Here is a 72,089-nt window from a genome sequence, read left to right as displayed (position 1 = left end):
GAAGTGAAATTTGAATATTCAAAGAAAAGCTTGAAAAAAGAGCAGGCTGGTTTATTTGATCATTGAACTCTTCATTTTATAGGTGGCTGCTGCAATAAGCAACCTCTCCCTGTAATTATGGTAGTGCACAGTCACTGCTCTCTCAAGTTGGTTGGCCCATTTGAGATGGGAGTCAAAGTATGCTGCCTGTTTTAGCATTTAATCCCAACAGTTTAGAACAACCACAGTTTTATAAGCATGTAATTCATCTCGGTTCCCTATGAAAGTTTTAACATTTTTCATGGTGATCCCAGTTTTCAAAGATGAACTTTTCAGGCTACCAGATGCTTATATGAACGCCCTTTTGTAGATCTCCTCTCCATATTTTCCATCTCCCAGATTAGATACTTTCAGCTGTGCTGCATATTGTAGAGGTCAATAGTATCCCACTTCTCACTTAGCCTGCTATTTAGAGGTCTATGTTGGCAAGTCAGGCTTTCAGCAGTGATGCAACTTTATTATAATAATAATGCATTTTAATTTATGGGCATCCATGCCTGAAACATCTTAACAAAAGCAAATAAAATCTAAATGGCATTAAACAAAGGCAAAAGGCCTATAAAAAGAGAACTTGGAAGCCAAGAGCTTAAAATCCTTGCAAAACAAAACAGGAAAGGAAATGAGAAAGTCAGAAGCCTTGCCTACAACTGTTTTCTGGCATATGCAAGAGACAGAGTGTTCCCAAGGTGAAGGAGGAGACCATCTCTTTCGACCTTCCAGCAGACAATGACCAACACCAACAGTTTGAATTACTGAGAAGGACACAGATGCTGGAAGTGACTTTCTCTTACCTCGGAACAAGGAACTTCATTGGAAAAACCATGGTATTACTGAAATTATGTTGTCTCTCTTCACTTCTCTGGAAAGGTTCACTGCAAATGTTGTCTTCCCCTCTGTGTTTCATTTCATTTGTTTGAAGACAAAGAAACCAATCTGTCACATGACTGTGGTGGTCCTGCAGGATTTGAGCTTAAATTGGCTGATTTTGAAAATAGCTAACTGTACTGTGTGCACACACATCTCTAACTATAATACACATATATAACTAACTATACTGTATTTACACTAACGTAACTAACATATAACTAACTATACTGTATTTAACTAACATCAGAACCCAAAGGATTAGTAGGTTTAAGAAAAACACAGAAGGCATGTTAACATAGCTCTTTTTTTATCTCTTCAGCAGAGTTTTTTTATTGATCTTATTATTTCTGTGCCTCAAATGTCTGATCTGTGAAGTGAGGATACTTACCTGGTATGATGAAAAATACCATAGGCATGGCAAATCTTCTCTTGTTCGCTTACCCCTGCCTGCAGCAAATCCTAGTCTCGACTTGGATCTCTGCCTTGTGGCACACTAATAACTGCTGGTCTGCCAGGGCCCCTTCCAGCACCTTTTCTTCATCGATTCAGATTTGAACAAAGCTCTTAACTGGAGGTTTTGTCCCTGCTTTGGAGGAGCTAATACCAATAATAAAAAAAAAAGTCCACTGAAACAACTTTAAAAAATGATGCTTTTGGTTTTTCAGCCTGTAATTACAGCATCAGTTCCCTTTTATGCGTCTAAATTACAGAGAAGCAAGCTGCCCTGTTTTCTAATGTTTTATTTTTTTAAATTACTCAGTGGCTTTGTGGGAAAAGAGTAACTGAATATTTTTGGTGGTGTTATATAGGCGACGCCTTCCCCATTAGCCCTTGTGATTCTTCCTTACTCCCTAAGGTTCACTTCAGGGGGAATGGAAATTAATTTGCTTCAAGAGAAGTGATAATAGAGAATGTCCCCTTTTCATGGTTTAACCAGCTTGAAACAAACTCTTAAAAATGTGCACACCATTTTTAACAGAGGCTTTGCATTAACCAGGATTAAACAGGCTCTGTTCTTGCTTCAAAACATAATTTTCCGGGTAGTCTTGCAGCGTGAGGGCCTTGGCGCGAGGAATGAAATGGCGCCAGCCAGCCACAAATGTCACCCCATCTACCCCGACCGGCTCATCCCAGCTTGGCACCCACACGCCCCTGCACACAGGCCTTGGTCCAGCTGCGTCACTCGTGCCGACGCCGCCGACTTTGCTGGATCCAGCTGTAGCCTGAAGAAACATGTTGAGAGGTTTTTAGAGGCTACAGGGACTACTGATCCATCTTTCAACAAAGGTCGGCTAAGTTTCAACTTTCCCTGGAGCTCTTGCCTTCTGCTATTATTTTTCCTCCCTCTCAGATTTTAAGGAGTCTGTACTTCAGGTTCTTCTCTTTACACTAAGGATGTGGATTTCAGATGATTGCCACAACAGACTGTCTCACAGTTTGCACCAGCACTCATCCTTCCAAGCCATTGCACGATGAAAGGAGGGATGGATGGCAGAAGTTGGGTTGGCAATGAGGTGGTGAAAAAATATTTGCAGTGCCTTTGTGTTTAAACAGTTATTCACTGCATCCAAAAAATGTCCCAACTGAGAATCTGCACACTGCTGGTAGAGTATACAGCAGGTTCCCTCAGCATCCACTGCACCAGTTCACCAGACTGTGTAGAATAGAATAGAATAAAATAGAGTAGATTAGAATGCAATACAATACAATAGTGCATCTGGAAGGGACCTACAATGACCACCTAGTCCAACTGCCTGACCAGTTCAGCACTGACAAAGTGAAAGCCTGTTGTTAAGGGCATTGTCCAAATGCCTCTTTAACACTGACAAGATTGGGGCATTGACCACCTGTCTAGGAAGCCTCTTTTGGTGTTTAACCACTTCTTGGTTAAGAAATGTTTTCTAATATCAAGTCTAAACCTCCCTTAGTGCACCTTTGAACTATTTCCAAATGTCCCATCACTGGATACTAGGGAAAAAAGATCATCACCTCCCTCTTGACTTCCCTTTCTCAGGAAGTCAGTCCTCTCATAATTTATACTGGAGTAATGCCTGGCATTACTCCATCCCAAGTGCAGGGTCTAGTATTTGGACTTGTTAACTTTTATCCCATTAACTATAGCCCAAAGACCCCTCTGCAAGGCATCTTGTCCCTCAAGAGAGTCATTAGCACTTCCCAGTTTGGTACCATCATCAACATTTCTAATGATGCATAGAACTGAGCATTAAACACAAAGCCACTCAAACGTGTCCTTGTGCTGTCTGCCCATCTTATTGAACTCCTGTTCTCTGACATCCCTTCCTAATTTTTAAAGCCAGTTCTCTACAGACTGCAGTAATGAACAGGTCCTATATGACATTGCTGAAATGCAGCCATGGGACCATAGCTATGAAATTATGCCTATTCACAATTTTTTGCCAGTATGGGAAATGGGCAGCAGAGACTTGTCAAGTTAAGAGTTGTCTCAATTTAGTGCTTGTTTCAAAGAAAACATGAAACATTTCAGAGATTCTAATTTCTAAGGCATTTCCACAATAACTTTTGGATTAATATTTATTTATGGATCTGTAACTGGTTTAATTCATTTCTGCTGTTTTTTACCCAGGCTGTTCTGTTGTACCTGGAAGATGATTCAGCCAGACCACTGACTTTAATAAAGTCTAGGATTGTCTTTGGACCCCAGACTGGCCAGATGGCAAAAAATGAAAACTTTCCACCACTTTTAGATTTTAATTTTCCTGGGCTATAATAGATATTTGAATTTACAAAAATTACTAACTCGCTGATTTACAGTTAGGTTTCCTTATTATTTTTATAATATTTTTATTCTAAATTTACTTTATTGTACTGTTTACACAATAAATGTAGATATAGAGACACATACTCTAAGTCCTGCTTCCTCCCAGAACTAACTTAATATTGGTTTGTTTCAGCCTCATAGAAACAATGCTGGATGAAAATTAATTCAGTGGTTGTTACATACAGGTCAGGAATTTCTTACAGGCTGTGGAATCTGGGATTATTAGAATTGTATTATGAATGATATTGCACTATGTTGAATCATATATAATTTGTAATGTGATTTTGATTGCCTTTGTATGACTAGATATGTGGTTGGGCTAGTTTCATATATTTTGTTGTTGCAGAGTGGAGCAATAAAAACTGAAAGAAGCAATCATTCTCTATGGTATCTCTAATAAAATTTGATTTTTCCTTTGAGAACCTCAGGGAAAAATCACTATTCTTTGTCCATCTGTCTTCCTACAGTGAAAAACAAGTCCGAAACACCTTTAGGTCATTATGGTCCACTGTTTCAACACAAGGATTAAATTTTGCCCCAAATAGCAATTGTTCAGTTCCTTGCAGAAAACAATAAACAAGGGAGAGTTTTCACAACTGTAGGTAGGTGCAAGATTTGAATCTTGGTTTTCAGAGTTTGCAGAGGTAAGCTTCCATGGTCACCACTATGCAGAAAGGGGTGATTTTGGCTGCCCAGCCCAAATGTCTTTTCAAGCTGTGCCTGTGCTCATCCCTATCACACGTTCACACACCCAGGCACATCCCTGAGATGGCCATGGTGGGACAAAGACCTGCTTGCACCCTGGGGAGCACAGACAAGCAAGGCCAAGCATCAGCCCTGTCCTGTGGCGGCTGAACCAAGAGTGGTGCTTTTGGGGCTATTTTGGCTAAATTGACAAATGAATGTTGAAAAGGCTGTTTGCTTGGGTGGTGCTTGGCTGCTCATCCCCATGCTGGTCTTAGGGGAGGCTGCAGGGATGGGCAGGGTCTGAGTGGCATGCAGAGGGCAGCCCTCTCTCTGGTGCAGTGGGAGGTACAGTGGGAGAGAGGAGGCAGCTGGGATATAAGAAATGTCACGGAAAGACAGAAGTTGGGGGGAAACCTGTGTTAGTTTATGTGATTCACCACTATTACCACAAACTCAGATTAGCTTATTCGGATTGCTGGATCTGGGAACTTGTTTGTCAGCTAATGTGTGGGGAGGGAGGCGTGAAAGAGGTGAGAAGAGTGAGGTATGGGGGGTTCACATGGGCTTGGGGTCCAACTCTGCAAGTATGTACCTGGGTTACAGGCCAGGGAGAAAGAGCAATGGTGTGTGGGTAGGATGGGGTGAATGGAGGTGCATAGGGGAAGGCAAAGGGCCTTCCCTGGTCTGGTCAAGGCACCGGCAACACAGAGCACCCTCAGGCTGCGTAGGAAATCCATAGCACTTGGACACTAGTACATGGTTGTTCCCAGAGCTTGTGGTGTTCCCAGCAAAGGAGAAACCAGATCCAGCTGGCACCCGCCCAGCTGAGGCTCGAGCATGGCTTGGAGGCCACCACAACCAGAGACCACATCTGTGGTGTGCTCCGACACCTGCCTAAGTGGAGCCTGTGGGCTGTGGCTGGGACACCAGCAGTGGTAACAGCAGGAGGGCTGAGCACAGCCTAGAAGGGCAGGGTATGGACTTTGATGTTTGGGTGTGTACTCTTCATTGTTCTGGACATTTTCATTACTTCTGCTTTTCCTCTAGTCTTTTGCTGCTGAATTTGTGTCAAAGGGATGTGGGAGAGAAGGGGAAATGTGGCAGCTACTGGCAGAGAAAAATGTCTCCGAAGTGCAACCAGGTTTCTTGGGTCTGATGTGGAGCCACCTCTGTTTCTACTGTTGACTTGAAATGTACATTATCTGGCAAGAAATAAGCACCTTTAGTGACCTATTTTGAATTCACTGAAGGATCTCTACTGTCCTTTCATGGTGCTCTGAACAGTGAATCCCTTCTCTGTTGAACAGGTGCCATCTCCTTCTACCCTTACAAATATTTTAACTGTTCAACTTTGTAAGACATGAATAGTTTTGATGCAGGGACTCTACACGAACCTTCTTCCCTCCTGTGCATGGTGTCTCTACAAGGCAGTGACACTTTCATGAGCATTAGTAGAGCTGTGGGTTCTTGTCATTTTCCCCAGCTGAGTTAGGAACCAGATGATACAAGTGTGGTGGGAAACAGGGCAGATATTATGAACTTCCTTCACATCTCTATAACTTTAACCTGGCTCAGTCAGATCCAGGCATTGCAGATAAAGGCAGCAGCCAGGTATCACCTTCAGTCTAGCATTTTAGACTGAATTACCACCTGGATTATGGGATTCTTCACGACAACCCATGTAGCCATAGGTATAATTGGGCAGCAATTGCTTGACAAAGGAGGGTGTGAATGACTGGTCATAGTTTAGACACCATTTCCACAGAAGATAAAAACTTTTGGGATCTGATGAGAAACTGAGTGGGATGTGGAAAGGCAAGAAACAGTATTTGTGGGATGGCGTTTGTCTAATGGGAATTCACACAATCCCATGGGAATGGGGTGAAAGCCAAGTGCCAGTTACCAGAGGATGGGAATATACAAAACATTGGTAGAAAATTTTTTTATCACCACTCTATTTTCCTGAATTTATTCTGGGTTCATTTTTCCTCTCAGTACCATTCCTTTTGTTTATAGGCAGGCTTTGAGCTTGTGAGAGGGGAAGTATAGCCAGTTACAGTGTCTGGGGAAAATATCTAATTTTCCCAGGTGTCTGGGTGGAGTTTTAGGATATTTGTTATTTTTAACGGAAGCACCTTGGTATTTGCACTTGTCCATTGTTATTGCCAATGGACTGAATGCATGAAAGTCATGAGAAACATTCATTCCCTTCAGCTTCTCTCGTAGAGAGAGGAAGTGTGGAGCTGGAAACCATACTACACTGCCAGCTGGAACGTGGAACACCATGAAGATAAATTCCCTTTCTGATTATTTTACTCCATCAGTTGCACACAGAGTTACTGTACAACACACATGTGTCTGGATATTCCTCAGTTAATGGGTAAGGTGAGTAACTCAGTACTTTGATGTCAGACTCATGTTAGCTTCAGTAAGCTTGAAAGTCTGCCTTATCCTCTTCCACCATTGTTAAGTCCAGGTGTACTGCAATGCATGGTGTAGAAGATTATTTATTTCAGGGGTTTTAATTTACAAAGGAGGGCCTCCTGACAAAAGGATGAGACAGGTCACATGCATTATTAACATAACACCTCCTCCTCCTTTAGAGTCTGATCCCAATGATTTCAGTAGCACTGTTAGTGACCTACAGGAAAAACATAACTAAGCCCATTTGTATTTCAGGACATACAAAAAAAGAGGGCATCTAGCCATGTTTTGGGGTGCAGCTTTGAAGAATATAGTTCAGTCTTGCAACATGATACTTGGTAATAGTAGTAAGAAAACCAGCATTAATCTCCATTATGTTTCTGAAATAGAGTTTGGATCAGTCTCGTTGCTGATGGGAGCCACAGAGTGGGAGAAATGTGGTCTGGTGCCAGAATCATCTCTTGAGTCCAGTGTGATCCAAGTGTTACCAGAAAGATGCATTTTCTGTATCTTTTCAAAGAGAAGATTTGGACATGATATGAGATCAAGGGATAAAGATATACTTTGTTCTTGACAGAAGGGAGATTTATCTTGCAGGATGGCTCAAACCATGACTTTTTCATCAGACCTTCATGCAGTACTAGTTGGCATAGTCTGTATAGGCTGTGCTCACCACTTTTGACTAAAGAGGACAAAGAAGAAATATGCAGATAGCTTGATTTTTCCATGTGTACAGGAGCTGTGGTCGCAGAGCTGTCACCACCTCAGAATATGGTTTCATATGTTTCCTTCTTGCTGTGGCAGTTCTGTTCTTTCAAAGAAACAGACAAAGTGGATTAGATAAACTGAAGTGGCAAAGGGAGAATGAGGCATGAGTGAAAGCAGGAAATTGCAAAAGCCTCCAAGTCATTGTTTTGAACCTTCTCGGAAAACAAATCTTGATGTCTACCTTTAGCTTAATGGTTGTTTGCAGAACCCACTTGCTTCTCCAAGCATTCAGGTATGGATATTTTAAGGAAAATATGGAAAATATGACATAGTCAACAGATTGTGTAGCCCTCCATGTCAAAGGAAAATTTTGTGATGGTGAGTAGATGGATTATCATTTGCATGTGAAGCAGATTTATTAGACTTCTGGTTTGCTGTTGAGATGAATTACTCTGCAACAGGCTTGTGTCTGTTTTGCAGGCATGTGGTGCTTTGACAACAGTAATCAGTACCTTACTGGGAGCTGAGTCCAATAGTAAAAACGTGAAAGACAGCATCATGGCCTCTTGATGGTTTGGTTGTTGGAAGAGCTGACTGAATTCTCTTTTGGAAGGAGATGAGAACCATGTAGACACAACCAATTCAGACTGAGACAGGCACAATAAAGTAAGCCATGCTACATTTCTTAAGGGCATCTCAATAAAAACTAAATTGACATCACCGTTAATTGGGGTCTGTGCTTTTAAGTTCAATTAAGTTTAAAACCATTCTTTGTGAAACACAGTCTAAGGACTTCCTAACATCAAGGCTGACATAAAAGCTTTGTTATCACAAATACATCTCTTGGCTTTCAGCATGTGCTATTTCTGAAGTCTTGCCTTCTCAGGCAGGAATAATTTCAACTGTAATCTGTTTTATTGCTCACTTGGGTTCTGTTCTTGCATAGAAAAAACATACAATCCCAAAGTGGTAGTGCATGGTGGGCACCATCAAGGAGCATTGGGGAAGGTTATACAAGTAGCATAGAGATGTGTTAATACTGTCATGTTGCACAGCTGAGACATTATTTTCCATGCCAGTCATGTCCACAGAGGTCAGTTAATCCAAATTATAAGGGGTGTTGACATTTTTTCGATGTTTTTTAATGAAATGGATTGCCATAATTCAACACCCTGGAGCTCAGGAAACACACATGAAATGGAGCAGACTTGAGTTTGTATTCAGCCCATAGACTTGAAGCTTGTTCTTCCCCACTAAGTGCCTTCACACCGCATTATTTTCTTTCTTTGGTTAGTGCTTTCTCAGTCTCTCCTTTCAGAGGTATTTTGTTTTATACCACCAGTGGTACCTTTATTGGAGCCAAGAACTTGACTTCAGATCTCTCACACTCCAAGTGTGTGCCTTGACAAATAGGCTGTCGTGGAGACTGAGCAGCCTGTTTTCACTGAAAATTTCAGGTAGACAGCAAAGTTCCTCACAAGGAAGCTGGTGTATGTGCTCTCACTGAAACAGGCTGGTTTTGGCAAATACACACTTTCTAACAACATGAAAAATATTCCATGCCTGTCCTGTACTTGCAGAGATGCTGGTTAAGTGCAGTCTGCCTGAGTGGACAGTCCAGTAGTGCCCAGCATTTCAAGAAAATGAGAAGAAAAAAACCCCAACCCAACCCCTCAAAAAACAACATAAAAGTGAAACACAGACCCAGTACTTATAACGTGCAGAGCCAAAAGAATTGTGGTCAAGCAGCAAGACAAGGTGACAAGTCACACTTCTGTCTGAACTTTCTGCTCATTTCTGATGAACAAAGTCACATACAGTGTTGGTCTATTCCCATCTTTATTTGTCTGAAGTCCCTTTGCAACTGTTTGGTAACCAGATCCTTAGATCCTTCAGCACCAGGCAGGCAGCAGGGCTTTCTTCCCTCCCTTTTTGTTTTCCTAATTTTCAAAATTCTGACCCCATTTTCTCTGCTCTGCTTCCTTTTCTTCCTCACAAGTGGCTACCTGCTGCTCAGGTCGGGGGACATGCGTGCGCTGACACCTAGAAACAAATTTTATGTCGAAAGAACATACTGAGAAAAAGAGTTTCAATAGACAGTCATAGTCCTTCTCTTCCATACTCAGCTCTCTCCAGTCCATTTTCCTCTTCTTTTGCCTGACTTCACTGCTCTAATCTGCAAGTGATCTTCAAGGGCTGTGCAAAGCACTACAGCAAAGAGCAAATAATCACAGGACTGTTTAATTTGGAAACAAATAAGAACGGACAGTCAGGTAAAGGACACCTTATTTGCTTTCTTGCAAGAACAAGGAGATGCTTAATCATTTTTAAAGCACTGTAGTGTAAATCTTACCAAAGGGAAATGATCTTGTATTATGTAGAAGCACTAATACACAACCACGGGATTTAAGTAATGCCAAGGTCAATAGAAATAATGAGGGGAATTCAATGTTTGTATAAGTAATAAGACTGTAAAATTATGTCTGATGGGAATTGGTGTTTTTTTTAAAGAAATGTTAAACCAACATGTTTTTAAAACCATCTGGGTCTGTTATTAAATACAATTCATAAAGAGAGCTGGTGAGAAATGGAGGACAGACCAGTACACACAGAGGGGAAGGGGGCAAGTGATATAATTCTCTTCTAGTATCTAAACCCTCAGGTAGAATAGTACAGAGTTCCAGACTCCTGATCTGCCTGTGCCAACCGAAATGCTGGCATGAGCAACGTGGTCATTCAGCACTGTCTCACAGCCATTGTGGAGTGCCTCAGTCCAGTCAAGGTCACACTTGCCAGAGCTGGTTAAGTGAAAAAAATCCCTACCACCAGATTAGAGAGCTTGAGATTTGGAGTCAGGTAAATATATTTTTCACATCTTAATAAATAGAAATTTCAACAGAAGCTCCACAGCATTGCTTTCTGTAACGTCTTATAGAGCTGTTTCACTTGAATTCTGAAACCATCTTAATTCTTGCATTTCATTTGTTCTCCGTGTAAACAGATTGGCAAGACTTAGCAGCCTAATGAGGTTGAATCCCTTCATCTTAAATCTCTGGAAGCTTCTACTGTCTGGAAAAAAAGGCTTTTGTGAGAAATCATTTAATTCTTAATTCATTTTTATCATTACTTTATCTTAATCAGAAAAAGAAAACATGAAAGAAGTTTAAAGACATTTACTTAAGCTTGTTACATATAAGTAAATGAGGGATTTTCTTGTAAATTATGCTCACCAAAACTGAAAATTTGAGGATCATTTAATAGCAAAATCAATATAAACAATAGTGCTGTTCTAAATATACCAAAGTGTGTATTTCTGAATGTTGAGCTGAACACATTAGATCTACATTAAAATTGCAGCATTTGAACTGAAGAATTATGGACTGCAAAATTTAGCAATTACTCCAACCAAGCTGAAATGTCACATTAGTAAAGAAATGAAGAGCTTAAAATAAAGCCAGGCTGTATCTATGCGTCTGCTTTAAGGCAGATTTTGCTTTGTGTTAACAACAGAGACAATGCTGTCAGAATAACAATCCTTGTGAGTACTGGGTGTGTAACAGGAAGGAATTTATTTTTTTTTTTGCCCTAGTGGAGAAAATAGAAAGATTTGCCCACCCTGATGCTAAAAATACAGAATAATTATCAGCTGAGGCAAGTATGCTTCTGACCTAAGCATACATGCACAACATGTATTTTCAAGTCTGCTTTGTTAGAATAAACAGATGAATTTTTCCTCAAGTACAGATGTTAAAAGCAGGTGCAACTTTCTTTCCTGGGGAAGGAAAAAGCAGCCTGAGAGAGGCAGAAGAAAATGGAATCCAGATACCTTTGATGCTGGTTAACCAATAGTTATACTATTGGTTAACCAGCAGGACAATGACTGAAACGTGTGCCACAAGCCCTCCATAGAGGACCCCTGGTGATATGGGCCTTGGTGGCACAGCCTTACATCATGAATGGCCTCTGTTCCTTCTGGCCAAGGTCCAACAGGTTTCATAGCAAGAAGATACACTATGGTATTGAATCACAGAATCACAGGGTGATTGAGGAAGGAAGAAACCTCTGGAGGTCACCTGGTCTAATCCCCCTGCTCTAACAAGGCCACCTAGAGCTGGTTGTCCTGGACTGTGTCAAGAAATGTTTCAAATGTTTCTAGGGATAGAGGTCCCCTAACCTCCCCGAGTTCCAGGGTTCACTTACCCTCATGGTAAAAAAAGTTGTTTGGGTTTTTTTCTTCATATTCATAGGGGAACATGAAAAAATCCCTGAAGTTCGTAAGGGGTCTCCTGTGTTTTAGTTTGTACCTAGTGCCCATTGGGACAGTCTGTCTGATATTTTGCTATTGTGAATCCTTTGAGCAACCTCAGCTATTAATGGAATGTGACTTCTGATTTTTGACACACTGCAGGGCAATGAACAGCTTTTCTGATTTCCTGAGTGGATGTTAAACCTTCAGAAAACCAGGAATCATACAGTAAATGCGTAGGTATAAAGTCAGTGCATATTCAGCTTGCATCATTTTGGTGAAAGAAGGTGAAATTTCCTGGTTTCTCCCTTCTGTTTGGATTCTGGATCAGTTTGTCGGTATATTTCACTTCTACTTTCTTCCAGGTTTTTCTTCTTAGGTGCAGTAGTGGTCTTCACCTCTTAGCATCCAGGTCATCAGTAGCCCCCTTTGGAACAGCTCTTTCTTGACCTAGAGGGTATCTAACAAACATGAGATGTGCCTTGTGAAAACTAGAACACCGCATGCTACTCCAAAGACCTTCTTTAATTATACTGCTTCCTATTTTATCCTATTTACTCCTTCACCATTGCCTACTCTTTGCAGTCCTAGTCTCCCCCACTGACCTCAGACTTCTTTTTCTCCTCAACCATTTTGTAACGGGAGAGTTGGGCTGATTCCAATGAGATGAGGTTCAACAAGGCCAAATGCCAGGTCCAGCACTTTGGCCACAACGACCCCCTGCAGTGCTACAGGCTGGGCACAGAGTGGCTGGAGAGCAGCCAGGCAGAAAGGGACCTGGGAGTTTGGAGTGATGGGAAGCTGAACACGAGCCAATAGTGTGCTCAGGTGGCCAAGAAGGCCAATGGCATCCTGGCCTGTATCAGGAACAGTGTGGCCAGCAGGACCTGGGAAGTGATTCTGCCCCTGTACTCAGTGCTGGAGAGGCCACACCTCGAGTGCTGTGTCCAGTTCTGGGCCCCTCAGTTCAGGAAGGATATTGAGGTGCTGGAGCAGGTCCAGAGAAGAGCAACAAGGCTGGTGAAGCATAAGTCCTATGAGGAGAGGCTGGGGGAGCTGAGAGAGCCTGGAGAAGAGGAGATTCAGGGGAGACCTCATCGCTTTCTACAACTACCTGAAAGGAGGTTGTAGCCAGGTGGGGGTTGGTCTCCTGTCCCAGGCAACTATCAACTATGGTCTTAAGCTGTACCAGGGGAGGTTTAGGTTAGATATTAGGAAAAAATTCTTTACAGAGAGGGTAATCAGGCATTGGAATGGGCTGCCCAGGGAAGTGGTGGATTCTCTGTCCCTGGAGGTTCTTAAGATGAGGATGGATGTGGCACTTAGTGCCATGGTCTAGTAACTACGGCAGTAGTGGATCAAGGGTTGGACTTGATGATCTCTGAGGTCCCTTCCAACCCAGTTGATTCTATGATTCTGTGATTCTATGATTATTTGGCCATGGAACTGCTGCTCAACACAGACAGTTGAGCAGCAGGAAGAACTGCCTGCAGAAGACATCTCAGACTGCTTCTTCCTGTCTGTGAAGGCAGTGAGGCTTTAGACTGGATATACACATTTTGTTCTTTCCCCTTCACTGGGGAGTGCACAGGTGTGGGAAAACAGGAGGGAGAGGGTTTGATGTACTTGGTCATAGACACTGGGGCAGAGCTGAAAGCCTGGACCATAATCATAGTTGTGCCAAAATCAAAGGGTGTCTCTGATCCAGGACAGAGGTCTGGGCTCAAACCTCTTCAGTGTGTTGACTTGTCTGAAGCATTTCATCACTACATCATTCTTCATCACCTATTCCAGAGCAATAGGAGGAAGGACAAGTTACACTCCCCAATTATAAAGACCTTTTTTGATTCAGGGCCATGTGAATGCACATAGGCTGCTAAAGCAGGAACATCAGCAGTTATTGAAAAATGAAGGGTCTTTCTTCCAGAATGGGCAAATAACTGATTTCCTTCATGCATGCTCTTTCCAGAATTTTCACAGAAGTCATAGTTATTCATTTGTGTCATAAAAAAGAGCTACACTTCTGAGAAAGAGACAGTCATACACAATGGCAAATAAAAACCACTTTCACTGTTTCTGACCACTAATCAGGTAATTTTTTGTCTGAAAAAAGTAAGGGGTAACCCAGGGGAAAAATAATCCATGTAAGCATGTCTGTATTTGAGCTGTTTTGAAGGTAATCAACACCCAGTTGTTGCTCTCACTTGGTAAGAAAAGCTCCTTTAATACCTTCTGCCAACTCTTAAAAGTTTGGCTTCTCTTCTGAAGAGCTGCAGAGTGCAGGCAAAATCCTTCTTACTTTGCAACTTTGGGCCCTATTTGTTTTGGATATGAGGGTTAGTGGGTTTGATTCACTAATCTGACTTTATTAAGAGGCTATACACAGCAATCCCACAAAGAACAGCCTGCAAGAATGTACCAGGACACAAAGTGAGACAGAGGACCTATACAAGTTGAATGTACCATAATGTAACAAAACCAGGGCTTTTTTTTTTTTAAAAAAAAAAAAAAAAGAAAAGGTGGGGGATCTAAGCCAAGGGGAAAACAACTTCACTTTGTTCCTCACAATTCTCTCAGGCAGCAGATGGAGGCAACTGACAGAAAAGAGCAGCTACAGTCAGGAACATAGAGATATTTTCATTCCTCATTTTCTCTAGTCCTTCATCACAGTGGACAGTTTTAGGCCAGTGCTTTTAGTCCTTTTTACACAAGCAACTAAGCAGTTCTGCCTCTGTCCTACAATTTTTTGTGACAGTGCCTACTAAAGGAAACCTTTTCTGCATCCATTTAATCTCAGAAAACATATCCATAATATATTTACACTGTGTAAGATAACGCTTTACGTCCCCCCACCACCGTCTTCTAAGCAATCAGATCTAACTATTTTCTGTATAACTATAAACATATGATTTAATTATTTCTGAAGGTTTGAATATGTTTTTACCCCAATTTTACAGGCATATACATTCTACTTACTGCAGTCAAGTGGAGTTGACATCCATGTTAGCTCAGCTCTTTTATGCTCAGAAAATAAAAACAGGATTATGAAAAGAATTGGGTTTTTTTACTCTTTTATTTTAATTTAAAATCCTTTAAGTTAAATGTATTACATTTGCCTTTGTTTGATTTGGGAGGGAGGAGACAGAATTGCCTGCTTGACTTCAAATAAGTGAGTCTTTTCAGAAGGAAACTCATTCAGAAGTTTAACCTCTTGCTTTGAATTCAAGAGTGCTTTCAAATTTTCCCTATGTGAATTATCTAAACCCTTTGACTTTCACAGCTGGGGTTCTTTCAGCCCTTCCTGGCAGAGTAAGGGGAAGTTTCACATGGGGTGAAATGCTTAAACCCCTCTGGGCTCTGCCTGCCCATGGCTGCAGTGGGCTTTGTGAGTGAGGTGGCTCTGTGGCCGTGACAGAGGAACAGATCATTGTGCCAGACAGGTGCTGTTAGTGACCGTCCAAGCCAAAACTTGCTCTTGCCATATTCAAACAAACCTCAGTGCCAAAACTTTCTGAGCACAAAGGCATTGGACTGAGAAGAAAAATGTGTTGCACTTGTCAAAGACAATATGAAATACTTTGCTTCTGCACTTGTAGCATATTGATATCTAATCAAGCTTTTAAAAGAAACCAAAGTATTGACTCAGGGTAACACTGGTGAAGTGACCTCTGGACTTAAGCTGAGATTAATTTTTTTTCTCTGTTCTTGCCATCAGCAAGCAGCAAGCAGGCACTTAACCATTCCCTTGAGCTTCCTGCTGCTTCCAGAAACAAGTAAGCCATGGTGACAAGAGTTCCCAGATGCCGCTCCTTAGTGGTAATGCCTGTTTCGTCCTCTAGCTGGAAATGCATCTACAGAAATTAGATAGCTTATTTGTTATCTTTTGTATTGTCTGTGGCCCCTTTCCACCGGTGGAGCTGTAGTAGCAAGAAGATAGAGGATGAGCTAGGGTAGGTTGCAGAGCCTGGTTATTCACTTACACTTTCAGTAAATAAAATAAAGCTCCAAATCAAGATGCTCAGCTGTGCAACACCAGTCAGAAAGACTAGAATCAGGCATCCACTGAAAGACTCAATTTCTGTTCACAGAGAATTTCACAATAAAAAAGGAACTGAAACAATGTTCACAGAAAATTTATGGAGGGACCAGACTGAAACCAGACACATTACCATAACCCAGAAAGTCTTTGGGCAATGAGGTGTCTGTCTCTGCCAGCTCAAAATTCCCCTCCAGCATAACCAGCAAATGCTTGCTCGGGAGGTAGAAGTGAAAAGCTAGTGGATGTGAAATCTGAGCTTCCACAAGAATTTCTCTGGTTGGTGCTCAGCGTTGCAATGGGGGGATTAATATGTCTGGGAGGCAGGATGTCGAGTGCTGGGCTGACTCCCAGTGGCTGCGGCTCTCGCCCGGGTAATCCCACATGGTATAGCTGAGCTAAAACTAACTTGTATCCATTTCTCCTCAGCCCATCTTCACAGAAGCAAGAAGATTTTCTTACTCTGAGTAAACACCAAAATGGCATTTTTTCCTTATAATTCTTTGTCTGAACAGTGTAGCTGAAAATATTTCCTTTTGCAGCAATGACTATCTATGCTGGCAATGATTGTGCTGGCAGTCGTGGAGACTGGCTCTATTTTACTTGCTTCTGGCAATTTAATTTTTCAGTAGCACTTTTCTTTAAAGCATTTACAAATCCCACAGAAACAAGTAAGTCTTGGACCAGCAAAGAATACCACGCATAAACCTTAAATCATAATTAAAAAGAAATGTAAAAAGTAAGACACATCTTTTCATGCCTGACATGGGGCTGTGCTTTTGGTAGTATGCTGTGTGCTTGATAAATTGCATATAAATAAAACCATACCATAAATCAGATGTCCTCCCACAAAAGGCAGTTCTAAAATGTCCATTTAAAGAAGTGTTTTCTTATCCTTTTCAGGTTTTACTCAGAGAAAGGAGGACTATATGTCGTTCGAAGTCTGGTGGAGAGAAAGGAGAGGAAGACTCTTCATGGCTTGGGATAAGAACAGAGCTAGATATTCCAGAATTTAAAATTCAGTATTGAATTTATATTCCTTAGGCACAACACAGTGAATCTGAATGAAACAAATTCATGCAGATCAGCTAAACCCGAGTGTGACAAATGAGGCTAACCTCACTTTTCTTACAGCATGACTTCGATCATAAGGAAACATTTTGTCTTTTCCTCCCTCTTGCTTTCTCATTTCTATATCTTTCTTCTTCCTGCCTGAATAATGTAATTGTCCTGCTTCTTTGTATCAGACCTCAGTATTGAGCCATCAATATCAGTGAGTCAGCATCCTTTCCCACAAGATTCAGTACTTGGGATTTTTCAAGGAAACAGTGCCAGCTTGTTATGTCTCAGTGGGAATTTTTTTGGAAAACACCTTTCATTTGGAATATAAAAAAACCCCACCGCTGAACGTTATGTAGATGAGGGCCAAGAACCCATTATCTTTCCAAAAGATACCTTACCAAGAAGGTAGTAAACCGCCCAGGAGGTGAGGAAATTACTCCAAACCTCCCTCCAGTATTGGCAAGAGGTTCCTTCCAGGCATAGCAGAATTAAATGTTAACTTACTCTGGCAAAAGAGTAATATCTCCAGGGCTGAATTTGAAACCCGGAGTTCTCCTACAGAGAAAGAACAGAGGGGACTATTAAAGAACTGTAGATTTTCTAATTCATGTTATTGTAATTATTTCAATTTACTGTTTAATTAGCCACCTCTGGAAGTATACATTTATTTCTACAGTTAAACTTTCCATGGGAATGGTATCTCTGGGGCATGAGAGCAAACCCAGGAAAGTGCTGATTAAATACCTCCTGTGCTGGATGGGCTTTTAGGTATTTTAGCCTTAAGCAAGACTAACCAGACAACAGAACTGATGCTTTTTTTGTATGTGTCAGATTTATTGTTGCTCCAGCAAAACTGGAGCATATGTCTTATAATACCTGCACTGTCGGAGCAACGATGATTCTTCACAGGACTGTATTTTCCTAGCTTAAGGGTTTTCCTAGTCATTATCCTTCATATAACCCAGGCTTTTTGTTTGTCAGAGTCCTTTTATTCTGTTTTCTGTGGGTGTTTGAGTTTGTCCTATACCCTTCAGTATTACACTGCGGGATGTTGCAATAACTGCCCTCTTACCGTCGTGTCGGAGGGAGCAGAGAAATTAGTGTGGGAATAGGTGCAATTTCTACACTTCCGAAGCAGCTTGTAAATACAACATAGCACAGAGAAATAACATGGTGCTCTGCCGTCCTGGTCACTGCTGAGGGAGCCTTTGCAGTGATACAATATTTTTTGTAGGGTGAGTTATTTAGGGTGGGGTGGCTCTGTGGTTAATGCTGCTCCTTGCAGCCTCAGTGTGTGCCTTGCACTTTTGCTGCACAGTGACAGGAGGATAATGGCATGACTGGATGGGAGAGGAGCCATTTATTCTGCCAGAGCAGAGGAAGGAATTGCATCAACAGTGATGCAAAACTGAACAGCGTGAAAGCAGAAAGAGCTGTAATAGGGCTACTGTGTGATGAGAATGGTTTTAGGGGAATGACAACAATGGGACATGAACAGTTAGACCTGTGTGTCTCATCCAACACTGTTCTTTTTGAAATTCATTTCTTTGTGCATGTAGAAACACTCCACAATTAGTTTAACTGAAGAGAACACTACATTAACAGTAGCTAACTTGGAGTTTGAATTCACAGTGCTGTACAGAGGGGTTTTGATACTTCCTCCGTTGTGGGTCCTGGCCATTGCTTTCTGTCTGAGCAAGCATTTTTTTCTATGCCTGTTTAATGCAAATGCAATCCCTGCCTGCCCATTTCTCTATGACTGTTTAATATGCACTCAGCTGCTGGGGTGGTCCCATTCCAGGCTGGAGGCTGGAGGCTGGTGTGTTCTGCCTCTGTCTCCAGGCTGTCAAGGCCTTTCCCAGAAGTGGCTGATAGGATCCTCTGAGGCTGGGGAGGCAGAAGTTCGCTCCTCCTGCCTCCTCCCTGCCTGTGTGTGCTGTTGGACAAGGAGAGGTGGGAACCAGCAGCTCCAGATGTGGCAGAAAAGTGAAGGAACTGTCTACATCCAAAGGAACCAGTTGGTTGGATTGCACCGCAAGGGAGAGCCAAGCGGCAAGGCTGTGTTTTACTAAACCAGTGTTGTGTTGGGGAGGGAGGGACCCAGTTTCAGCACACAGGCCTTTACAGTAACTTCCTTTTAGGGGATGAACATACTTGTGCTGAGTTTAAAGTGTCCAAGTCCATGAAGGATATAGAGAAAGCCTGGGAGCACCACTTCTGCATCTGGGCGTTGAACTACTTTGGTACTGCCATCACTTGCCTGTGAGCATCCTCTGTCAACACAAAATCACTCAAATACTGCTATGGGGTCTTCATAAATAACTGCCAGAGAAATCTATTCTTTTCTGAGTACTTGGTTTTTGTGATTGTTTCAAGAAAGAAAGTCTAGTTTTGAGGCATCAAGTGCAAAATTTTCCTGCATCATTCCTCTTTCATCTTGAGGTTTCGGCATGTCAGTTTTCTTAGACTTTCAAAAACACATCTCAACAGCAGCAACTACCCATTCCTTGTATCCCTGTGCTGGCTCCCAACCCACACGGTGTCAAACCAAGCTACTTCTCTCTAGCTCTCGGAGACAGGAATAGCCCAGTTTCCCAACGGCTGCACTGGCCTGCCATCTACTCTCGGTTTGTTTTGTTGTAATTCAAAAAACACACTTCAAGTGTTGACACATCTCCCAGGTGTGGACAACCTTCCCAAAAATGTGGGCCTAGGTACATCTTTTACTGGTACTGAATTTCCATTGCATTATGTGGGATTAATCATCCTTTAGGATGCACCATTTCACTCATTCAAAGTGCCATAGGCAGAGCTGAAGCATAACACAAATAGCAAACCACTGATACTGTCAATAGACAAAGGTCTTGCTTTGCGTGCTGACAAAGTTCTGTACATCCAGAATGATATACGTCCTACTTGCTAGAATGTTTATTTATTTATTTAAAGAGGATGAAGACTTTCTGTCTTAGATAAAGAAATGAAGAAGAAAAATAATCTTCAGAAAGTTCTGTTTTCACCATTATTGAACCACACCCTGTCCTTTTCATATAAGAAATATTGCCAAAGCCACAATCTTTCATCATGTGGTTCCTTTTAAATAACCTCCTAGGTACTAAAGGTCAGAATGATTTAAGAAAAATAGCCTGGTAGTATGAAAGAACTTTTTTTAAATGCAAAAAGACAAACAGAGGAATCCTACGCAAACTTGCCATAAATAAAAGGGGTGAGGATGAGGATGAGTGGAATAAACTACATTCACATTGTATTCATCTGCTTTACTTTGTCTCAAGTTTTGTTCAGTTCAAAAGTCTAATATAAAAATAGAATTATTCAATTCATTGCAATTCTGAATCCATTCCTATAGCCTTTCCCCATAGATTTGTACTTCAACTCCATTGGGAATAGTCACACAATGACCACAGTTAGCTTTGTACATATTTTTATTCCTCCTTACTACTGAGCTTATTGCCAATATTGGTTCTTCCATCTAATTAAGGTAAAGGAAGAAAAATGTAAACCTCTTTTTTTTCCCAGCTATTTTTCTCCAATTTTTCTTCTCCAAATTATTTCAACAAAGAAATATTTTGGAGTGTGGGCATTTCCTATATTTGACGTTTATCCAAAAATGAATAGTTTCTGATAGTCTGCAGAAATTGCTGGTATTTTTTTCTATAAATATTTGCTTATTTCTAAGCCACAGTTTTGAATTACTTCAAGAACAAAAATTTGGGCATTTTGAAGGTGATTCAGAAGTAAACCAGACACCTCTGGCTTGGACGTGGCAATGTTGACCCATACTAGGATGGGCAGGATGAGTGTCTGAGGATGATGAAGGGCTTGGTTGAGTTGAAATCACCACCACAGCCTGTTGAAGCCCCGACTACAAGTCGTGTTCATGGTGTATGGTGTGTGTGAGCACAAGTGCGTGCAAGTCTCTGTGTGTGTGTGGTTTGGTTACAGTTATGTGCCCATTCCTAACCAACACTTGAAACTTCATTATTCAGCTATTTAAACTTTTTAAAAGCTATGTAATACCAGGCTTTGTTTTGTCTATAGTAAACTATTCTTTTGATTTTACTATGAGAGCATCCATGGGTCAGAGACCAGGAATCTATTGTGGTTGGTGACATGCACAGCATAGAAAAAAGATTATTACAGAGCTTAGTATCTAGTTTGTTCTTTAATTTCTCCCATATTCCAAAACATAGTGTATTTTCTGGGATCCAAGGACTGCCTTGATGGAGGACAAGTACATATAAAAAAAAAGTCTAAAAAGCAGGGTTGTAGAAGATTTTTGAATCCTAAGGTTTGGTTTAAACCCATGGTATTTTTGGACAGCTGTTTCCACTCTTTGAGAGCACAGCTGGACAGACAACAGCTGAAGAATCTGACTTAAAGTCTGTCTCACTATCTCTTTCAAATATTCCTGAAACTGCTTTTCCTTTCTCTCATTGAAAGAGAAGCTGAAAGGGCACGACAAATCCTGCCCCTGGCTGGGGCAGCAGAGGCAGCACACTCCTCCTGCTTCCCCGTTCCTCTCCTCCTTTCCACCCTAAGGCAAGGGTGGCCTCTCCTCTAGCCAGGGGCTGGCAAAACACTTGCCTTCCTTGGAGTCTGGTCATCAGCCAGGCTGGGAGGAGAGCAGGCAATGGTACCCTGGTAGGTCAGGGCACTGTGAGCACAGAATCACCCTTCAAGTCACTCCCAAGGCCTAGCTCTGGTTGGTTGTCCCTAGTCCTCACACCTCCTTCCTTCCCCTCACCTGCACCTGCCTACAGCAGCATTTCCTCTGGGAAAAACACAGGGACACCTCTCCTACCTGCTGCTCATTGTACACCTCTTTCTTCCTCCTGCAGCCTTCCTTGAAAAACAAGCTACCACCTCCAAACCCACATTTTTTCCAAGCAGTCCTCCCACTTTCTGTTTGCCTCACTCTCTCCCTCATTATCCTGGGTCTCACTTTTGTTTGTCTTGGCTATTTTGGGCTGGAAGGTCTTTGGGGAAGGGAATAGTTTAAGTGTTGCCTGCTCAGGATGTGAAGTGTTTGAGTCATTCCAGCTAAGGGAAGCTGAACTGATAAATGAGGCACAAACTGTCTGAGAAGAGTCTACCTGAGCACGGGTAACTGATTAACTGAATCAGCTTTAACAGATATAATTCATTAAAAAAGTGTAACTTTCTGTTTAGGGGAAAAAGAATCCTATTTTAAAAGGCACAGGTAATAGTAAAATGCTGAAGTTTCCCAGGAAATCCAGTCCAGGCCATACTCTGCTATAGTGAAGTATAGCATGTTCACATGGTAGTTGTAGATTAAACTATAGTCTCTGGCTTCAAACTTTCTTCATTGTTGTCATTCCTGAAGGACCACAAATATTGTATCATTTAAAATGAGAGTTACATAGAACTTCTTGCAATATAGAAGTATAAATGTATAAATTAAAAACAGTACCATGTACTGGGAAGCAACTGTGTTTTTCTCCAGCCAATAGCTCTGTGATACATTTTTAAACTATGTTATTACTTGATACCGTAACTATACTATCAACTGCAAAATTTTGGTATACCTTGAAAGGATCAACATGCTATTGTTTATAAGGTGTGTGGGATCCTCTTTATTTTGCTACTAATAAGATCATTACTCTCATTTTAACACCTAGAACACCTCCAACCTCCATATCTGGCAGAGTCGTGGAAACATCTAGTATCTATCTTTGAAATTTGAGATTCTGTTGTTATAAACCTTTAATTATATGTGGAACCATTTTCTGTTGTAAAAGGGCATAATTTATTTCAAATGAATCAAGACAAAACTGGGAATTTTTTTGTGTGTTCGGGACCATTTCTCAGCTACACCGATAAATGAGATGCTAATAGAACGTGAAATTTAAAAGGGAGCTTATTCCTTTTGATACAAAAAGTGATGTGAGAATTCAATGAAAAATGAAACCCAAGTATTTTAAAGGAATATATCCTATTTGTACTCTATAAGGAGAGCACTTCTGATGAACACCTATCATATCAAGCAGGAATCTGTTTCTCATTCTTTGCTTAAGATCCTCTCATCTGTAATACAAGAATATTTGTCATACAAGAGTAAATGCTGATGGCTTTTTCTTCCTTTACACAATGGAAAAAGTATGTTGAATATTCAAGTTCTGTTCACATGGTTTAAAGAAAAACAACCAAGAGTACAGTCATTCTCTGCAGCCGCTGAGGCCTTTGGCTTGCACTGTGAATGACTACTGGTCCCTAAAATACCGTTAGCTTTTGATAACAGCAGTCAGACAATCTCTGTTCCTTTTTCATGGGGCCCGAGGCTTTGTAGGTGTCTCGTTCTGTAGCTGAGGGAAATGGTAGATGACTATTTTTCTTATGTGACCTCTCTGTGCTCTCTTCCTTTAAACATAGTGGCAATATGTGAGGCTTTCCAAGCCTGTCAGGGCCATGCATCATCTTTCCTCCATGAAATTACAAGCTGTGGTTAGGGCAAAGGTTGTGAGCTCTCCAAGAACGACACCGGGCCAAGAGTGTTGCTGGGCCAAATGTGTCTATGGAGTTGTAACCAGTCGTATCAAAACCACCTGTGTCTTCTGAATTGGAACCTTTAATACTTTTTGCCTTCATTTACACCTTTGCAGTGACCATGATCCAGTGCTGGTCAATATTTACTTAGTTCACATATTAACTACTAGACCAGACAGGGAGTAGCAGAGAGCCAAGCCCAAGATAAGGTGCAAAATCCACACAGTCTGTCTTTGTTCTTAGTTTCTACTTCAGAGTCAAGAGCAAAACACCAGTCAAAAAGTAAACTGAAAAATTTAATTCTTTTATAAAATAAGATTATGAAATTCTATATAAAAATCCAGCTTCTTAAATATGGTACATTCACTTCCTCACAGAATATTTAAATATTCAGGTCACTTGCACTATATTTTCACTGTATTTGAGTTAAAATCATTGGATAAATTAAAACATCCTTACCAAAAGATACCACAACTTATACAAATAAAACTAAGCAATAATACTTTTTTTAAATACAAAATATAAGGAAATTAATAACTCTTAGGGCATGCTACAAAATTTTTATCAGAAAAATATATGGAATCATTTTTGTTTAACTAGAAAATATACAGTGTACTTTTCATTTCTCTTTCTAAAATTCAGTCTCATACAGTTTCCATTTAATTTAATAAATATGTACAACAAAAAATGTTTATTCATTGAAGAATATAAATAGCAAATACTGGAATAGAGCCTGGTTCAGCATTCCTTTCTCATCTAGTGACTATAGTGGGACTTTTCAACACTTAATGTGCAAAAATGCAGAATCAGGCTCTTAGTGTTATCAACAGGTTAAAAGCTTTTACAAAAGTGATTTTTATTAAAGAAAAAAACCTCCAGAACCACTGCAGAAGACTTAGAACTATTCCAGTCAGGTATTTCTATAAATAGTAAAATATAATGTGGTGAAACAACGTTCCAGTTTAATTACTGCTGGCAGTAATTAGAGAAAAATAGTCAGTGGAAATGAAAAATATCTTGAGTTAGACACATCTTACTTTCACAGATTTCAGTTGGTTCCCTACCATTTCTAAGAAGAGTTTCTGGTATAATCTATACATTGTAAATCTGTGAAGAAACTTAACCACCTTCTTCAGACTTTGGATGGTTCGTTTTGGAAAGTGGTACGTTTTCAAGTGCTTCAGTCCATACATTAAACCTTTAATGGTGTCTTGGTCGCCATTCTTTATTCTCCACAGATTGAGAAGCTTCAGGACTTGCTCTGTGGGTTGACACAATTTCATTGTGCGTTCAACATCTTCTTTTCCCACTTTCTTGCCCGGTAAACTTGCCATCAGCATGTTGAGATGTTCAAAGGTGAGGTTCGGGTGGCCAACGTGCTTTAAGACACTGTTTTCACAATGATCAATATCTAGAGAAAGCAAAAAGAAAAGAGAGGTAAGTACAGCCCATTACAACTTTACCATGGCCTGCAAAAAACCTTCCAAAATTCCAAGGTGAATATTCTCTTCCAATTTTTTTTTTATTTATTTCAAATAATTCTCTCAGGTTTGCTTTTTTAGGCTCCAATTATGAAAAATATTTAAGAATTTAATTAACTTTGCAGATACAAAAACTTCGAATTACAAACAAACTTCATAGCAAGTATTTATTGCTATAGAGTTGTGTCACCTGTCCTGTAAAATGTTGTGTGTATGTGATAGAACTCGTAATATTTGGTTCCAGTGAATGAAAATTTTGCTTAGCCTCTTCAGAAATGTCTAGGCAAGCTTTGCTAAAATAGTAATTTTGGGCTTTGAAGTACTCTAGACACTTCACAGTGTGACATAAACATGCATACTAAATAGCAGAGGGGTGACAAACACTTCTACAGCCTTTTTCAAACCTATTCTGAGTGGACAAATGTCATTTGAATGTGGTGGCTGTTGATGGTGCCTTACATGAGAAGAGCTGGCCTGACTGTTGTAAAAACCTTGGTGTTAACATTGCAGCACTATTTCACCTTTGAAACCTGACTTGGTAGATTCAGCACAAGCAAAGCAGAGAATCAGTATGACAAACAGGTACCAGAAGGGAAAAAGAAGGGAAAGCCTGCCTGTGTATTTCTCACTCCCATGTGCCCCCACCCTGTGAATAGATGTCCTAGTCCCAAACATCAACCTCCACTTTATAGAAAAGTAGCTGCACTCTTAGTTGCAGGCATCAGCTCCCTCTAACCTCAACAACCACTGCTCAGATATAACAGTGGGAAACACTTGCCTCACTTTAACAAGATTCTTCATATATTGTGCAGTCTCAAAAGGGGATCTTGGTCGTGGCACAGCACACAATCCCAACACACAACTACAAAACTGGGAAGAATTCAGTCCTCAACTGATCAGGAGAAGCTGAATTCTCTTCCTGCTTCCCCTCAACTTCACTGCTCTCACTGCATCAATAAATCTCAGTCAAGCCCTGCAGGCCTTGCTCCAAGCATAACACATCACCAGGAGGTATTTGATCCCAGGCAATTTTTAAAATGCTATTTAAAAGGGTGCTTTTAACACACATGCTATCACAGTAAGATACCTTGAATAATCTTCTTGACCATATCCTGTTCTTTGTTCTGCTGCTTCCATAATTTCAAAAGCTGGAAGGTCTGCTCTTGAGGGCTGTGTCTTTGTTTAATCCTTTCGATATTTTCTGTGCTAACCTTTGTCCCAGGCAAACTGCCTGCCAGTATGTTCAGCCAGTTAGGTGTGAGATGGGTAGGAACAGCAAACCTGAACATAGCCTCCTCACACAGGGTTACATCTGAAATGAGAAAGAGAAGAAGATGTCAATTGTTCCAAACTGTTATCCTACCTGTCTCAGGGAAAAAAAGAAAAAAAAAAAAAGCAAGCAGCAAGAATGATAAGAAAAAGTGTTTAAAAAACAGGCTAAGAAGTGGTCTCTATAAAGAGATTACTCTCTGTGCTTGAGTTCTATTTGATCTAAGCTACAATAATTAAAAGTCTACTATGGCCATCACCATAGCAGGCAAATGGCTAACAAGCTAAATGTTTTTATCATAAATGCTGATAAATTAATTTTAATAATAAAGGTATGATTTCAGAGCACTCTTCCTTAATAGGATACATACCTATTCCACATTTTTGAGGTGTCATATCTGTATTTTCCTGACAGATGTTGTCACGAACCTCATTTCCCTTCAAAGTTATTTTGAAACCCAGGGCACTACAGTTTGTGTGCTTAAGACAGACTGCTTTGGATGATGTTTCATTTGAGAAAAATCCTTCTGGACATCTCTCACATACAGTGTCACTCTCAGGGGTACCTGCAGACACAGGAAAACAATGCATCCAATTATATATAACCTCAACTGTAGAAAAAAACCACAATGAGAACACAAAAATAAAGGAAAATATTCCTCTCTAAATTGTTGTGCTTCTGTTTTCTTATTTCTTACCTATTAAGGAATCACTTTAAAAACAAAACAAACAAACAAAAAAAAACAAAACAGAAGATTCTTTAAGTGAATGATGTTCCTGCTGGTCTAATACAGTAAATATACTCATAAATACAGTTGTTACCAAGTTTAAAATCAGATATTACTGATTAAATCAGTAATTTAGTAAAGCGATATCTTTAAAACCTCAATTACTCGAGTCTAGTCAGACATTACACAATGTCTGATCTTCATCCTTCAACTGTACAAATATTCTGTAAAGTAATTAAGTGGCATAAAAATCTGTTCTGAGTTTTACTATGCAATAACTGCCTAGAATTTTACTTGAATGGGTTACTTCAGTTCTAGCTAAAGCCACAACCAAACTAAATGTCAACTAAAGACAACATTTTTTAACCTTTTCTCTGGGCTTGAATAAAATATTACTAAAAACAAAGAAGATATAGTGTCCAGTATAAACAAAACTATTTAACAGACATACATATTTTGCTTGGTGATTTACAAGACACAGTTTTACTTCAGAAATAAATATATGATACAACAGCAGAATGACAATATATGGTTCTAGCACATCAACAAAGAGGAAGAAAATTAATGCATGAAATCTGAAACAATGCAGTCTAGCCACCAGTGGCAGGAAAGTAACAGCACCAATAATTGTTGTATATTCACTCTTAATTCATCCTTATTCAGCCAACATTTAACAAGTGCCTGAAGTCTAGTATCTAATATTGCATTATTGAACATGAACTTGAGCACATGCTTAAAATTTTTTTGAAATAATTGTAAACTATATTTGAATAAGAAAATACCTCCATCTAGTGTAGTTTTTAAGTATTTACGCGTGGATGTTTATTTTGATGATAGCTTTTAGGTACCCTTTATTTATTTTGGGAAATCCTTGGAGAAAAAGAGTACGAATCTCAAGTTTTCCACAAGCTGTGAAATAAAAAATAGTGCTTGCATGCACCTGATCTAGCACTTCATCAGGCAAGTGAAAACAAAGGAGTTTATAGTTGCCAGAGATCCTATATGTCGCCAACCAGCCTCCCAAATCCTCTGCTTTCTGCAGCCAGTACCCAGACTGCAGCCACAGCGTCTGCCCTTGCGCTTCCTTGCATAATGTGCGCTGCCTGCGGCTCTGGGCTGGACGAAACTCCAGCCAGCACCACCTGCGCAGGCAGCAATTAGCTGTCCTGAGATAGCTGAATTTTAGCAACTCTCCCTACTACAGACAGGCTGCTGTTGTGTTCTGCCAGCAAGGAAGGGGAAGAAAGAAGTGTTCCTGCAAACGGGGCGTCGCTCTGCTCAGAGCTTCCTGCATAACCCTTGCGGCAAAAGAGAGGAATAAATCGGGTAATCCATCGGCGTTCTCAGGTTTGAGAATAAAGCCACCCTCCAGCTTTGCCAGCTTCTTCTTCACTGTTTATCTGGCCGCTCTTGTTCAGGGCACAAACTGCCGCTGTCTGTCCGCCCTTCCGCCGCTCCCTCCAATTCACCTGGAATCTCCCATTCTTCCCAGGGAAACGTCACCCGCCGCTGGGGAGACAGTGCTGCCTCGTAGCAGCGCTGCTGCTCCAGTACCTTGCTGGTATAAACCCTACCACGTCCAGTCGCAGAAGCGAACAAAATCTTAATCTACACTCACAAAAGGGGACAACCAAAGTAAAGTGATCTCCCAGTGTAATCATGAACAACTGGCAGTGGGAAAACAGATTTTTAGTGCTTTAAGCTTTAAAAGAGGCACTGGACCATGATCTCCCTGTGTGAGAGTGGAAGCATATTTTCCTAGAGTTAGGTTTTATTTCACCTGAATTTGCATCGTTACAAAGCTCAAGGCTATCATATGGCAGAAAGCAGTAACACAGTATGGTACATGCTTATTAAATTCTTAGTTTTTGCCTCACCTCAAAAACTGACTATTGACACAAGGGGATGGAATTATTTTTACAATGTTTTCATTCCTTTTTTGAGGTCTGTCTGGGATTAGCTAGTTCATTCTGATGGGCTTTTGGAAACCAACTTTCCAATAAATTACACGATTCAACATTTTATCTTCTTTCAAAGTTTGTTTCATTTTGAACTGAGGGATTCGAATTTGTCTGCCACAGTTTCACCATGCTCGCAGGGATGCAGCGGGTTGGTTGCTCAGACAATCTGTATTTTGTTCATCTCCCAAACTGAGGACTTTGTTTCTGGCCTCTCTTGACTCACTGCCAAGGTACAGCGGAACCTCATTAACCCAAGCCCCTGGGTATAATAGTTTAGGTTAATGAAGTTTTACAGTATGGAAATGCAGCGTTTGCCAGTGGAAATGCTTAACAGTGGCAAGGGCATCAAGGTAATGCTTTGTCAGCCAATTACTCAGGGACTAGTGAGAATCTACAGCAGTGACATTTTCCTTACATCAAAGTTGCTGTCCAATGAGATGTTCATAACCCAAAAGAGGAATCCCAGCCTGTCGTTCAGCACAGCTCTAAAATGTACAGGCCAGCCCTAGTGTTTCTCACTCCTTGTATGTAATTCCTAGGGAAATCATTCTGTAATCTGGACACTGGTTGCCTGCAGGTTTGTGTCTGAGATGCTTTGATTTTCTGCATTCCCTTCCTTCCTCAGAGCTCTTCTCTGGGCAGTTATCGAGCTCTGGTGCAATGACAGTTTACAATTCTTTCGGGCTGTGTTAAATACTAGAGCTAAACTAGGCCATGGCATTTGCCAAACAATAAATGATGTATTTTGTTTTGAGGGAAGAACATATTATTGGTTTAACAATTTATGTTGTCTTAAATGAAGAATATCCTCCACTGAAAAGTGCCCCTTCCCTCTGTATCCACATCAGACATACAGCCAGCCTGCTTGACAAAGAAATGGTTGTTTGTTTGATAATAGCAACAGTTTCCCTAGGAGTTCCACTTAGGATGTTGATAATTAATTATTAACACATATTGCAGTGATGCTAGAGCTATATTAATATTGTTATAATTATACACTTGTTGTCAAACATGTAGTGCTCCTGGTGTTTGTCAAGATATACGGTTGCTTGAAACAGCAGATTTCAAAATGAAAAACATTATTATTTATCACACACACAAATACTACATTCCAGATAATGTTCCTTTAAAAGAGGCAATCCATCATGTTTCTCATTAGAGTGCAATTTGCTACATTTGCTACTGCCATTAAGTTATATATTACATCAGGAGCAGTACTGAGAAACGTTCCTTTGGCTACAGTCCAAATGATGCAGACTAGAACAGGTTCAATTGGCTTTACAATTTACTGTCCTGTAATTTCATCTGGACGAGCCTCTTTCCTAATCTTGTAACTGCCACGAGTCGCCGACGTGCGGCAGAGCTCTAATTCAGTCTGTGCTTGTTGACAAGCAGTACGTACCTGGCTGTGCAACACCGAACCCGGGAGGACACTCCGTGTGCTTCAAACAAAACTCGAGCTCCAGGTATCTGCCCTGGACGCACTCGCAGACGCGGTTCTGTGTGCTGGTGCACTCCTGCTTGACGTACTGCAGCTCCTTGCAGACAGTGCTGCAGTACTGGCACTCGTCGTGGCTGTTCCACTCCTCGGTGTAGTGCTGGTCCGGGCACGGCGCACACCGCGTCGGGCTGGCGGCTGTGCAGTGCTGCTTCACGTAGCTCCCGGGAGGGCACTGGTCACACAGCAGCTGACGAGATGTCCCTGGGTCGTAATGACGATACTTGGGGGGAGAGTCAACCTGGATGGTCCACTTAACAGAAATGTCCAAGAGCTAGCAACAGGAAAATTAAACATCACTTCCTTTAGTTTTGGGGAGCACTGTGATCACAAAGAAACCTACACTTTAATGAGTTTATGAGTCTAGTTATGATATTATCTTCAAACAAACATTTGTGTTAGAATTTGTAAGATATTAGCCAGCTTCCGGGCTCTCCCATGTCTATCTTAACATGGGAAAATTTTAGGATCTTGACTAGCAAATCTTCCCAATATTAGAACTTCCTTTTTCTTCTAGAGATGTAGGTATTATGCTTCTCCCATGTACACCCTATTTCATATCACCAGGCAATGACCTTTTTGTGCCTGGTACCAGAGAATCTGGCCATTGCACAGCCAAGGTGGGGATTATGCCTGTTCTTAAGTGTCTAGTACTTCAGATGCAAAAGGAATTGTGTAGGAGCACATAAATCTGACTAGTGTATTGCACCAACAAATGCCTAGAACAACAGAGGTTACTTTTTAATGCCCTCTATTTAATCTTGCACTGAAATACAGCAGTTATAGGGATAAAATGTGCCGGCTACGTCAAGGGTGAAGATGCAGCTTCAGACAGAGGTAAAGAATGCCACAATTTATGAAGGGTACCTTAAAGACCTAATTGCAGGAACTGGAAGAGGCCAGGCTAATGCTTTCATTTCTATGTAAAACCACAGGCTTACAGCTGTTGTAAGGAGTTGGTTCAGTACTGGCACATGTTATGACAGCTACAGTCCTGCTTCCTACAACAGTCTGCTTTGCTGGTGTGATTTTGGACCTAGAGATCTGAGACAACATTGCCCTGCTGCAGAGACAACCTCCATATCACTTAATTTTCCCTTATAAGTGAAAATTTGGTTATGTGATTCAACCAGCTTACCATTAAAAAAACTATTGGGAACAGCTCATTGTTCTCAGTGAGAACCCAGCTCTGTCCTGTGCTTCATGAATGGCTGCATGTGCCATTTCTCTTCTAAAACTTGTACATTTTATAAAGATGAAGTAAACTGGTTCTGAATTAATATAGTTTTCTACATATCCAGTCAAGTCATACAAGCAATCAGTTTGTCTTCGTTGCTATTTTAATCCTGGTCAGCTAATACAAAGATGACAATTCAATTTCAAAAATGTATTTTCTCTTTTCCAATGCGGATGTCCCCAAAGTGTAAGTGGAATTCACTCTTTTTTTTTTTTTCCTAGGCTCTATGTTTCCTAGAGGTTTTTCGTCTAAGGACCTCCCTTTTGCCACATCATGACACTTCTAAAGTTTTAGTCTTATTAAAGTTGTAAAGGACAATTTAAACATTCATCTGCATTAGCAAAAGTCACAGTGATCACCAGGTGATATTATGTGCCTAAATTAGGAACTCTTACTGCTTAAGAAAGTACTCTTAAATGTATTCTCCTATTACCTGTCTGCAAATCCACTTTTTATACAGCTTTTTTATACAGCTATACCTAGACAGGCTGAGGAATGAAATGTGGATAGTATGGATATTCCCTACAGTCTCTTGTAGCTACCCTTGACTAAGCCTGGTAATTTATACAATTTGTGTTTTCTACAGGTGGAGAGCCCACTTTTTCTTGTGGTCTCAATGTACAGTACCTTTCATTGTGAAAAATTCCTTATTAGTCTTTGAAGTTTGATGAACAGCTCCATTTTCCTTAAATGACTGGATCTGTTTCATGTGGTCTATTTAACAAAGAGGGTGCAGCACATTTTTTAACAGTGAATGGCTTTGCATTGATGAAAAATGCCCCCACCCTTGGTAAATCTACATCTATGATGCTAGTAATAAGGAAGTCCTGGTAATCTCACTAATTTTTGATGTGAACAGTAAGGTTTTCTTCTATATTTCTAATTCAGTAATAGCTAATACAGCATAGTGGAGTCCAAGATTTGCATGGACACATGCATTCCCTTTACAGAATATAACAGACTGCAACAGACAGCACAGATGCTACAAACATCAACCCCCATTTTATTCAAGAATCTGTGGAAACTCAAGACAATACCCAATGCAGATGAAAATCTGACACTGTGAAAATTATTAGGGACAGCAACCAGACATATGGGTAGCACATCCTCGTGCAGAAACTCTGTTTTTCCTGCTCTGCAAAGCACAGCTCACAACAAATCCAAAACTGTCACCGCAGTAGAATCTTCTCTTCTGGGTTGTGCCTCTGCCCTTGGTGACATATTTTCAGGTAACAAACAGGTAGGTGAATAATTTCATGGCTATTCAACTCTGCTCTGCAACATGTAGCAACAAGAACAATAAGATTTTCTCTATTTCCCTTACTCAACTATTTACGTTGGAAATCATGTTGGAGGCGAGTGAGGAGTTTTGCCGCAGGGGATAACTCAGCATAAAAATTAATTAAAATTCAATAATCAGGATATGAGAGCATGGGGGTTTATAGGGAAAAATGGAGCCACTTGCTTCCTGAAGAACCTACAGCTATGTGAAATAAGCCAGTAAAAATTGAAAACAATTCAACATAATTTGAGGGGAGCTGATGTAAAAAATTGAGCAAAACGAGACTTGAATAATACTTGTTTGAGGCCTGCAAAGTTTTGCCTTTGGAAGAACCAATAACTATGGACTAATAATGGCAACCAGCATATTATTAATCCAAATGAGCACCAAACCCCATAATAATAGCATTAATAAATCAGCATCACTAAAAGAACAATCAGTCTTTCCATTTGATTTTTTTCTTTGTGCTTTTAAAAGAAAATCACATCATACCTGTCTTCCCTTTTATCCCAGAAACACACATTATGTAGCTGCAGTAATCCACTGACCAGTGGCTGAGCCATACGTATGCAGGATCCAACTATTTTATTTACAAACAATTACGACAAGAAGATTCTTCAGTCAAACTAAAGATATTTATGCAATCAATATCTCAATATTTTACCAGAGCATTTTATACACAATTTTCAACATAGAGCTAGATTACCATTACTACTACTGTTTGACTACCATGATCCTTTTAGCCCAGTGAGCTGTGCAACTCACTGCCATAGGACATTGTAAACAGTTGAGTTCAAGATGTTACTTGACATAGTAATGGATGAAAATAATAAAGAGCTATTAAGCATAAACATCACCCCCAAATTGTCTGAGTCTGAAGGACTGTTTTAGAAAAATAGTGATATTTTTCTGGTTTTTTTCTTCCACCTCCTCTAAGCATCAGATATCAACCCATAGACAGCATATGGGTTGGTTTAGTTGGTTTAGGACTCTTTTTTCTGGTGTTTTGGGTTTTTTTGATTTTTTTTTGGTGGTGGTGGTGGTGTTTTTTTTTTTTAGCCAGTACAGCCATTAGTATGTTGTTAAGCACATTTCTAGACCCCAACCCCCAATACCACCCTTCATAAGACTACTGTAGGTTGCTTAATAATGTTTAAGAGAAAAGATCTGCAAAATTGTCTTTTATGCAGGCTGAAAACACCTAGATACCTGAGTATTCTGAATATTGATATGCAGCCTGCACATCAGAAGTTATCTTTGAACCTACATCAAGTGCCAAAGTAAAGGCAATCTATTTTTCAGATGTTCTGCAAAAATTTAGGAAAAATGGTTGAAAGTAATTAAAAATAATTTTTACTAGTTTTGCTGCAGCAATTTGGCACAAACAGAATGAAAAGACTCTTCTTGTCTTGCAGTTCACAGAGTAAGCTAGAGGAGAATGTCACTAAATTTTCCTTTCTCCTGTCCTAGCACACACTGAGTTTGTACTTGCATTAGGAAGTTGGATCACCTGTTACAGCAGATTTCCAGAGCAAAACAGATGGTGCCGAGCACCTGACATTCAGAGGGGATATTTTGGACTAACTCCAGTCTGCTCTCATGGAGCATTAGTGGCTCCAGTGGATCTGGTGCATCTCTGGAGTCCATCTCTGGATTTACTTTCATCAGTCCAGTTTACTTTTGTAAATCCACCTTATGTACTACATCGCCATGATATGCAAACTAAAATATAGTAAATAAGGTTGATCAGGAGAGGTCCTTCAAAAGCATGCTCCTAAAACCAAGTAAAATGGTAATAAAATGCATTTTATGTTGTTCCTGACATTTTCTGTCCTAAACTATGCTATGACCAACTCGGTAGCAGATTCTTAGCTACACAAAACCTCTGAATGCCCATATTTAAAGGTGGTCTATGTACTAAGCATCTGAATCTCTACTGTAAGAAACAGCACTATTTGAGCACATGAAAATGCCATGATTAGAGCTTACAAGTTCTGAACGTTGGTCTTCCCCAAAACTTCACAGAAAGCAAGATTTCTTCTATAATCATGCTGGCACTGGTCTGTTTTACTCTTACTGGAAAAGTTGGCATGTTCCAATTTGAAAGAAGGAAGAAATCAGAAGTCTGGCCTCAGTTTACTGGAATCAGAAGTAGGGGCAATGAACATGTTCACCCTTTAACCCTCAAGAAACCAAAGCTGGAGTACATCAGTACTACAGTTGGACAAATTCGTGGATTTGTCATTCAGAAAATTGTGTAAAATACTGTTCATCCTTGTTTTGGAAAGGTTAATTCATCTGCGAAGCAGTACAGAGAAAGTTTAGAAGGAAATTAAGAGCTTCATTTAGAAGAGGATCTTGACTTGTTCAATAGCTTGGCAACTCACAACTGTACCTAAAGATTTGGTACAGATAGTTAACACACACAGAAAGAACTTTGTCCATTAAAGGATAATACTGGCAAATGAAAAGCAGATTGTCTCATCATAGGAAGATTGGGAACAGCCTTTCACCAAGAAGCAGGTGCAAGAAACCCAAGTAGTTTAAATATAGCTCTCCATGCATTTCTGAAAGTAAATGCGGCATTTGGTTTCCTGGAATAGCTGGCAAATGGACTTGAAAGATCTAGGTAGTTTCTTTAAAATTTAAACCCTAAGCAAGTCCCAGCACTGATGGAAGACAATAATGCTTAGTATCTTGTTCATCTCAACAAATTCACTGTTAGTCTGATTCAGAGTGCACTCAATTGCAAACAGTTTTCCTAGCAGTAGTGAAATGCAAACTCAACTTAAAAAAAAGTCCCAAAGGTTGAGTTTTTGTTCTATGAGTATGAAATGCTATCAGTAACAAAATAGTTACGGCAAAACCAAACCGAACCAAAACCTAGTATCATTCACTACATCTAACAACGTATTGGGTGAAACAGTTCTAGTGTCAGTGGGCTCTGTTCTGAAAGGATTGAAAAACTCAATCTTCGTCCATCTCCCTGGAGAAGATCCTGGGCACCTCTCAGGATGGTGTCTCTACGTAAGGAATTGGGATGAACTGTAAATATTGAAATACAAGTCTAGTGCAAATCAGTGTCATGCAAATAAATACTAAGAACTTATTCAAAATGAGTTACCCAGGGTTAAAGAGCAATTCTTTCACTGTGTCACTCAACACATTAGGCCTGAAGCTATATTTCTCCATACCATCTCTATGTCAGCATACAAATGCTAACATAAAAGGCCTGTGCAGTCCACTTATTCGAGTCCTTGAAAGATTCTTTTGAGAGAGAAATAATGTGATTGTAAAATTTCACTTCAGATCTTGGGCATGAAAAAGTACACACCCTTTTCTTTCATCTTTAAATGTAAGGCAACGAGCTGCTTGCTTTCTCTAGTTGAATCAAAATGAACTCGAAGACAAAGCACATGAAGTAAAAATCCTTCAAGCATCATCACTTTAAATCACTGCTTTGTGATAGAAAGAAAAGTGGCTTTTCAGCATATGAAAATATTATTATATAGCTTGGCTTTGTGGTTTTGGGTTGTAGACCAAAGGAGAATGTTTAATTTGCTGAGGAAGATAAATCTGTTTCTGTTTTGCATTCCACAATTATTCTGAAGCATATTTTCTTGTGTGATAAATCATCATTCAAGACATCTGTCAGATTGCTCCTAGTGTTTGTATTGGGTTTAAAGTAAAACCTCACAACTCTCCTACTTTGCCTTCTACCCAAAGTATTTGGACCAAGCTAAGGCAGGAGGCCTTCCCATACCCTCAGTCCTTGGGCAGAATGCTTCACTGAAATCATGCACAGGCCCAGAGAAATCCCTCTGGCAAAATATAGCACTGAATGATTTTATAAAGGTCCTCCTCATGGATAGCTTGTATCTCTGAATCCAGTACCTGACAATGCCATGCTGGATTAGATCCGTGTCCACCTATTGCGAATAACCATTGTAAAATACTGGATATCCTGGGAGAAATGACTCCCATCCATCTGGGAGAGACTCAGCTCTCATCCTCCTCACCTAGCTGTTCTGGAGGCCCACGCAGTCACCAAATTTAACCTCTCTGCTCTGTGGCACTGCTGACCTATGCGTTGCTGTAGGCTCACCGAGACCACTGCTCAGACAAAGCACCTTTTGGCAGACTACAGGAGAGCGCCAGGTACACAATGGAAGCTAACACAAAATCATTGTCACTGGTTTGAGTTCAGCTTATAAGGCTGTTCCACCATTCTGCCAACTGCTTTAATGCAATCCTTTGGACATAACAGGGCCTACTTTCGTTTGCAAGATGCTCTATAAAGTGGAGGCTGCTCTTTTACATGAGTAATAGTAACTGGTGACTCTCCTCAGTGACCTTGTATTCAAAACTAGGGCTATGAACCACTGTCTTCCTTTCTCTGTCAATAAAGCAGTATGTCAAAAGTCAAGTCTTGTAGAAACATTTTGAAGACCATTAGCTGTCATTCACAAAGAAATTTAGGGGTTGAAACTATTGTTTCATTTTCAGTGGTAGGAAAATGTCACTCAGCTGAAGAGCAGTTTTACATCTCATCAAAGAAGCGTTAAATTGAAAGTCTTCGTTCATATGAGTTACATTTGCCTTGAAGCTTGTAGAGGGAGAAAGCAGGAAAATCAAGCCAGATACCCTCCAAAAGATGTGTCTTATCCATAACTTATATTTTGGAACATTATTCATCACAGTGACAGCAAGATGTCTATAGAGTTAACCCAATCTGGGATGTTCCTACTGTGACTACAGTCTGCCTTTACACTGACAGAATTTCTAACAACTGACTAGCTAGCTAGAGAAACAGTATGCCCAGTACTATGTGCAAACAGGTGTTTCTACTGAAGGAATAAAATTAATTTTTCCTTGAGATTTGAACAGTGCGTGTTGCTTAAATTGTGACAATATCTTTTAAAAATTCCTCTGGTAGCCTTAGTGTTTTATTTTTAACCAACACACATGCAGACAGACAGAAAGTCAGACAGAAAGATAACTCCTACCCTCGCGGGCTGCAAAGCCACTGCTGCCTACACACAGCAAACCCATCAGGCAGGCCAGAAAAAGCATGTCACATGCACCCAGAGAACCAAAATAGAGAAAGGTCAAGTTTAAGGGTCAAGAGAGTTACGTGACAAGTAACGAGATTCAGCTCCGGAGAATTTCTTTCCATTCAGTCCGATTTCATAAATGCTTGTCTGTTTGTAAGGAGCTTCAGTGTTCCAGCAAACAACACGAACATGAACACAACACCACACCAGGTCCCCTTTCTGAAACCTTAGCAAAGAGGCCAAGGCTGAAAGTACATCATGGCCAAAAACTCCTTTTAGCTATGGTGTCTCCAAACTAGATTTAAGATGCGTAAGCCAAACATACATAACTTCGAACTGCTGTTGTGCCTCCTACAAGGGTTCTTATAAAAGAGGTACTAAAATATCTTTTCTGATCTCTAGTATATCTGACAGTACTTAAACTTCACTGATTTTACTTAAACTTCACAATAACTTTAAATAAATTATTTTAAAATAATAATAATAAAATACAGTTGAATGATGAAGGTCTATGATATGTACTCCTGCCACTGATGTATTTCAGCTCCAAGACTCATCTACCAGAGGATTATGCTGAACTTCATCAAATACTATTACTTTATGGGAGAACATGAACAAGCACATGCATTTAATCAAAATCCTGATGTGATTATTTTATTACATCCATAGATAAGAAGCCAAGCTGATAAAGAGCTATTGCTGAAATTCTCAGATTAAATTCCCATGCTTTCATATTGACAAAGCAGGCACAACATCACACATGAGATGAAAAACTTGTCCTGTGTTTCAGTCTGCTGACCACAAGCCTGACAAATTTTGCTTCCCGTGCACTATTAATTACTTTGGGTTTGTTTCTCAAAAAGCCCTTTCAGAAATTTGTACAGAGAGTAATAAACAAGCATTACTCATCAGATCCTGGAAATCTCGTTGCATTTATAAAAAGCTTTCAGAATAAATGGATTTCAGTTCTAATGCCCTGCCACAACATTAATGCTGTTGCACTCACCAAAACAACCCAGGAGCAAGTTACTGTGCTGACAGAAGTAACAGCCTGCTCTGAATATTATTTTTTAATATTTTTCTTTGAATGTTTTCTTATGCAAAAGATGAATAGCATCCAAGTTACACAGGATGTCCCTCTATGCAGGCTTTAATTGATCTGAATTCATACAAAATTCCATATGACTAAATGGATTAAATAACATTTTGAAATTTACTACACTGCTAAGGTCTCTAAATTTGCATCTGAGAACATCTCACTAAATCTCCAAGTAAACAAAAACTTATTAAAACAGGAGGTTATAATAGATTTAATAACACAACTTTTTCTGTAATAGCTACTGACACAGCTACTAGTTCATCACTTTCTTGCACATGAAGTTGAATTTTCTAAGCCAAAACAAGCATCACACACTTATGCTTTTTTTTTTTTCTTTCTAGAATTCTCAGTGGTTTTTCCCGGTAAGAAAGCCAGCCCAGTATCTGAGATACCAAGTGCCACTGCAGCAGAGATTAGAGGCAGGCAGGGATGGAGCTTATGTATATCAGAAACAAACATCCTAGCCTACAGTTTCCAAATTAATTCCTAGATACAGTGTTTTGCGTCAGTCCAATATGATGAAGCCTTAAAAAAAGAAGGAGGAAGACAGGAAAAAAGGCAAAAGAAAAGCAATTCATGCCACTACCTTGAGAATGGGATGAAAATCCCTGCTGTCTCCCTGGAGCTGGATATGTCCATCACACTCCAAACTCATCAGGAAAGTTCGGAGTGATGAAGCAAAAAGGGTTTACCAAGAAAACGGAGAGAAAGCAAAATAACCCCCAAACAAACAAACAAACGAACAAAACCTGCAAAACCTCAAAGCTAAAACAAAACCCCAGAAGAAAACCGTGTGTCTGTACAGCCTGATGTCTGAAGCTGTAATGCATCCTAGAGCCTATCTGCCCCTCCGAAGGGACTTACCACAAGCGTGCAGCACAGGAACTTGTTCATTGTGGTCGGTGGAAGAAACCTCAGTGCTCTGGGAATGAGGCAGAGAGTCAGCGCCAGGCTCCAGCAGCTGCTTACATTCCCAACATTAAAGACACGATATATATATAGTCCCGGTGTAACAGGAAGCTTGGGCTCAGCTTTGATCACACATTCCCTGCCATGACCAAACTTTTCTCTCGCGCACTCCCCCTCACCGCCCCCCCCCCTTTTTTTTTTTTTTTTTAAGGAACCTGTAAAACTTGGTGACTTAATGGAACCCTTTGAGCGCCGTAACCACAGACTGGAAAATGCAGGAGGGAGTGTCAGGGGCTGGCCAGGGGAGGGTTTAATTGGGCTCTGTCTGGCTGTCTGGCTGTGCCCGGCTCTCCCCTCAGCAGCGGGGCCGGAGGGGGGACCCGCGCCCCGGGGCACGGCGGTCCCTCGGCTTGGCTCCCCTGGGGCTCCCAGAGGCAGGGCTGGCTGGGAGCAAAGGCCAAGGCGGGGGAAGCTGAGGAGAAGGAGGATCCCTACTCGTTTCCCTTCCCTGCTGAGGCAGGAATGTGAGGAATGGCCCCTGCCGCTCCCCGAGGCACCACAGGCCGGCGTCCGCTCCGAGGGGCTTTGCCCAGGGAAGAGGCCTGTGGGAACGGGGCTTTTGCTGTGATTTTCCAGACAGTCGGTGTTTGCAGCATGCCCCTGCCCATAGGGGAAGCCTCACTCAGAGGGCTGTTCTTCCCCCCAGTTTTAGTTAGAAAAGGGCATTTTTCTAGAGCCATAAGGACCAAACCCTCCTGTTTGTGCCTCACGGGACTGCTCCTAGGGCTCCGTGGAAGCCCTGGGGAACCTGTGTGTGCCAGCTGTGGAACAGAGCAGGGGTGCAGAAAAGGATTTTTTGTCTCAACCTGCAGATATCCATAAAGGATTATGGGAGGCTGTGGGATCCCGGGGTAGAAGCCAAGCCCAGATGTGCCTCCAGATTTCACAGATGGTTTTCTCTCCCTTTTCACAGGCCAGACCAAAACCTCAGCTCTGGATATTCCAGCTCTCGAGCATTTGAAACCTGGGGCCTGTATTGGCACTGGGTTGTGCAGTTTTGCCCCTTTGAGTCACAAGGCTATGTGGGATTGGCAAAAGTGAGGTGGAAAAAGCCTGCATACTATTTCATAAAAATTCAGCCATGCTAAGTCAGGAAACCATCTTCAAGCACAGCCTCGTGCATTCCTCCTTGTACATTTGTAACCATTTGAACGCCCATCAGGTTTAACTTAAGATTGAAACAGATGCTGGTTACACTCATTAGGATTATAAAAATTCAAGAGATTTGGATTAGTAATAAGTTCTTTGTAAGAGGTGATGTGAAAACTGGCACAGAAACCCTACCAACCAAGGGAGTATTGCTGGCATCTGTCGGGTAGTAGTCACCACTTGATTGGTATTGTACCTGGAATGGATGATGTAACCGTTCCTGTAATCTTTTCAGAACTCTTTAGTACTTTGGCATTTATTCTTAAATATATTTATGAACATACTGTCCAGACAGAAGGACAGCAGTGTCAATAAATAAGATCTACCTCTATGTTTCAACATTTTCGTTGTGGGGTAGAGGTAAGGACTGTTTCTGACATGGACATCTCTGACCATGTCAGGGTAGCTATGGTATTCTCCATATAGGGGCCAACTTCAAGTGTCAACCATGGTGCTATAGCAATTCCATCAGCAAAAGTTATTTAAGCCAAACTAGCTGTGTCTTCTCTAAGGCCAAGAGCTGGACATGGCAGTGTGTCTCTTCTGACTGGAAATGGCATGTTTCACTGTCAAGCCAGAGGTCCCTGGGAGTTAGATGAAGCTGATTACTTCCCTGTCAGATAGAGCAGAAAGAAAAACATCAAACCCATAGCAAGCTCCCTGTGGTTAAATATCACTGTTAACTGACTTTCCATGGGCCTTGGATGGGGCTGTGTCTTCTCATTGCTGGTGCTAACCATAAATGCGCAACAGCTAGCTCTCTAGAGAAATAAAACTATAGCTCATAAGCCTATATTCAAACAGGTTAATGTGTATAGACAATATTGTTCATATCAGAATTTTCTAGAGATCAAAATATTTTACATCATGAACCAGACCCAAAACCAAATTAAAAAGCCATTTAAGTTCTTTAGCTGAAAATGCAACTATCATTAAGAAGTGGCATCTTCTTCAACATAACTGTTTTGTGTATGTTTTTGTTCAGAATTAGATTTGCCAACTTGTCTGAAAAGGCGCTTTACTTCCACAAGCAGTGAAAAAACTGGCACAGGTCAATGAGAAGAAAACAGATCTTCCTCAAGCTCATTCAGCTAAATGGAAGGAGGCCAAGGTGTATCTGTTTCAATGAGGACAGTAGGTTTGGACAGTTGCTAAGGAGACCATAGTCTTAACGATACATGAACATGAAAGTTTCAACTATCTAATCTCATTGGAGTCCTTAGAGTTGGCTGTGGATGTCGGGATGGAACTATATGGTTGTACTTAGCTTGTTTGATCTTGAAATCACACAATAGACAATAAATACAGGATCCCACACTGCCATTTTCAGTGTCACTTTCCAAAGAAGAACTGCACTTTAACAAGGTTTAAACTGCAGTTTGAATGTTTTCACAAGTGTTTTACAATGTTGCCACTTTGCCTTTGGGAATTAGTTAAGATGTGCCTTGCAGAGCATGGAATCATAGGACAAGGCAGTAAACCCTGTAATAAACACTTGTCCATGCTACAACCAAGCTGTTCTCAGCAGTGTTTAAAATAACCACGTTTGTGACTACATGTCATAACAGAGAAGGGACACAGCCTGAAATTATTTTTTAAAAGTTGTACCTTTAATTATTCATTATTCATTATTCATAGCATAGTTTACAAAATGTAATAGGAAAAGAAACTAAAAAAACCCACGATTTCTTTTATTAACAAACCTGAAGTGTTGAGTATAGGCATTAAGTACTCCATTCCATGTTAGAGGAATATGACTAGCTTGTTTTAACAATAATTAGTTAAAAGCGGTGTAAAAGCGGCCCTCTAATTAATAGAAATGCTTCCCTGCAATTTGTAACAGTAGATAGACTGGAGAAAAAGGGTAACTTTCATTGGGCAGAGTGAAAGTTACCAACACTCCATTGCTTTTGATCTGTAGTGACGTGCTTTTGGTAGGACATCAGCTTATTGATTCAGTAGTAGTCATATTTCCAGACAGGTATTTATCTTTCCCTGTTTTTTGTCCTCACTATTTGTATTGCTGTCCTAGATGTTATTATTGTTGTAAATCTATTTTTGTTCCCATGCATCATTATAATCACCAGGTATATAAATGGCTTTGCTCTTCCAGCCTGTCTGCTATCTGGAAAAATTCACAAGTCCAGACCAGTGACTTGGTGCTGGCAGGTGAACACTGTGTAGCTGAGTCACCTCAGTGTATCAGTGTGATGTTTACTGAGCTCAAACAACAAACAGTGGGAAGACTGTGGCTTCAGGCTTGGGACTTAAAGTTCACCACACGTTACATTTAGACAACACTCAGAGTCTCGTAATTAAAGAGATTTCTGTCAAACTAAGGGGAAGAGGAATCTCAAAAAGATCAATTGCCTCTGAAAGAAAACATAGTAGTAGCTGCAAGAAGGAAACAATCTGGCATTCTACCATGCTGTTACAGCTGTCTCTTAGAAATTAATCTCTCTCTTTAAATTGTAAGAGCTGATGAGCCAAACTATCCTGAGAAAACTTTGAAAATGGAGGCTTAAAGAAAACTGTTAATCTGCAGGCAGTATGGTGGCGCAGGTAGCAGGAAAGCATGTTTCAGATTTGGCCAAAGTAGGAGAAAACCCTCTGCAGATATTTCCCCATCCTTTTTCTCTCATATAACTCAGAAATCCCAAGGAAAAGATTTCATGCTAACATATACTGAAGGATGAGAAAAGGTATTTAGCTATTAATGTTGTCAAAAGATAACTTATGCCTAAGTAGTTATCTTTGTTTTAACTGTGTGGCTTGTTTTTTCTTGTAAGTGGTTTGCCTCATTTTTTTATGGCTTATTTTGTAAATCTGAGGCAGATAAAAGGTGCTAATATTCCAAAAGGAAAATCTCACTTGTAAAACTGTGTCCAGAGAAGGAAATATGGAGCTCGTCCTATCAAAAAGCTGATTTTGATTATAGGATCCTAAGGTTTCAATGAAGCATCTGGAAATTTAAGAATCACAAAAGGTGTATAGAGTTACCAGCCATTAAAAAAAAAACCAAAAAAAACCAAAACCAACAACAACAACAACAACAAAACAAACAAAAAACAAACAAAAACCACCAAACATTTTCTCCAAATTCAAAGGGAAGAAGGCCATATATTCTTTGCTGCTCAGGCTTACCTACTTAGGGAATTAAGTCAGCTTGTGAATCTGAAGAGTGACAGTTCCCTGTGTGGACACCCTTAGCATGCAGATACTGTTGTCTTTTCTAGTCCCCTTTCAAAGTGGATTCACACCGTGTAATTCATCTGGATTTGTGATTTTTTCAGGTTTATAAGCAACCTGTATCAGGTAGGACCAGACTGCTACCTTTTAGATGGATGTAGTTCAGAGTAAGCCCCTTCACCCCCATATGGGGACAACCTAACTGCTGCACTGTAAATTTACACCCCAGCCTGCTTCACAGTCACTCCAACCTACAGCAAACAACCATGAGCATATGGAGTGCTGGAGAGTTTGGTACTGAGAAATGGCAATTTCATTTAGCCATTCCTGCCCCGGTCATTTTTGGCCTTGAATTTCTTCCTAACTTGATCTCTGTGACATCAGGAGGCCTTCTGCAATGATTCGGATCCTTCAAGCACTTAGAAACCCTTAAGGTCTTCTAAAAAAACCATTTGTAAACCAGACAATTTGATAAAAAGGAGTTCACTGTTTCCAGAATCAACATTTCCAGTTAATGCCAGTACTTCAAAAGAGAAAGAGACAGCACATATTTTACCGAAAGCTACGGAAACTGGAACTGAAACGAGACGAGCTTTAGCCAGTAAGATTTTCTGGCTAACAGGTGTTTCTTTTTTGTCTCTGCTAATTTGCTTGCTACTCTGTAATTGAAGGTCACTGGTTAAGGAAAATGGTCCTGTTAGCTCATGAGGAGCAGCTGCAATTTCACTGCTTTCAGTCTGACTTCATTGTGTATATTTGGGCAGTATTAACATGGCACCAATTTTCGCTCCTTCTGCTTTTCCATATACACAAGGCTGTCAGGCCAGAAATGATGCCACACTCAGCCTTCAATGAATTTTGCATCGACATCTGAGGGTTTTTTGCTACATGCTCTGAATTCAAATCTCAGACACTGGGTTCATTCAACTGTGAATCAGCTATTGGTTTGTGCGGCTTGATGGACAGCCTGTATAATTTACATCCAAATGCTTTCACCACCTGGGGATTTCTAGGCTTTCCCCTTTCAACCAGTAAAGTATTTAAAGGCAGTTGTCATCTGTGAGAAGAAGCTGGCTTCTTGTCACAGGACCTTGGCTGCTTCTTTTGACAGTAAACATCTACAGTACAGCAGGGGCTTTCAATGCTGAAGAGTCTGAAACACAGGTGAGATAATAGACTGGAACCTCGAGTGTAGACTTTGCTGAGGTTGGGCAGAAGAACCACTATGAGAGAGTAGAGTCTTCTAAGGAAATCAACCAAAATAAGAATATTGGGTATAAAAGCAGTATCTTTCAGCTGCAAATATTAAGCAATCTGTATGACAGTTCTATTAGTTATATAGGATGTATGGCCAGTCTTCGCGAACGAAGATTTGGGAAAGGTCTTTACCCTTCGAGCCTGCGCAGTGGATTTTTTTTTTTTTTTTATTAGGTGAGACACAGTGTGCGCTGAACTGAGCCCACCCTTTAATCCTAAGGTTCATCTGCCGGGGCCGAGCGAGCTTGGACAGTGGCAGTGAGGTCCTCAGGACGTAGGTTTGTTTAGAGTGACCTTCTCTTAGATGGATGGCCTTACAGAGCTGACGAGCTCCATCTGCCCGGGGGAGTTTCCCTGACCGGGAATTGAACCTGGGCCGCAGCGGTGAGAGCGCTGCATCCTAACCACTAGACCACCAGGGGTCCCCAGTTATATAGATAACATTACAAATACAGTAATTTCAGACACACAGCTTTTCTCCTTAGTTATACAAAGTTTCTGACCTTGCCTTCTGTCATATCACTGCGACGCTCCTTCAAATTTTTCTCTAACATCCTTTCCGTTTCCCACTGCACTGAGCAAAAGCATCTTGTCCACACCTTTGAGAGTGATATGGTCCTTTCCCTTACTAATTGTCTACATGTTTCTTTTTATCCAGCTTCTGTTTCCTTTCCCATGCCACTGAGGACAGCCCCAGCTTGTCCATTTCCCCTCAACCATGTCTATGTCTTCATCAGCACTGCCCTCTGTTCATAGGTCACTCCTCTTGAATGAAGTATGAAGACTCTTTTCTTGCTAGTCTATCCACCCTCTCTGGGAGCAATGAGTGTCTAATGGGCAGGCCATAAGTGTATGTATTTTATGTGTAATATATAGAGTCACAGAGTCATAGAATATGATGAGTTGGAAGGGGCCCATCAGGATCATTGAGTCCAAATCCTGGCCCTACTCAGGACATCCCAAGAATCATACCATGTGCCTGAGAGTATTGTCCAAATGCTTCTTGAACTCTATCAGGCTTGGTGCTGTGACCACTTCCTTGGGGATCCTCTTCCAGTGCCCAACCACAGTCTGGATGAAAACTTTTTCCTGATATCCAACGTAAACCTTCCTTGACACTATACATATTATAAAAATTGAATGTACTTCTCTGCTTTCTACTTGCTGTACTTTTAAAAACATTTTGAAATTTCTCAGACTTCGTGCAGCACTACCCACAAAAAACCCCATTTACAACTATACACAGAAATAACCACAATAAAGTAACAAAATCAGTAATGAACACCCCATGTTTTCTCCTCAAAATGGATATCAGAATTTATTCAAAATTCCTTGTACAATGTCAGCTCTGCATCTTCTGGCTTCTAAGGAAGTGAGTACAGTGGTGCAAGCCAAGAAAAAAAGGAGGAACCTTTGTGAAGTTATACTGAAGGAATATGCAATTTGTGGATGATGGCAAAAGTCACTGAGAAAGCTTGCCAAGGCCCTGCAGAAATAGCACATGCTCATGTACTAAATGCTCTGAAGCACCTTTTAGGTACTGTTGCTTGTGGCCAGACTTCAGACATAATAGAGCTTTTGTCCTTTTCTTGACAGAGAAGGTCGAAAACCAAAAACAGGAGGGGGAAGAAGATGGAAGGAATTTCAGCCTCCTCAGCAGATGCATTCCAGCTGGTGTGGACTGTACTACATCCTCCCTGGATTCTACAGTGCATTCCTTTGTTTCCTCTGACCAGACATTTTCTTTTGTTTAGTCCATCAGTGCCCTCCAAAGTATGTTGTACCTCCTTGGCAATGTGGAATGCACTGTGCAGTCCTTGTCTCCCAGCAGTGAAGTTTCCCTAGATTTAGCATTTTTATCACATGCTGCTCCTTACTCACTGTGTTAAAAGAACTACTAATTATTATTATTAATTTGTCTTATTCAGCACTGGGAAGTGAGCTAAATTAAGCTTCGGTGGAAGCCAAACTAACTGTCAACTTCATGCATATTTATTCTTCATCACCATACACACAGCAGGGTGGCACCCTGAGAGCAACAGCAAAGATTCCAGCGCTTCACCCAGCAGGGACCAGGGCTTTTAAAGAGATTGCCCAGACAGTGATTATTGTCCACAAGGGAATGCTGTTGACTTAAAGATTTTGCATCTACCATACTGTGCCTCAGTTAGCACTGTGGGTTTGCTGTATTTCATGCAATGTGAGTTTTAAACATTGGACATTTGACTTCTCTGAGCGTATGTGTGTTTGCAAGATACACTTCTTCCCTGAATCTGTCTTTATTCACCCCTCTAAAAATGTATCAATTTCCATCTCAGCTTTATTCTAACTTGTCTGCTCGCAGTGTTTGGGGGATTTTGTTTGTGAGGCTTACCCTCAACTTTGTAGCTTTTGCACTTTTTTTTTTTAATGGAGATCTCCATACACTTCCATATTTCTAGAGATACAACGATTTTTCTAGCCTGCTCTCAGAGTAGGCAATACAGCTTTGTACTGAGACAAGTTTGCACATTACCGTGCTCCTTTTCAATCAGGATGCAAAATATCACTACTAGGACAAATATTACAGAAGGAGCCTAGAGTCAGTGGTGATGGGCCATGAACCAGGCTTGTTCTAGTGAACAAGAATTTAAAGGCTCCTCCCAAGCTATAGTAAGCAACTGATTTTTTTTTGCAGGAGTAAAGCAGAACTTTCTTGATAAAGCCATGTACTGCAGGTGATCATGCCCTCTTGATCTTTCCTGAAATTTTTCAGTAAATCTTCCTGCAGCTGTGAGTTCAACTCGAGGAGAGAGAAGAATGGTTCCTTGGCTAGGTCTGCTCTTGGATGGCTTAGGACTAGAGAGTCTTGGAAAGTGGAAAATGAAAAGAGAGGAAATGAACATTCATCCTTTTAAAAAGGATTAATGCAGAAGAGATGATCATACTTTTTCCTCTGTAAAAAATTGATTGCAAACAAGAATGAATAATAATGCACAATAATAATAATTTCAAAGTGCCCTTTGAGTTAAAGAATTTAGTGCTGCTGCTTTAAATTGTTGATGCTGACTGCACAAGGAAAGCTAACAGTGTTCTAATTTGTTGTGAGAACTTCTCTCTAAAATGTAAAAGCCTTTCTTATCAGACAAAGCCTTTTCCTTCTCTGCTTCTGCCATCTTTTTTTCGTATTGCTATAAAAAGACCAGCAGTAAATGCCAACGAAAATGAAGGAAATGTGGAAATACACAGAAACTTCTGCTCTGCTTTTTTTTTTCCCTTTGAGTTCTTTTAAATAATTTTGATCTGCCTCCAGAGCAGTTTATGGAAACAGAAAACAGTGCATGTGGAACAGCAGGCGAGAATGTGGAGTGAATACTAATGCACTCAAACACCCTCCCCCAAGCTCTCTAAGCCTGAAAAATCCTTCTGCAGCATAACTAGCAGTTCCTGTAGAGCTTCCTTATATCCTCATGGAGAAAAGTCCTTTAGCATTTAATAGAAAACTATTATTTTTTCATACACTTTCTGAGCTGTTAGAACTTAATACAAAATTATATCCTTGCTATATAGTAACTTAGAAAAAAACACTCTGCAGACTATCATGAATAAATTTCAAAATGTTTTTAAGAGAGATTTTTCAGGATAATAATACTTTTTTATAGGACCTACCTGAATACCTCTTGTTAAATAAAATGTGATGTCTTCACAACAGCAGAATCTTGAACTGTAAAATAGATTTTACCATAAATTTACCAGGACAAATTTCGACTCTTTAGTGCAAGAGGAGAAAAAGGACACCTGTAAAAAACAGAAGAAAATGGAAAAAATAAAAAATTGACCTTTTTCCTGAAAAATAAAAAACAGTTCTGGGAGCCTAAACACTGAAATTATTTAAGCCTTTTTGTCACAAAATACCACAAAAGGCCTTTTTTACCTTCTACTTTGAGAGGCCTAATTACAATCTGACATATAACTCAGAGATGCCAGCTGAAGTCAGAGAGGGGCACAGGACACAGTCTGGGGCTAGTTTGGTATTAGGACTTTTTTTTTTTTCACTAAACCATTAATTTTGTGAAAGGGACCATGTGATGTCTGGTCTGCAATAGCAGAAGACTGCAATCAGTGACATTCCCTTTTCTGCTTCCTCCACCTCACATTTCTCATAAATTAGGGGTTCATCTTTCCTCCTATTCTGCCTATAAAATGACTTTACATGTTCCGAGTGGAAATACCCAGAGGGACAGATGTAAAATTTCAGCATAAATGTGCATTGGATGCCTCTCTTCCAGAGCCTCTCTTCCAAGCAAATCTGAGGACAAATCAGCTGCTGTTCCAGCTCACATGCACAGTTTGAAGTTGCAAAGAGATGAAAACCATCACAATTCCATAAAGATAGCAAATTTACTATCTCTAAACCTCACATGGGTTGTTTGCAAAAATTTACTTCCCCTGGGCCATTTCTGTACAAAAGGACAGAGTGGCCCAGTGTAAGGCTCTTGAAAGACCCGACTTCAGTTCTCTGCTGGGGCATCACCTTACCCATGCGCTCCCAGCAAAGCATCTACACTGGTCTCCAAGTTATTTTGGCTCTGCAAGAAGAGATGGGATCTGACAATCTTGCAAAATGGAGCCTGTAATTTATTTTTTGCCATGTGTTTTTTATTCTGTTTGGGTAAAACCCCATAAAGTGGTATTGCTAACAGATTAATACCTCAAACTGGGATGCAATTGGATTCTGCAGTAAGAAGAGCTATATGATTACCTTAGGTAGGTAACCAAGAAGTGGTGTTGACAGGTCTTGGCATTTAGCATGCGGACTGTGACAATGGAAAGATTTATTCAAAACTACTGCATCAATTAGAGTCTGTATTTTATTTCACTGCAATATGCTTCTTGGTGTTTTGATTTCTAGCTTATTTAGAAAAGTAAGCTCCCTGTTGAATACATCAGCTGACTATTAAAATGAGTGAAAATCCATGGCCTTCCACAACAGCACTGCACAGAAAAAAGCAAATTAAATTGAGACATAGATGAGAAGGGCAAAGGAGATTCATCAGCCACTCTGGCAACAGCAAAAGCCAGACAGTGATGATTATCTCTCCATTTCCCTTCTCCCTGCCACCCGGTTGTAGGAGCTGATTCAACCTGATGGAGAGAAAGCAGAATCCAGATCAAGGATCTCTTTAATGGAATCTCATTGCCCCACAGTGAAGACCTGGTTTTTTCCCTCCCATTATCTCTGTCTGTCTTCATGTAGCCTCACTACCTTTCCTTCATTTCACCCCTCCCTCCTCAACCCTACTTCTTCTTCTATCAAAAAAGGAGGAGGCACAAAGCTATGATGTTTCCTGCTGCTACTACCATATGCACTTTCCTCGACTGTTTGCATTTCATACTTCCATGTTTTATATTACTCCCAAAGTGGCTGTGACCTCTTGAATGTTTTCTGAATAAGTAAGATTTAGATATGGTAAAGCATAGGCAGTGGCACCACACCAATGAAGAGCAGAGTGGCAGGCACTATTTTAGACATCAAATCAAAACTCAGGTGTGTGAGGGCTCCTCCCTCACCCTTTCTCTGCTCAAGCAAATGTCCCACCAGTGGCACTTGGAATTGCTGCATCTGTCTTCAGTTAGACTCTGGGGAGACAGAAAACAACAGAATAGTTAAGGGCTATAAATCTTGCTCAGCAGCTGAGGGCTAGTTGAGCATGAGCCAACCAAAACACGACTGGTATGCAAATACGACTGTAAGTCAATCACCTTATCACCATAGCTAGCAGACAGTCCAGGACTTGTTGAGCTCTACTGCATGGTATGGTTCCATGCCAGGATCTCCCCTTGAGTGGGGAGACACCTGTCATGGTTAGTCCTCGAGGTTAAGAGCATTCTTATCACATCAGATATTCAGTAGGTGAATTGGGAATAGGAGCACTGAAACTTGGAAATCTTAGCAAAGGGATAAAAAGAATTGCTTGTACATATATGATCCTTTAGATATAAACTGTTGATAAAGTCTGGGCCTGAGCCTGAATACAGCTGCAGCTAAAACTCCCCTCTGAGAAGGAGTTTAGAATGCAAGGGGGTCGTTTCTGAACCTCATGACTTGACGACAGGGTCTCCTGACACCGCTCTATGCAGTACATACCTTGCCAATGAATCTCGTTAAGCCACTCTCACGTCTGCCATTGAACTTTGTTATTTCACTGTCCTATATCAATAAAACGTACTGTTGCTTTTCTCTTGCGAGTGAAGTGCATGACTCCAACCACAACAAGGTGAGGCTCGAACCATATGAGGGTCCCCCATACTCCAGCTAGAGTTGTTACGCCAAGGCCTCGTTCCTGAGGTGTGCAAGTACATGTCCAACTCCAAGCATGTCAGCAGCCCACTACTTTGAAAAGGATTACTCACACTGTGAAGTACCTTCCTGAACTGGAGCTTCAGTATTGAGTTGAATAGCAGAGAAAAAAGCTTTTGAGATCCATTGAAAAAGTGCTAATTCAAACCCCACGTAAAATGTAGGCTAGTCTGAACAGCTACATTATTTCTCTAAAAAAATAGACAGTCATCTTGGCAAAGCTCACTTGTTATTGAATTCATTTTTATGTGGCAAGTTATGGGAAATTTAATAATACCTTCACATTAATTTTTTTAATGGAAGCTATGTGAAAATATTTCAAGTTATTAAATGCTAACACCCTTTAGTAGTCTTCGGAACTTAACTAGAAAATCAACATTTTTCTTTATTTTGGTCCTATTTAAAAATCACATATAGACACAGCTTCTTTCCCTCTGAAAAAATGGGAAACCTTTTCAAGTAATGCATATCAATGAAAGAAAATGCAAGTAGATACAGATCAAATAACATCTATATGAAAGTAGATATAGATCAAATAACATTTTTGTTTCATTTACTGCCAACCCTTGTGGACATCCTTTGCTTTCTCACATACTGGATGATTGCCTGGGGCAATCTTCGTGAATCATTTACATTTGCCTACTGTTGCATTTGGCCCAATGACTTTTCTGTGAAACCACAGTTTGTGGTACCTCCTAAGGGTATTCACAGTGAAAACTTTGTGCATCATTTTAGGGGTGTTGTAATGACTGAAATACAGTGAGTAAGAGACATATAGGAATTTCTCTCACAGCAGGCAATGAAGTAAACAAATAAGAAAATACAATTTCATCATAAACCCACTGGGGTTGGAGTTGGGTCATCATGTCAAGCAGTATAGAAAGGATAGCTTGGTCTCCATATTCATTAAATTCTACTCTCTGCTGAAACTGCAAGTAAGAATGCTAATTAGCAATTGCCACTCTATATTGGACTGGCACCAGGAGATGTCTAAATAGTCATCGCACTAAAAAATCTGTAGCTTCTTGTCACCTAACTTATTTTTGAAGAAAATATTTAGAAGTAAATAATTCTGCTTCCCTTTTTCAAAACCTCACTCTCCATCTTAAGCTATTCTGTTTTTGCAAAAAATGCACAATTAATTCTTTTAAAAACCCCCATCACTTATTGCTACAATATTGTATTGATGTTGCTCAAAGGATCACATCACAGCCGTAACATTTTGCACTGAAACTGTTGGCTAGATTAATTGTATTGGCCACATTAATGGATTCCAGAGTTGAGGAGATCATTTTGCTTAGCAAACCTGACTGCTTGTGCAGTACAGATGACGCAAATGCTCTGAGCTGACTTACAGAAAATCACAGGATCATAGTTTGTGTTGGAAAGGACCTTTAAAGGTCATCTAGTCTCACCCCTGCTTGGGGAAATCACAGAATCTTGGAATAGTTAGGGTTGGAAGGGACCTCTGTAGATCACCTAGTCCAATTCTGCCAAGGCAGGGTTACCTAGAGCAGGTGACACAGCAACTCATCCAGGTGGATTTTGAATGTCTCCAGAGAGGGAGACTCCATGACCTGCCTGGGCAGCCTGTTCCAGTGCTCTGCCACCCTCAAGGTTAAGAAGTTCTCCCTCGCGTTGAGGTGGAAATTCTTGTGTTTTAGTTTATGACCATTGCTCCTCATCCATTTTGATTGCAAGATCCCTCACTGAAACATTAAGGTTTCACTGAATAATTACAGACAGCATTAAAATACGTGGGGATTATTCTGTCTTTGTACACAGAGCATCAGCTTCTCTTCTATGCCATGCAGTTCACAAAATATTACTCTGTTACCTCAGTATTGAAACCAGCAGCTTTTGCCCACTTTTTCCAAAGGGACACTGAGTCTGAATTCAAAGACACAAAGAAGTGGAGAATACACCAGTATTCTTGGTATTTTGTTCCAATGGTTAACCGCCACCAAAATAATTTCCTGACTGCTTATTTTTGGTATCTTCTGATTTAAAGTATGTAGACAATCCTTTCTGATGTCATTTTGAACAACTGAAGCCTCAGTCCAACACCTGTTTAAGTCAAGGGAAACATTCATATTGATTACAAAGAATATTGAACCAAGCTCTGAATTATATATAACACTTCTCTGTGGTTTATGAGATGAATGTTAAAGAAAGTATCTTTTTATTTTCCACCAGAAAGAGAATATGAACGATAGAGAGAATGTTGCCCTCTCATGGTTTTATGGATGAATATGATCTCATAATATACTAAAAATACAAAAAGAATATTTTTAGGCTGCTATATGCTGATCTCTTTTATATATTCCACTGAAAGCCATACTTGTAACAGGTACCACTCCTGCCACAGTAAATGTGATAAAAACACTGAAAACATAGCCCATTAATGTCAGACATGGAAGTAATGAAGCATGAGGGGAAAGTGTGATGCAAGACGCAAGTTTAGTGTCTCTGTTTTCCAAACAGCTTTGTAAGCTCATCCATTCTTCAGATGAACTGTTCTACACAACATATTTCCCCTCCTGGACAAGTCCTGAGTGCCACTGAGCAGGAGGTACAGAAAGAACTTTTCTAGTTTAAGTGCATGTCAGTTCCAAATTCCTGGAACGTTTTTCTCCTCAAAATGAGTAATCTCCTGACCATGCATAAAGGAACAGAAATAGGTACAAACTGACCGAGAGCAAATCAAGCTTCCTACACATCCTTGGTAGCTGTTGAGCAGTATGGAACATATCCAGCATTCCCAGCATATCCAGTGCATGCAAGGCCCAGGGCAGCTACTGAACTAACCCCAAGATCAGAGCTGCTGTTGATCTTCTATGCTCTCCATGCACATTCTCTGCCAGTTGATAATGACCTTTTTCTGTCTTCATGACCAATTGACATTCCACAATGAAAAACATAGCATTAAACAAGAAGACCCCATGTGATGATCTCCCTGGAAAAGTACTCCTGCAGGCTACTCAGAGCAGCTTTGTATTTTTTTGTAAGAACTGGATATAATACTGCATAACCTCAGACCAAGAGCTCAGTCATGTCTCACATTCTGTGAAGTCCTTCATGTGCAAAACCATGAAAGAAACCACATGAAGATATGTAGACCATTGAAATCTTCAAGTAAACATTACCCACATTTATCTATCACTTGCTTACTAGAAATAACTAAATTCCATCTTGACTAACCGCTAAACTATGTTAAACTGGAAAAAAATTGCATAAAATAATTAGTCATATTTAAACAAACTGTAGGCCAGAACAGACCATTAGGTCATGTAGCCTTGTGTCCTGCATAACACAAATTTCACCTAGTTACTGCCAGTAAGTTATATTCCGTTATAATAAAATCCTCCAAGACAGTGTGAAAATTTTTAGAAAGATAATTTCTCTCCTTTGGCACATTGTGAAGGTTAAATCTCTGTCATTCTTAAGTGTTTGCATGTTTTCCCTTCACTTCTCACTGAAAGACATCTGTCTTTCAGTCATCATTTTGTAGCCTTATTGACATCTTAATTTTACAGATGGATCATCCAAACAGTTGTTACTCAAAGGATTTTTTTAATGGAGACTTTCTAAAAAAAACATAATGGCTTTGTCTCCACAATGCTATTTTTTAATAGTTTTGGGTGTAGTCATGACAATACAATGTAAAATAAGCTTCTATTCCCATATAGGATGGTAAACTCCTGAAGTTATTGCACCGAAAGGGGAACTTCACACTTAACACACTGGAAATTATACGGCTTACCCATTTTCTCAGAATTGGACTGGGATATTTTGGTTTGGCCATACTAAAGCTAAAAAATGACTTGGATACCAAACGTGAAATACATTTCAAATTACTTTATTTTGGGTCAGGTTATAACACTAATAGGCTGAATGGTAGCAGAGTAATTCTGGTTTCCAGTTGGTCTCTGGGATGAAAACCTCTCATGTCTATCACAGTCAACCAGATACATCCTTCTGTGCACATACTGGATTTTACTTCTCTTGAGTGTCCTGGAGAACGTGAAAGTCCAGGCTTGTGCCAATGTTGCATGTCATGCTAAGCAATTTTAAAATGTCAGAATAAAGGTAGAATAAAAATATGCTGTATATATTTTTTTACTCCTCTATTTCTCTGTAAGAGCTTTCTGGTCTTCAAGAGCTCACACAGAGAATCATATCCAAAAGAACATGTCCCTCTGTCCCTTCCCAAGGCAATTGCATCAGAAGAAACAAACAAACGAACAAACAAACCAAAACCCAGGACAAGAAAAGCTTATGACAATTAATATTGTTGTATAGACCAAAAGAGGGTAAATATCTGCTTGGTACATGTCTACACAAGAAGATTCAGACAGGCTAAGCTAGCATACCTCTTTAATTCCTCTCAAAAGACTCAAGTGGAGTAAGTGTCTGGGAAATTTACCAGATGAGGCCCACTTTAGGGACTATCACAAACCTCAAATTTCCATTCCACTGAGATCTGATGGTGGCAAACAGAAAGAGATGCACTTGTAGAAAATTCACAGATCCAAAGGGAAATCTTCACAGATTTGCATCCTCTCTGATTTGTATGCTGGTGTAAGAGGCTTATGACTTATTCAGATACACATCTTGCTTACAAGGCTATCCTGTTACCCACGTACTCTGGGCTGAAATGGTAAATGTTTCCCTAATGGAAGGTTACACTGAAATACTATCAGTTTGCATTTCTTATACTACTTTGAAAATGCATAAAAGCAATGATGCAAGTTAAATAATGTTCGTCAAAAACTACCCTGGCATTTTGATTCACTAGTCTGCTGGTAAATCTTCTTTCTTCCTGTCCACAGCTATGCTAAATAAAGCATGGCACATTTTACATATATGGGATTGGAAAGCATTCAATTCTTTACATCATGCATCTTCAGAATCTTAACCATAAACATACCTTGCCAAATACGTATATTTATGCCAGTGTCCAAACCTAACATTACAGAAAACAGTTTCAGAAGAATGTGCAAGCCTAGAAAACAATGTGTAAGCTCTGTAGCCTGAAGCTTTGGAGAAGTGGCTTATGGACAATATTGTAGACTCCAACTTCCAGTGTTATGTGTAGCCAGGCATGACTGCTAATACCATAACTCAAGCTGATAAGGAGAATAAATGATGTTGCTCCAGAATGTATTTTCAGTCAGTATTGTCATGGGCCAATAAAGTTTTGGGTCTGTTGCTCTGAGGACACAGAGCTATCCCTGATGGGTACATGCCATAGAGCCATCCACCACAGCTCTGAGATAAGAGGAATGAAGAATGGCATTTAATAGTAGTCATCTTTGGGCCCACTGAGCCCCAGTTTTCCCTCACTCTTGAGCATGGCCAAGTGCCAGAGAGAACCACAGAATTACAGAATCATTTAGGGTGGAAAAGACCGCCAAGATCATTGAGTTCAACCTTTGACTGATCACCACCTTGTCAACTAAACCATAGCACTAAGTGCCACATCCACTCATTTCCTGAACATCTCCAGGGATGGTGAGTTCACAACCCCCCTGGGCAGTTCATTCCAATGCTTAACAACCCTTTCCACAAAGAAATTCTTTCTGATTCAGGTGCTCTTACTGTATTTCAGAATTGCTGCATCTCTCTGTGGAAATCTGTTTACTGTAATAGCTGTACAGCTAAAACAGCTCCAGAGCTACAAAACAGAGACTTACCTTTTGCTTTATACTTGCTTTGTATTAGCTGTGCCTTGGGGTTGTTTTTTTACCCATACTTCATCCTGCCTTATTAGTATGAATAAAGGAGCTGATGACTACAGAGATTACAAGGGTTTTATTTAGAATCCCCCAAGGGTCATTTTGAGCATTTTTATAGCTATTTATCTACCCTAAACCAGAAAGCAAATGGACAAATGAAAGCGGGAGGAATGAAGATTATGCAAAACAAAAATGGAAAGAACTGGGGTGACTTAGTCTGAAGAAAGGGACAAGACTTTTAAAACAGCAGCAGCAAAATTAGCCATTGTATACCCACACTGAGCACAGAAGAGGAAGAAATCAAGTTAAAAAACAGCAAGAGAGCTGTAGGCTGAACCCTGGACAAATACTTTCAGCTTGGAAGACAACTAAATACTGGAAGAGGCTGTGTGAAGAAGTTATGTCTTCAGTGTCACTAGGGTTGTATAAGAAGAGGTTACAAAAACCTTTGTCAGCTACAGTTAATTCTATCTGGAGACAGCAGAAGGTCTCCAGTGGTTTCTCAGGGTCCTTTCTAGGGAACAGCTGCTGTCCTGAATAAACTCTTCAACTTCTTCTCTCCATCAACTGACACTGAAATCACAAGAGCTGTAATAGTTATGAAAGTCTCACGAAAGAACCAGGTTTAGGGACAGGCTTTTCAAGTACACCTGGAGACTTTAGGCCTGTTAAACTCAGTGCCACCACATCGGGAGAGAGGGTTAGCAGAGGCGGAGGGATGAAGCTCTGTGGTTAGGGGACATTTGCTATTGGGTGTTTACACCAGCAGACAGGAAACCAAATTAACAAACTCTTGGCAGAACTACCAGGTAAGAGTTTTTTATTTATCTTTTGTATAGTCATATTGCTGTTTTCTACCACTAAGCCTCTGTGCCTTTTCCTCTGAATGCAGTTCCAGCAGTCTCCTATAAATTCTTGGACTTGGTGGCAAAGATGTGTTGTGTATTGGGGGCACATCAGGAGGACACACAGTCTGCAGGAAAGCTTGAGCTGGGGATGTTGGTTGCAAAAGAAGATCCACCCAGGAGCTATTTAAACCTGTCCCTTGTTTTTGCCAGTAACACCAGGAAGAAGGTTTACACACAGAAAATCCCTTTCTCCTAAAACTGACTGGAGGCCTTTTTAGGGAAACAGATTAAAAAAAATATATCTCCTAGTAGAGCTTCTTTTCCTGACTCCATGATGGTCCTTACCTACCAGTTCTAAGAATAAGCAAGTAGGAGCAGAACAGGTTTGAAATACTTGATTAGGTATGGGGGAAGTAGCAAAGTTCAGATTTTCAAGGAACTTAAAATGCAGGACTGAGTGTGGGATCTATTCTGTACAAGAAAGCAGGAGAGGTATTCATGCTGATCAGGTGAGGAAGCACAAGGAAATACACTTGTGGGCTCTTATTGCCATAAAATTAATGTGCTTAAATCCTAAGATCAGCTTCACAATGGCAGGGGAGCATGTTCTAATGGACGCTTTGTTCAGGGGAGGCTGTGAGAGGCTGAGGGAAACCCAGATGCACATCTGGAACAACAAGCTTTTGCTTGGCTACACTATTCCCTTCTTGTGAATCAGAAAGCACATTCAAGGATGGCTGAGGCTCTTACATACATCACAGTACTTTTATCTAAGCAAGGCATGTCCTCTGCATGGGCATGTCCCATGGGCACTATCAGATACTACGTTTCCCAGAAGTCATGTAGCATCAGTCATTCTTAGTACTCAGTGAATTTTTCTAGTGGGCCTTTTGATCCATTTTGGGCACTTTAAAGTAAGATTCAGCTTTTGTTCCAGTCTGACATCCCTTCCAACCATTTCTAGGATTTATCTCATGTGTGCTGCAGACATGCTGTAGGCTCTGCTCCAAATCATGTTTCAAGGACCATTTGTTTTAGTCATTTCTGTGTTAGTCTGCACCTACCTTGTCCAGGCTCTTGCTCTCCCAACACAAGTGACTCACTGTGCCTAGACACTGTCTTCTCCACCCCTTCTCTCCTGGGTGAACTCACTGGCCCCAAATCGTTTAATCTTCCCACTTTGCTGTATCATAGCAGCTGCCTCTTCCAATGAAACTAAAGCCACTGGCAACTAGACCTTCATTTGTGAGAGAATCACCAAGAACAGTCCATCTGTTTCTTGATCTTTTGGGGCTGTTTCTTCCAGTCAGAGGCAGAAGATAGAAGGAAACGTGTTCTTCAGTCATAGGAAATTCAGGGGGCAGACTTGAGCAGAGGGTAAATAACTCTGTGAGGGAAACAATAAAATATGAAATAATGAAATAAAATAAATTGAAATAAATAAGATGGTCAATGTCAGAATCTGAGTGGCATTTACGAATGTACAGGAAAATACTAGCATCCATGCAGTCTCAATGTTTTGTAAGAGCAGTAAAGCTAACGTGGATTGAGTCCAATCTCTAAAATTCTGACACAGCATGTTATTGCTAATTCTTGAAGATTAAAGCAGCCTCTGGCTCTCCCTCAGTGGCCCAATATGTATTGCAGGCTGCCAGAAAATAAACAAGCTGTATTAATTGCCCTCTGTCTTGGTGTTTCTTCCAAGAATGGTTGGCAGTATTTCTGTAGCCATTGCAAGTTCTTACCAATGGCCACAACTACGAAGTGGATGGGTAATTGTGGCCCCTTTTTTCTGGTTTCCTACATTCACCACAGGTATATCACACCACAGTGAATTTGCTATTAAAGTTGTTGAGACTGCATAGTATCAAATGTTTCTCTTCAGGTATTCATTATCTACTAGAAAATACTGAACAAAGTATCCCAAGGTTAAACTTTCCCAGTAACTGGTGGGGATTTAAATTCATTAAACAGTGGAATTCACACTGGAACTGCAACATTGTTTCCCTTTCGTGGGCAAACTTTTGATGGATGACAGGGTTTTCCAGTAAAGAAACTGAATGGACCTTCAATCATTTCAGTTGAAGACTCTCTTAATTGTGAATCAGCTACTTAGAACTGCATTCCATGGAACTATGGAACTGAAGAGATAAATAAACACAAACATGCATTCCACTCTATTTTAAGAGGTTTGTTTTTTCCCTGTTTGTTTTTTTTAGTCAGTGCAGATAGTATCTCAGATTCAAATTTTCAGCTTTCCTGGTGTTCTCCATGTTCTCTATAATACCTCCCTTACAGGAAAACCCTAATGAGGTCTTAAATTCAGACTTTTAAATGATTCTTCTCTTTCCAATAGTCAGAAAAAACAACACATTGCCAAACTTCCTTCAATATTTGTATGTTAGAGGCAACATCTGGTGTGTGAGATCATTGCACACACCCAGGTTTTTAACTTTGAGACAATTCTTGTAACTTAAAATAAAGACAATATGTTTTGCAAACTATGTTGTTTCCAGGCCCAACACACTTCGGTTAGTACTTTATGTATGTTTTCTCTGTTCTTTGGATAAAATGGCAAGAGGATGCATCAGGTGCTGTGGAATACTGACATAATTTTTCTGGTGACAGAAGAAGGGAAGCTTGTGAACGAGATCTGAGAAATGAGGTGAGTAAAAGGAAAGAACACAGATTAGAGTACTGAAACTCCATTGCATTTTATTTAAAATTTAAGGAAGAAAAAAGAAACTGCTGAGATATGTAAGCCGCTAATCATTGCTGACTACAGCACGTGCAAACATATAAACCCACTGCTTTGCATTAGATTAAAGAAGAGGTATTGCATTTCTCCAGTGTAATCGATAAGCTGAGTAAATAACTCTGTTCAGTATGCTCAAGAAGCTAGTGTTCAGTAGGTTGTGTGAGAACAAACAGCATTATGCTATTATATTCCACTTATGAGACAGCAGTATACTCTGGGAAATAGTGAATCAGGCCTTGTCCCTGGGAATTTCCGCCTGACAATATTTAATAGCTGCCTTAGAGGGTCAATAGGGGACAAGAGATCTGATCAGTTCATTTCCTGGTCCTTAGGTGCTGCCTTTGGCTGTGCTAGTTTCTTGTCATTACCACTGGAACTTGGCTTTAAGCTGAGGGAATTTCTGGAATTTAGTGTTCATGAGTTACGTACACACTCTCTTTGCCTTTTGGTAGTATGTCTTTTTCCTGATTCATGGGTTGAGACCAGTCATCGAAGTAGAGACAAGGGAAAAAGGAGGGTGTCATTCCAGCCTGAGCAGGAGCTGCTCCCTCATGCAAACACAGCAAACACATACACAGTGTCTAGCAGGAAAATTTTTGGTTTAAAAAGTAAAGCCTTTGAATGAAACACAAATCCCTTGCAGCAAAAGTGGGAAGAATTTTTTGTGTTCAGCACAGGAAATACTTTATGTGTTTTTCCTTAGAGGAAGCAGTACAAAGAATAATTCATACTGAATTGAAGTTTTGTGGTGTCTCAACTTTGTTTAAAACTCTTTGGAGAGTCCGACTCTACACTGTCTGGTAAAAAAATCTATTTTTTCAATCATTTAGCTGACACAGTGTGGTCTCCTTTGAAGGATGCAGAGCAGCCAGAGCAGTCAAAGAGCAATTGCCTTTAAGACAAGAACAGGTTTGATTTTTTCTTGAAAGATCTCCTCCCTTTTTCATTAAAATACAGAACATTCTTACTCACTTAGATGAACTCTGGTCCTCACAAGTCTTGTAAATAGTTTTCTGTTTTAGTAGCAATTAAAATCCTAAAATGCAATTAAATGATGAGGAAAACTGCATTTAATCCATACCTGTGGCTGGATGAGCACCTCCAGTTGTTACTTCTGCTCACAAGAACTGTTACCTTGCCAGAGCTCAGTATTTAGAAGCCATTCTCCTGCCCAGAGCTGTTTGGGATTCATACAAAAGGAAACTGCAGCCATAAACTGCTTGATTCACTGAGTGTGCTCACAACACAAGGGGAGTGCACTGACACCTGCAGCCACAGCCACCTTCATTTAAAGATGGTGGGAAGAGGCGACCTGCACAGTAACCCTGAGGTTATGGTACTTGCTCAAGTAGGAGAGCTGGCATATGGACCTTTTAGGGTGACAGAGCCCAAGGCCATGGGTCTTGCTTCACAGGAGAGAGCCTAACCATGAGGTTAATGGCACTCTGAGTGAGTAGTACAGTATTCATTCTTGTTGAGATCAGGACACTGTAATTTGAATTTGAGATCCATGAGTCCAGAGAGACAGCAATGAGGAGACCTATAGTTGGTAGCTCAGCAGTGAAAGAGCTCTGCTTCTGAAGTAGGGATTAGCTTTAAACTATTCAGTATGAAAACACTAACTTTTTTTGTCTTTTGACCTTTTACTTCATGAAAGAGAGCAAATCTTCTGGGAGTGCTACTTCTTTGTAAGAGAGACCAAAATGTGCACTGAGTGGAAATGAAGAGCCATTACAAAGCTTTAAATGAAACATAGTTAGGCTCATAAAATTACTCTTTGCCCCCAAACAGTTTCCTTTCCATCTCCTCCCCACAAAAAGACTTACATTTCCCTTTACTTTTGTTGGGGGTACTTATAAAAGTCTTAGTGATGGTTGCAGACCACCTACGTGATTTTCCTGCACTGGGTAATTTCAAACAAGCCACAGAACTAAGTCACCATGAAATGTTTAAGAATATAAATATATACAATTCATGGATGCATTGTTCACTTACCATATAACATAGCCAAGCATTCTTTCCTGTTATTGCCATCTTATTACTGGGAAAATGCCCAGTCCTGCTCATTCTTACAACTCAGCAGGTTCTTTTAAGCCAAAACAGTGTTTCAATGAGAGATGAGCTTACAACTTCACTTTCAAGTTCTTATTAAATGATTTCATGTGACCTTGGCAACAAGATATCTGTTAAATAATTTCATATGACTATGACGATCAACGCAGAACCAAGATTTGCAGACAGGGAGTTTGTAAAAATTTCTGGACCTAAGGTTGAAACAAAGAAGCTCATTCTTCCAGGGGAAAAAAAAAAAGGGATACTACTTTGCCATTCCTCTGGTTTTGCAATAAACTTTTCCATTTCTGCTGTGTTGTTTGTGTCTTCTGCACTGGTAAGGAGTTAAATTCAACAGACAACAACAACAACATCCTGAACGTTTCAAAAAATATTTCATTTTGGTTTAAGTCTACTGCAGTAGATAGTATTAAAGTTGAATGGATGAAAACGAGCACAATACGCTGAAGAATCAACTCCTTTGAAAGTAGTGAAGAAACAAAAATTGCCGTTAGAAGCACTTTAGCTGCAGGCTGACAGAAGCATTACAGAGACACACAGAATAAATGGAGAGCTCATTAGAGACTGACTGCAGTGAGCCAAGCAGATAGGTTAGTTGGGTATTTCCACCTCCAGCTCCGGAACTTTAGTCATTCAGGTTACCAGAAGAGTGACTTTTCTGAAGTTGTGTCTATTTTGCTAAAGAATCAGCAAGCCAAGCTAAATTAGCAGATCTTAAGTCCACAAATAAATTCCCATTACATTGGCTCAGCTAATGAACCACTTGATACAAACTGCCTTCCCAAAAAAGTGATACCATGTCTGCTGTACAGATTTGACCAGAACAACTGTGACTACTTCATTTGACTTTGCATCAAGTTTCTCACTGTGTTTATGCTCACAGACATGCACATATTAAGATTTCCAGCAAGAAAGCAGGGACAGAGAAGTTCTTTCTAGTCTTAGGGATGTTTCCAAGAGGGGAATAGTGAGAAACTGTTCTGCACTACCTTGACAAAATTTGGCTTGGGAAATAGCTTACAGGTTTGGGTGATCTATAAGTAAAAAAATTTCCTTCTGGCATCGAGTTTATTTACTTTACTGGTCATTCAGGAAAGGTTATAGGTTAGAATCACTGATTTATTCCTAAGTTAGCTCCTCTTAACAGAAGCTGTTGTTTCTCAGCTTACATATAAAGTAAGCTTTCATGCTACAACTGCTGCAGCTTGTTTCAGTTTTACAATGTTAAGTTTCTCACGGCTCAGTGAGGGACTGCAGGGTGTCCAGCAACAGCTCTCCTTCAGCAGTGAGAATAAGAGAAGCCTTGGCACTGAAACATCCATCAAAACAGAATTCAGTGATGACAACATAAAGGGATCCATTACCTGTTTTCCTGTATATATTACAGACCTTGGACCTCTCTGGTTTTCAAGATCAGAGAGACTAAAATATGCGGCAGGATATGAGGCCGTAAGTACTACTCAGATTCTCCATGTAGCACTGACGTAGGGCTGAGACAGTACCGAATTTTACACTGGCTTCCTGGGCAGGTGTGCTTTTCACCCTGGTGGATGGACGTAACATTTGCTTAACTCCTGACAATTGTGGAATGCATTGCTAACCTCACCACAGCCTGCCACAAATGCAAACGGCAACCTACGGCAGCATGACAAACCCATCCCCATGTCTAGCTTAGAGCTGCCTTCTCCTTCCAGCCACATGTAGCCTGGCAATCATTCAGTCCCTTACTGTCCCTCACCTGCTTTTTGTGAAAACAATGTCATTTCCATTACTGGCATCCAAAACCCGACGTTATAAATATAAAAATCAGACGGCTATTCCCTCTTTCTTTATGGGATTTTCCAAGATTGTCTTGGATATATTTAGTATTCATGTGTAATGAGTCAGAGTGTCCACCTGTGGTCTCCATAAACCGATTTTGTAAATAGCATTGACTGATGTGACTCAAAAAAAAAAAAAGGCCAGTTTCTGTTTTCCAGTTTTAGTCTGAATTCAAACACTGTTTGCAGTTCCAAGAACTCTGTGGGTTTCATGCTCTGGGTCAGTGGGTGGGGAATACTGGAAAAGGCACACTCCATCCTGTCCCCTTGTTCCGGTGGGCTGTAGGTCTGCAGAAAGATGACTTTATTTTATAGCACAGCAAACAACTTTTTCATTTAGAAACTGTTTAATATGCAACCTGTAGATGAGGCCCTGGCATACATACTTTCCTCTGTCCCTTCTTCACTTGGAGGTTGCTTTTGAAAAATATTGAATTTTTATCAAGCACAAATGAATGCAGAAAATGAGTTGAGGTCTGTTTCTTATAGGTGTTTAAAAGCACGGAAGGACGTAAGTCAAACTGACTTTCAGTAACACTTTGAAGAATACAAGAGAACAACTTACTTTAGTGTTCTGTTACCTAAGTTCAATTTAGCCTCCTGCTAGTGGAGGTGGCCATACTGCGAAGTGACACCTAAACTACTTAGTTTGGACAGGAGTCACTTGTGTGTGGTGTAAAGCCTTTTGGAGCTGCAGTAGAATCACAGAATCACTAAGGTTGGAAATGACCTCTAAGATCATCGACCCCAACCATTAATCCAGCACCACTGTGTTCACTGCTAAACCATGCCCCCAAGTGCCACACCAACACACCATGTGAACACTTCCAGGGATGGTAATTTCACCATTTCCTTGGGCAGCCTATTCAAATGCCTGACCACCCTTTCAACAAAGAAATTTTTCCTAATATCCAATCTAACCCCCCCACCAGTGCAACTTGACGACATTTCCTCTTTCCTGTCACTTATTACTTGGGAGACGTATACCCACTATACCTCTATAACTATACCTCACTACAACCTCCTCTCCGGAAGTTGTAGAGCAAAAATGTCCCCCTGAGCCTCCTTTTCTCCAGACTAAACAACCCCAGCTCTCCCAGCTGCTCCTCATAAGACTTGTGCTCCAGACCCTTCACCAGCTCCATTGCTCTTCTCTGGACATGTCGCCCTTCTTCGGACAGCATTTGTCCTCAGTCTCTGAATAGCTGAAATATGGGTCTGAAATGCTGCTGTGTGAATTGAGAGGTAACCTCCAGACCCTTTTAGTGCAAGAGGGAAGTTTTGGACAGGCATTTAAAGACTAAGAGCAAAGAAGAGGAGGCAGCTCGTATCCTGTTAATAACTGAAGAATTGTGTTAGCTGAAGCTTAGATTAACCTCTCTGGCAGATCAATATCTCAAGTTAAAAGCACCATCATGTATAATGTAGAGATATATAGATTTGGGTTTAAAGTCAACTCTAAAAGAATAACTGAAATCAGCTCTGTAATGAGGGTAAGTCACACCTCCAAAAAAGATACACCTGAAACTCAGGTTTCATTTTAAAATTCTGCATTTCTTAATATATTCTTAAGGCTTTTCTCAAGTTCTTGCCTTTAGATCTACTTTCATCTGCTTCCTTTGTAATCTTTGCACAAAACGAGCAACTAGATAGCTGTTCAATAGTTGCCAAAGGACGCTATAAAACCAGTTCAGATTAAGGTATTAAAAGGACACGTATAAGTATATAGGTACATGCATAAGAAGGCTGTTAATATTCAAAAATAACCAAGGAAATAAAGCAAGAGGATATACTTGCTGAGTGTTTAAATAGGCTGTTGTCTTTAGTGGAAATTCTGGAGAAAGCCAAGGGCAGGTAGGCTGGTGCCTTACTTAACAACTGAGTAAAATAATTGCTGATTATGGCAATATCAGCTGGGTTTCTTTTAGTTTTTACATTAAATGCCTTGTGTTTGGGGCTTAGAAATAGACCTCTAGCTCGGCAGCATGTGTATTAAAAGGTCCACTAAGACTCATAAAGATTTTGAACCTGCTCTGAGTTGCAACCTTAATAACACTGCTTCATTTTCCTTCACCACAATTTTATGAAATTTACAGTTAGCATATTTTCATTTTAAAAGTCAAGAAATGTAGTACCTTGAAGGATTTTTACACTAATTCTTCAAAAACACTTGGATCTGGAACTTAAAACAAATTTCAAGGTTTGCAAAAACACTTGGATTGGAATGTATAATACAATAAAATGCAATATCTGCATGACCCTTTACCAACTGAAACAACGAAGCACCACACAGATTGACTAGAACATGATTCTGCCAGGTGCCAACATGTCTTGTGAGTCATTGTGTATTCTCAGTTCTTTGAAATCAACAGAATCAAGTGAAAACACAGTATTTACTGAGATCCGGTTTCTAACAGATAAGTAAAAGAGTATTTTCTGCTATGTGCTTTGAATAGAAGAAAAATGCAAAGCATCCACTTGCAGACATCAAAATTACTAAAATGACCAAGGGACCAGCATTTCTCATATCGTAATGAATGCAAAGCAAGTAACTGAGCTAGCAGATAACATAAGGCATGTTAATTTGGAATTATAGCTGCATTTGGTAGCAAGGCAACGGCTAAAGTTCTATCAGCATTCCCATTATAAGCCACCATAAAAATCTATTGAAACCAGATATTTGGTGTGTGGTTTCTGAGCCTCAGAGTCATTCTAATATTTGCATTTGATTAAGTAGTTCCCACTGAAAAGAAATAAAATCAGTTATTATTATGGCATTCTAGATAACAATTCAACTGAATTTCAGGAGAATTAAGTTTATTTGTGCTTCTATTACCTAGTTTGGTCCTCAACATTATTTGCAATGCTTATTATTGCATAACTGTAAGAAAGAACTTCCTTATTTTAAAAATAACCTTCAAGAGAAGAGTATGTGCTAAGTGTTCCTGATGTAGATACATGTGGCTGACAATTAATGTGGCTGAAATAAAATATAACTGACTCAAGCTCAGTATGTCTGCTGTGTGGGAATGGAGTCTTCTCCCTATGTACTTTGTGCTTTTTTGTGCCTGTGATGTTATGTCAAGACTGTTTTTATTTACTGGCATAGCACAAATTTCAGTCTTCCTCAGGTTAGCAGTAGTCTTACTTGTATATGAATCCTAGTAGGCTGGGCACTTTCCAAACAGGAAAGGCAGCTCAGCTTTTGTTTCAATGGTGTCACAAGCTAAAAAGGTATGACAGAAACAGCAACTCAGCAATCAATGAAATCTAGCCAGATCCTCTTGGGCATAAAACAAAGCCAGTAACCCCTGGAAACACAACAGAATTATAACAGTGCCAGCAGCATGACATAGATCAAAGGGAAGGAAGTATAGAAAAAAGAACCATAGGCAAATAAAGCAACCAGAACTTTAAAGTAATTACCCAGTCTGTAACATAGCCAAAAGCCAGAATAGATGCTGCTATTCTTGGGACAAGTGTTATCCAATATTTTACAGCCTGCAGTGGTCAGTACTTGGAGCCTCAGTGGTGGAATTTACCTGCAGGAGAGCACCCCAGCAAGGCCTGAGTGACTCAGGGTGAAGAATGTCTTCTGAATCACAATGCCACTTCCTGTGGCACTTTGTTTCATGTCCAGGGTTCCCCTGTCTGTCTGATACTATGTAGACTTATCTAAGGTCTTGGATCAAGTTTCTGCAATACAGTCAGCATTGCTGGTTGAAGGTTTCAATGAATTTTCTCTAGTCCTTATAAAGGTAAGAATGGTAGGCCTAATTTTAAAATATGCCCTTGTTTTTGTTGAGTGTTGCCAAGCCTTCTGGTTCCACGGTCATTTAAAGAGCAGTCAGAGTTTCCGTTACAAACTCCTCTTTCAGGGATTTATTGCTGCAATAAAAACACATCCTCACATCACATATATACTCTGCACAAATTCTCTGGCGAAGGAAGCTGAGTTCAAGTGTCAAAAATTGCTATATTAGATCAAGATACAAGTAAAAGGACTAAGAACTTGATCCTGAAATGAATGCAAAATGCTTGGTTTTAAGCACCTGAGGAATTCCATTAAGCTCCAGAGCTTTGTTTACACTGTTAAGAAGCAAACACAGGGACCAGAGTAATTAATAGTTGTTAAAAACAATTAATCAGCTAAATAAATACATAAACAGACACCATAAATATGCCTTGCATTCATGCAAGGAAAAGCAACATCTGCCCATAGATGAAAGGACAAAGATCAAAACCCTAATACAGAAAGTAGTGACATCTCAGATGTATAATGAATTTCAGGTGTGTTTTTTTTCCTCAGCTCTTTTTCAATTTAACTATAAGAAAACCATGATATTAAAAGAGATTTGTCTCCTACCTTCTGAAGGAGATAGTTTTGATAATGCAGTGAGTCCTATGCCTCTTCCTTCTAATTGCTCATATCTATCTTACATCAATACAACAGGAAAAATTAATATATACTATTGTTATTGAAGAAAGATTAATGTGTGACATAGAGTAGCTGAATAACGTTTCTGTAGATACCCAATCCTTCTGCTGAGCCCAGAACTCTAATCCAGCATTTTCAGCAACAGAAACTGTTCCTTCTCTCATTAACACACTGACAAAATGGTATCTTTATTGTCAAAAGTGTTTCCCTACACAAACCTAACAGAACCACATCGGCATGATCCCGTGGTAGGCATGATCCTGCAGGTACAGGCAGACTTAAAATAAAGCCTGAAACTGTTGTTTTCTGATACAGAGAGCTACTTAATAGCACAAATATTACTGTATATATTGTATGTTAAAGGCAAAGCTGAAGTTTACTTAATAGGATAACTGCAATCCTAACGATGTATCTCATGGATATAATAAAATATTGATTTTGCCTACTGTAGGAACAAAAATCATGTAAGACATACAACCAAAATTTAGGCATAACAGCTGCACAAAATTACTTCAAGATGAAAGTAAGAGATGGAATACAGAACAGATAGCGAAAGAATTATTTCTGAATTTTACCATCATAACTGTAGACCTTGCAAAAAGTAGGGATCAAGAGAAATTGATGGAAAAGTCAAGGAAAGCCAATGAAGAATGGAAGATCTGTAGAAATTTTGAACATATTTGTAGAGTTTATGCCTCTTAATTAAATTCTGTACTGCAGTTATCACAAACCCACACCAAATATTCAGAGAAACTGCCACACCCAGATTTAGTGAGTTGTAGACCAAAAGTATATGCCTGTGGAAGTGAAAGAAAAAGGTTTCTGACAATTAAGTGTACCAACATTTTATCTCCTCCTCTGCAGTTGAATTGAGCTGAAGTACTGATAAACAATGGCAATCATATGGAAAACAAAAATCCCACAGCATTCATTAAAGCACATTTTGACAATTATTTTCCTTATTTTCTTTCTTTTTTTTTTCTTTTGGTGTAATCCATTTTGTCTGTAGAAATATCAGAATAAGGACACCCCAAGCATTTTAAAATACTGCATACGTTTTAATTACCTACTCAGGTGGTTTTAATATTTACTTCCTAATTGAAATGAGGTGAAGTAGCTGCAGAGAGACCTGCTCCTTTCAGCCCTCCTCATAACACTGGATCTATCAGCTCTTGTGTTTCAATCTCATTCCATGAATTATTTTTAAAGTGCTTATTTTTAACGTAAGATCACTAGATAATGTGGCAAAACTGTTACATAATATGTCATGCTGAAACTTACCTTTCTTTTTCTTTTTTTTTATCCCCAAGAGAGATGATCCACTTTTTCATATACTGGAATGACAGCTTTCCGGGAGAAGTACAGAGTATTCTCCAACTCAGCTCCTGACCAAACTGCTCAAAAAGTTCGACTGTATCAGGTTTTAATCAAACTTATTGAGACCTTACTGAAACGATCATTTTCATATGTTTGGCCTGCAAGGTTTGAATTATCACAAAGGTTTAGTCACAGAAGTTACTGACAAATAATTTTAATTAAACTTATGAAAGAAAATAATACGCTGCAAATAACAGAGGTGGCCCTATGGGTGTAAATTTGTTGGGTCAAGGTATGAAGAAGCTGGACAGGCCCAAAGACTGTGGGGCTTTGTTTTAGCTATACCAGGATTGACTATGTTTTTTAACTCATATTTTTGGACTCATATTTTTTGCTTAACCTATAAGCTTCAGAGGCTGAAGAGCGTTAAGTTGATCTCAATGTGCTCATTTCCCCTCAGTCTCCTAGATAACTGGACAGTCTACAAGAAGTATTCAGGGAAGTAAAAGTCACCTGAGAAATTTTTATAGGATCTCTCCAAGATAGAAAGAGATGTCTTAATAACTAAGCAATTTTTAATTTTTTTTTTTCCCCCAGTTAAGGGAAAATTGAAAGTAAGATCAAAACATAATAAAGCTGACAAGAAAGGGTTGTTAAGGCAGAACACACGAACCCATATTAGACAGTCTGTGAAGCCAGCCAGCTGTGATACTTGATTGACAATTAAAAGATTCTATTTCCCTCAGTTTGGTAGAATGAAGGTGTCACAGGCTGCCCACCTGCAGTTCCTAAGGGGATTTCACTTCAGAGCCAGCTTCACTTTAAATGCTGGCTTAGTAAAAGTCACAGAGAAATGTTAGGCATGTGGTAGCTGTTACATGCATTGGAAGCAGTGCTACCTCTCTTGCCACGTTATATGTTTCTCCAAGTAAGGGAACTGCCTACTTTTATCTTATACCACACATACCTGCTGAAGGGACTAAAGACACAATTTGGAAGAGTTGCTTTGAAGGATAAGGGAAGAATATGGGTAAAGTCACATGTGTGTGATCTGCACCCAGTCCCAGCAGTAGTTGTATTCCCGAAATAACACAGGAGTGCACTCGTTTTGCTGAAACAACAAATAAACCAGCTGAGGATAACCTGGTGAACAAAGAAAAAAAGAGAGCCAAAACCCAAAAACCAAAAACAAA

At 40.1% G+C, this 72,089-nt stretch overlaps 1 protein-coding gene and 2 long non-coding RNA genes across 4 annotated transcripts; all 3 read right to left on the bottom strand.

The window, feature by feature from the left end:
• Positions 1-23,486: 23,486 nt before the first annotated feature.
• On the bottom strand, positions 23,487-40,068 carry TNFRSF11B (TNF receptor superfamily member 11b). The gene is made up of 5 exons (XM_032707963.1): positions 39,865-40,068; positions 30,233-30,602; positions 26,513-26,707; positions 25,960-26,184; positions 23,487-24,802 (listed from the first exon to the last, which is right to left on the bottom strand). Exons 1-5 carry the CDS (start codon positions 39,892-39,894, stop codon positions 24,414-24,416), a joined length of 1,209 nt encoding a protein of 402 aa, XP_032563854.1. The 5' UTR covers positions 39,895-40,068; the 3' UTR covers positions 23,487-24,413.
• Positions 40,069-48,237: 8,169 nt separating this feature from the next.
• Positions 48,238-49,335, bottom strand: LOC116793556. Its single transcript, XR_004359529.1, has 2 exons — positions 49,213-49,335; positions 48,238-48,411 (listed from the first exon to the last, which is right to left on the bottom strand). It is a non-coding gene; the product is annotated as an uncharacterized LOC116793556 (long non-coding RNA).
• Positions 49,336-50,990: 1,655 nt separating this feature from the next.
• On the bottom strand, positions 50,991-71,038 carry LOC116793549. Of its 2 annotated transcripts, none has more exons than XR_004359523.1 (3): positions 70,861-71,038; positions 59,555-59,877; positions 50,991-51,183 (listed from the first exon to the last, which is right to left on the bottom strand). It is a non-coding gene; the product is annotated as an uncharacterized LOC116793549 (long non-coding RNA). The 2 variants fall into 2 exon arrangements; XR_004359525.1 differs by lacking the exon at positions 50,991-51,183 and adding an exon at positions 53,898-53,971.
• Positions 71,039-72,089: the final 1,051 nt, after the last annotated feature.

Source organism: Chiroxiphia lanceolata, chromosome 1 (genome assembly GCF_009829145.1).
Source record: "Chiroxiphia lanceolata isolate bChiLan1 chromosome 1, bChiLan1.pri, whole genome shotgun sequence".
Lineage (NCBI taxonomy): Eukaryota > Metazoa > Chordata > Aves > Passeriformes > Pipridae > Chiroxiphia > Chiroxiphia lanceolata.
The sequence above is the reverse complement of the archived record's forward strand: the minus strand, read 5'-3'. Positions and strand labels throughout refer to the sequence as shown.

What these genes read in the sequence shown, in the direction of transcription:
- TNFRSF11B (XM_032707963.1), bottom strand. Translation starts at nt 39,894, where the DNA reads ATGAACAAGTTCCTGTGCTGCACGCTTGTG. An exon ending in TCCTGTGCTGCACGCTTGTG is followed by an intron (nt 30,603 to 39,864) that starts GTAAGTCCCTTC and finishes TCCTGTTGCTAG; the next exon opens with CTCTTGGACATTTCTGTTAA. An exon ending in GGTCAAGAAGATTATTCAAG is followed by an intron (nt 24,803 to 25,959) that starts GTATCTTACTGT and finishes TGCTTTCTCTAG; the next exon opens with ATATTGATCATTGTGAAAAC.